At 46.5% G+C, this 72,089-nt stretch overlaps 2 protein-coding genes across 3 annotated transcripts in view; one reads left to right on the forward strand and one right to left on the reverse strand.

Moving 5' to 3' along the window:
- The first annotated feature begins 1,948 nt into the window (after positions 1-1,948).
- Positions 1,949-48,536, forward strand: ergic1 (endoplasmic reticulum-golgi intermediate compartment 1). The gene is made up of 10 exons (XM_042303532.1): positions 1,949-2,284; positions 11,543-11,604; positions 18,719-18,791; positions 25,315-25,409; positions 33,215-33,339; positions 34,737-34,841; positions 36,164-36,224; positions 36,453-36,553; positions 45,731-45,853; positions 47,770-48,536. The coding sequence occupies exons 1-10, from the start codon at positions 2,265-2,267 to the stop codon at positions 47,875-47,877; spliced, it is 873 nt and encodes a 290-aa protein (XP_042159466.1). The 5' UTR covers positions 1,949-2,264; the 3' UTR covers positions 47,878-48,536.
- A 7,639-nt stretch (positions 48,537-56,175) lies between these two features.
- The window catches only part of LOC112241499 (vascular endothelial growth factor receptor 3), a 241,298-nt gene continuing 225,384 nt past the window's right edge, over positions 56,176-72,089 (reverse strand). Inside the window, exons 12-18 of one of the 2 annotated variants that reach the window (XM_042303534.1) lie at positions 67,715-67,826; positions 67,149-67,248; positions 66,101-66,206; positions 64,614-64,738; positions 59,310-59,442; positions 57,635-57,711; positions 56,176-56,964 (exon numbers count right to left, since the gene is read on the reverse strand). In XM_042303534.1, coding sequence (XP_042159468.1) covers positions 56,769-56,964; positions 57,635-57,711; positions 59,310-59,442; positions 64,614-64,738; positions 66,101-66,206; positions 67,149-67,248; positions 67,715-67,826 — 849 coding nt within the window. In that variant the 3' untranslated portion in view covers positions 56,176-56,768. Of the gene's footprint in view, positions 56,968-57,634; positions 57,712-59,309; positions 59,443-64,613; positions 64,739-66,100; positions 66,207-67,148; positions 67,249-67,714; positions 67,827-72,089 lie in introns of both variants that reach the window. The other variant, XM_042303533.1, reaches the window with a different exon arrangement.

The following is a 72,089-nucleotide window of genomic DNA, read 5'->3' on the forward strand; positions in this document are numbered from 1 at the left end:
TCTATGCATAAATCAATCACAAAGTCACTTTACCCCTACCTACATGTACACATTACCTCGACTAACCTGTACCCCCTGCACACTGACTCGGTACCGGTACCCCCTGTATATAGTCTCATTATTGTTATTTTATTGTGTTACCTTATTTAATTTTTTACTATAGTTTATCTAGTAAATATTTTCTTAACTCTATTTTCTTAAAACTTGTTGGTTTTAAGGGCATGTAAGCATTTCACGGTAAAGAGCATGTTTTAATCGGCGCATGTGACAAATAAAATTTGATTTGATCATGAGATAAATAAGTTGTGATCTTGACATAATGAGGGGAAAAATATGTATTAATTTGTCCTCTCTGGACTTAGTACAGACCTTCAACAGGCAGGCAAACATTTCAGTCCTTTGCTAGCTGTGTTGAATACCCATACTAACATACTGTATACTACATACTTAATGAATACCCATACTAACATACTGTATACTACATACTTAATGAGTACCCATACTAACATACTGTATACTACATACTTAATGAGTACCCATACTAACATACTGTATACTACATACTTAATGAATACCCATACTAACATACTGTATACTACATACTTAATGAGTACCCATACTAACATACTGTATACTACATACTTAATGAGTACCCATACTAACATACTGTATACTACATACTTAATGAGTACCCATACTAACATACTTTATACCACATACTTAATGAGTACCCATACTAACATACTGTATACTACATACTTAATGAATACCCATACTAACATACTGTATACTACATACTTAATGAGTACCCATACTAACATACTGTATACTACATACTTAATGAGTACCCATACTAACATACTGTATACTACATACTTAATGAGTACCCATACTAACATACTGTATACTACATACTTAATGAGTACATACTGCATAGTATATACTATTAGTTAATTTTAGTATACTGTAAACAAACAGTATTCTTTCAGTTGAGCATACTAGCGCTTCGCCTGTCTACCAGAAATTGATGCTGTTGCTATGCAACCTAGACATTTGACTGTTTCAGGTGTGTTCATAAATTCAATCTGGAGCGCCATAGTGCGCTCTGGGCTTTCGTAAATCCAGAGCGAGTTGTCAGCTTGTCTGTCAGTAAATGAGGTGGACACTGGCAGGAGTAGTGTCTCAATGACAGTCAAGCACCCAGGCGAACTGGATAACGTTTGCTAGCTATTACTTCCAGACACAAATGAGAGAACACCTCACTCGGACTATTTTCCTCGCCCCTAGCAGAGCTGGTTAGGCTGTTTACATGTTATCCAGAGTGTTGGTGACTGTAACTGTGCTGCTGGCAACAATTCAATTACACTTTTTGCCGACTTTACTGACACCGACCATATTCAACCAGTGTTGAGCATTTGTATATTCATCAGTTATTCTGCACTCAGAGGAGAGTTCTCTGAAATCGGGAGACAGAATTAACTAAGTCCATTGAGAACGCACAACGACTATACCGTTTAGTTAAGAATGATGTGAATAATCAAGTCAATAAACTTTGGAATTTTAGATTATAGTTAATATACTACCTGGCAAATTCCAAGTATTAGTAGCCAACTACCGTTAGGTACCTAACAGTAGCTAACATACCAGTACATACTGCTGTATGGATAGCGTAACTAACAAATTGTCAGCCAACATAAAGTGTAAGTAACTTTAAAGTCATTACTTTATTACATTGCTCAACATGTTCTTAACATTTGTCATAATTAGTTAAAGCAATGGATTTGTATCCGCTCTCGTCGGACTTCGACTGCATATTTCCCGCCATTTCCTTCAAATTTGCAAACCATGTGAAGCCACGTCAATTTCCTGAAGAGGTGCATTATGGGCCCTAAACGTACGGAAATAGTGTCCTCTGCGTGTTAACTTCATATTTTGGAGATTTTAGTACGACATCGGGGAACTTTTGGCATACTAACTATATCCATATTATGACCAATAATCATACTATATACCCAATCACGTTACAAATAGTGTGGTTTAGTATGAGTATTTTAACACAGCTCTACGGTCTGGTTTAATTTAAAAGAACGGAAGGAGGATCTTTCATCCAGGAAGTGAATTCAACCAATAGGATTTGGGCAAAAGCGTCCTAAACTGACGTCAACCCGGTAACGATGAACAACCGGTAGGATTGTAGAGAAATCTGTGCTGATTTTCCGTTAACTGAATTGTTTTAATATACTCATCTAAAACGTGCAAACATCATGGTTTTCGATGTGAGGAGGTGAGTAAAAGGATTTTGGTTCACAATTCTCAGGCTTAAATTACACTCGTAATATTTTTAAAATTGTCTTCTGTGTATATAGAGATTCCCCTGCTATCCTCTTGTTCTAAGTTTACTAGCCAACAAGTTAACGGTATGATAGTTGCTACAACAGGTATTATTATATTGTATCTGCGGGCAGCTGCAGTTTTATTGGGTCAGTAGATTGTCCAAAAAGTATACCCGCTTTGCCTGAAGAGATGCCCATTCAGACGAACTATTTAGCATCTAGGCTAACAGGCTATCATTCTGAAAAACACTAATAAAAGGTACCTAAACCTTTAATTGTGAAATAAAACCTAATAGGCTATTATATTACACATACGTTAAATTATAGGCTATTGTTGTCTTACATTGTATTATTTATGCAGTATGTTATTTATTTTGTAAATATCCAAATACTCTCCTTTTGTTGGTCCATTTAATATCAGCCATTGTTTCTGTCATGACCTATGCTTTCACCTATATTATGATTGTACTTCGGTGCACGAAGGAGAGAGGATGAGGACTCATCGGTAGGATGTAGAGTACTGGTTCATACTCTGTTGGACCTACAGCGCCAAGAGACTGCGGTCACACACGCAAATATAAACGTAATACCAGGCTGGTCTCATAGACTAGACGTAACATAGTAAAAGTAAATCCGGGACACTCAAATTAGTAAGCTATACTACATTACCAAAAGTATGTAGACACCTGCTCGTCAATCACCTCATTCCAAAAGCATTGGCATTAATATGGAGTTGGTCCCCCCCTTTGCTGCTATAACAGCCTCCACTCTTCTGGGAAGGCTTTCCACTAGATGTTGGAACATTGCTGCAGGGACTTGCTTCCATTCAGCCACAAGCAGTAGTAGGTTGGGCGAGTAGGCCTGGCTCGCAGTCGGCGTTCCAATTTATCCCAAAGGTGTTTGAAGGGGTTTAGCTCAGGCCAGTCAAGTTCTTCCACACCGATCTCAACAAACAATTTCTGTATGGACCTCGCACGGGGTCATTGTCATGCTGAAACAGGATAGGGCCTTCCCCAAACTGTTGCCACAAAGTTGGAAGCTCAGAATCATCTAGAGTGTCATTGTGTGCTGTAGCATTAAGATTTCCCTTCACTGGAACTAAGGGGCCCGGACCATTATTCCTCCTCCACCAAACTTTACAGTTGGCACTATGCATTGGGGCAGGTAGTGTTCTCCTGGCATCCGCCAAACCAAGATTAGTCCGTCGGACTGCCAGATGGTGACACGTGATTCACCACTCCAGAGAACGCGTTTCCACTGCTCCAGAGTCCAATGGCGGCGAGCTTTACACCACTCTAGCCAATGCTTGGCATTTCACATGGTGATTTTAGGCTTGTGTGTGGTTGCTCAAACATGGCAACACATTTCATGAAGCTCCCGACAAACAGTTATTGTGCTGACGATGCTTCCAGAGGCAGTTTGCTGGGTCCTGATGATTTTTACGTGCAATGTGCTTCAGCGCTCTGCTGTCCCGCTCTGTGAGCTTGTGTGGCCTACCACTTTATGGCTGAGACGTTGTTGCTCCTAGATGTTTCCACTTCACAATAACAGTCCTTATAGTTGACCGGGGCAGCTCTATCAGGGCATAAATTTGACCAACTGACTTGTTGGAAAGGTGGCATCCTGTGACGGTGTCACGTTGAAAGTCACTGAGCTCTTCAGTAAGGCCATTCTACTGAATGTTTGTCTATGGAGATTGCATGGCGGTGTGTTAGATTTGATGAAATAGCCAAATCCACTCATTTGAAGTGGTGTCCAAACACTATATATACACAAAATTCCCCTTACACTGTGTATGACAGTAGTTTTTTTTTGGAATTGTTAGTTAGATTACTTGCTCGTTATTACTGCATTGTCGGAACTAGAAGCACAAGCATTTCGCTACACTCGCATTAACATCTGCTAACCATGTGTATGTGACAAATAAAATTTGATTTGATTTGAAAAGTATATGTTACGTTTGGTATGGTTACATCCGATAGTTACTTAAGGCTAAAACGAAAGTAGGGTGATGGATGAGTGGGCATATAACGTGAACATCTAGCAATCCATAGGTTGCAAGTTCAAATCTCCTCATGGACAACTTTAACATTTGACCAACTTTTCAACTACTTACTACTTTTTAGCTACTTTGCAACTAGTTAGCTAACCCCTAGCCTAGTTAACTTTAGCCACCTAGCTAGAATTCGTGAAAAAAAATCATACATTTTGCAAATTCATAACCTATAGTAGTGTTTTCCAATTCGTAACATATCGTACAAAGTGTAATTCTTAACATATTATACGAAATAGATGGACATCCATAAATTAATACATACCCTAAGAAACATTACATATAGTAAAAGTAGTGGTTCAGATTTATGTACAGAATAATACAAAATGTTCTGAGCCCAGGCTGGGTATACCGTTCCAAATCCCACAGCCATTGTTTGCACACTGCTTGTCATCAGGGCTGGGACTTGCCTGGCTGCCTCAAGTTGTGTAATGTTGAATCAAGATAATCATTCTACCCGACACAAGACCCTGGTAAGTGCATGTGTACTTTAGAACCTGCTGTGTTGCGTCAAGACAGTCGTACCTGTGAGACACCTCGTTATGGGAATGTCGCTGATACTGGTTTTGTCCAAAATGACACTCTATTCCCTACATAGTGCACTACTTTTGACCAGGGCCCTGTAGGGCAGTGGTTCCCTACTCCAGTCCTCCAGTACTACCAGCAGTACAGTTTGTTGTAGCCCTCGACAAACACACCTGATTCTACTTGTTAACTAATCATTTAGGCCTTCAATGAGTTGAATCAGGTGAGTTTATCCAGGGCTACAACACACAAAGTGTACTGTTGTGCGTACTGTAGGACTGGAGCTGGGAACCACTGCTGTAGGGAATAGGGGGGCCATTTGAACTCTCAAATACAGGGGAAGATCAGAGTTTACTAAGAGTTGACAATGATCTGAAGTCGAAATACCTTTTTTGGAATGTTCACATTTAACGATCTCATTTAGAATGTGTGGTCCCACTCCACATCCAACTAGCTAGCTGTCCCAGAGAACTCAACACGTCAAGACATGTTTCACTACACATCCAACTAGCTAGCTGTCCCAGACAACTCAACACGTCAAGACATGTTTCACTCCACATCCAACTAGCTAGCTGTCCCAGACAACTCAACACGTCAAGACATGTTTCACTCCACATCCAACTAGCTAGCTGTCCCAGACAACTCAACACGTCAAGACATGTTTCACTCCACATCCAACTAGCTAGCTGTCCCAGACAACTCAACACGTCAAGACATGTTTCACTCCACATCCAACTAGCTAGCTGTCCCAGAGAACTCAACACGTCAAGACATGTTTCACTCCACATCCAACTAGCTAGCTGTCCCAGACAACTCAACACGTCAACATTTCAAGCAGGATAGTAAAACGGTTTACTTATAAAGACAGAAAAGCAGGTTGCATGTAGCTTAGTCAGTGTATGGAGAAGTCTGAGGTGTAGCTCTCCAGCCAGTCAGTTCAGAGGACGTGGGCTACTTGGGCTGGATAGTGGTAAGAGGCAACGGGCCCATACGGGGGAGGTGTGGAGCGGATACTGTAGCCTCTGTGGTGGCCTCCTTGTATGTCCTGCAGAGACGGTGGCACAACTGCTGTCGGAAAAATACACGTACACCGTTTTATTATCTATACTGAACAACAATACAAACACATGCAAAGTGTTGGGCCCATGTTTCCCATGAGCTGAATTAACAGATCCCGTTTCTGAGATCAAAAAGCTTTTCTTTCTCTCATTTTGTGCACATTTGTTTACATCCCTGTTTGTGAGCATTTCTCCTTTTCCAAGATAATCTATCAACCCGACGGGTGTGTTTTATCTAGAAGCTGATTAAACAGCATGGTCATTACACAGGTGCGCCTTGTGCTGGGGACAATATAAGCCCAAACGCCTCTAAAATTAGCAGTTTTGTCACACAACACAATGCCACAGATGTCCTAAGTTTTGACGGAGCGATGTAGTTGGCATGCTAAGTGCAGGAATGTCCACCGTAGCGGTTACCAGAGAATTGAATGTTAATTTCTCTACTATAAGCCGCCTCCACCGTTTTAGAGAATATTTGGTAGTACATCCTACGGGCCTTACAACCGCAGTCCACGTGTAACCATACCAGTCCAGGACCTCCACACCCGGCTTCTTAGCTTGCGGGATTTTCTGAGACCAGCCACCCAGACAGCTGATGAAATGGCGGAGTAGTAGTCTAGAGTAGTGTTTCCTGGTCCTGTAGTAGTCTTAGAGCAGTGTTTCCTGGGTCCTGTAGTAGTCTTAGAGCAGTGTTTCCTGGGTCCTGTAGTAGTCTTAGAGCAGTGTTTCCTGGTCCTGTAGTAGTCCTAGAGCAGTGTTTCCTGGGTTCTGTAGTAGTCCTAGAGCAGTGTTTCCTGGGTTCTGTAGTAGTCCTAGAGCAGTGTCTCCTGGGTTCTGTAGTAGTCCTAGAACAGTGTTTCCTGGTCCTGTAGTAGTCCTAGAGCAGTGTTTCCTGGGTCCTGTAGTAGTCATAGAGCAGTGTTTCCTGGGTCCTGTAGTAGTCATAGAGCAGTGTTTCCTGGGTCCTGTAGTAGTCTTAGAGCAGTGTTTCCTGGTCCTGTAGTAGTCCTAGAGCAGTGTTTCCTGGGTTCTGTAGTAGTCCTAGAGCAGTGTTTCCTGGGTTCTGTAGTAGTCCTAGAGCAGTGTCTCCTGGGTTCTGTAGTAGTCCTAGAACAGTGTTTCCTGGTCCTGTAGTAGTCCTAGAGCAGTGTTTCCTGGGTCCTGTAGTAGTCATAGAGCAGTGTTTCCTGGGTCCTGTAGTAGTCATAGAGCAGTGTTTCCTGGGTCCTGTAGTAGTCCTAGAGCAGTGTTTCCTGGGTCCTGTAGTAGTCCTAGAGCAGTGTTTCCTGGTCCTGTAGTAGTCTAGAGCAGTGTTTCCTGGTCCTGTAGTAGTCTAGAGCAGTGTTTCCTGGTCCTGTAGTAGTCATAGAGTAGTGTTTCCTGGTCCTGTAGTAGTCTAGAGCAGTGTTTCCTGGTCCTGTAGTAGTCCTAGAGCAGTGTTTCCTGGTCCTGTAGTAGTCCTAGAGCAGTGTTTCCTGGTCCTGTAGTAGTCCTAGAGCAGTGTTTCCTGGTCCTGTAGTAGTCCTAGAGCAGTGTTTCCTGGTCCTGTAGTAGTCCTAGAGCAGTGTTTCCTGGGTCCTGTAGTAGTCTTAGAGCAGTGTTTCCTGGGTCCTGTAGTAGTCCTAGAGCAGTGTTTCCTGGTCCTGTAGTAGTCTAGAGCAGTGTTTCCTGGGTCCTGTAGTAGTCTTAGAACACACTGTCTTGATGTGTTATTGACTTTAGTTTTAGTATCAAATTAGCAACTATCAGATCTTCCTGTACATTGAAGCCAGTGCTGACCCGACTAGACACATCTTCCTGTACATTGAGGCCAATGCTGAATGGTGTGAGATGATGTGTGTGTGTGTTCAGATGTTTGGTGTGTCTTGTGTACTTTTCCATGTGGCTGTCTGTGTCTGTGTGTTGGGTGTTAATAGGTCATTGCTGGGGTCAGATTTCAGGAATGTGTGAGGCTGTCTGAGCCTGTTTGTCATGGCTGTGTTTCAGAGCTAACATTCCACTGCTCTTCAGTAATGCTGCAAAGTATTCTGGGAATATAAAATGTGCTGAAAATCCCCCCCTCTCTCTCACCACCTCTCTCCTGTCTCTCTCTCTCTCTCTCTCTCTCTTTCAAATAACTTTGTCAAATATCTCAAGCATAGGTTGGTCACTTTTTGTCTAAATTTGGTACACAGAAGCTTGGTTAAACAGAATGCCACCGGTTGGCCTATAGGTGGCGCTGTTAAAAGAAGTCTCACTTAAATCCTCATATCCAAATTTAGAACCAGAAGTGGTGTTTAAATGACCAAATTCGGCCCATGTCCTTTAACCTAGTTTGAGAAAAACTAAGGGATTGCTCAAAACATGGCTGAGTTATTGACAAATCAAAAATCAGATTTTTTTTTACAGCATGTGTTATTGATATCTCTAAAAACAAGGGAACTATTAACAACTTTCTTTACATTTGTAACACTCAAGCTCAAAATCATCTGCACACTTCGTCTCCTTATGAACCAACACCTCAGATTCATCCAGATTTAGTATTTAGAGGTTTTAATGGTTTTGAGAAAGAAAAACAAATTAGGGGAAAATGGGATCCCAGAAGTCCTAATGTTTTTGCAGTCATTTATATTCAGTACCAGTCAAAAGTTTGGACACCAACTCGTTCCAGGGTTTTTCTTTATTTTCACTGTTTTCTACGTTGTAGAATAATTGTGAAGACATCAACTCTATGAAATTTCACATACGGAATCATGTAGTAACCAAAAAAGTGTTAAACAAATGAAAATATATTTGATATTCTTCAAAGTAGCCACCCTTTGCACTCTTGGCATTCTCTCAACCAGCTTCATGAGGTAGTCACCTGGAATGTATTTCAATGAACCTAGAGGCTAGCATCCCACCTCTCAACAGCCAGTGAAACTGCAGGGTGCCAAATTCAAAACAACAACAGAAATACCATAATTAAAATTCCTCAAACATAGACGTATTTTAAAGATAAAACTCACGGTAATCCAACCACAGTGTCCGATTTCAAAAACGCTTTTCGGCGAAAGCAGAACATATGATTATGTTAGGTCAGCAACTAGTCACAGAAAGCATTGTCATTTTCCAACCAAAGAGAGTACATGTATGTTTTGTTCGGTAAAGCAAATAATTATATCAAAAAATCTGATTTTACATTGGCGCGTTACGTTCAGTAGTTCCAAAACATCCAGTGATTTTTGCAGAGAGCCACATCAATTTACAGAAATGCTCATAAAATGTTGATGAAAAATACAAGTATTATGCATGGAATTATAGATACACTTCTCCTTAATTAATGCAACCGCTGTGTCAGATTTAAAACAAACTTTACCGAAAAAGCAATAATCTGAGTACGGCGCTCAGAGCCCAAATCAAGCCAAACAGATATCCGCCATGTTGGAGTCAACAGATGTCAGAATAGAATTATAAATATTCACTTACCTTTGATGATCTTCATCAGAATGCACTCCCAGGAATCCCAGTTCCACAATAAATGTTTGTTTTGTTCGATAATATCCATAATTCATGTCAAAATAGATCCTTTTGTTTGCGCGTTCAGTCTAGTAATCCACATTCATGGCGAGTTTTCACTAGGCGCAGACGAAAAGTCAAAGTTCCGTTACATTTCGTAGCAACATGTCAAACGATGTTAAGAATCAATCTTTAAGATGTTCTTAACATAAATCTTCAATAATATTCCAACCGGACAATTCCTTTGTCTTCAGAAATGAAGTGGAATGTAGCTACCTTTCCCATGAGCTCGTGAGACTGAGGCTGTGGCACTCTGCCAGACTACTCACCCAAAGAGCTCTTATGAGCCCCTCCTTTATAGTAGAACCCTTAAACCAGTTTCTAAATACTGTTGACATCTAGTGGAAGCCTTAGGAAGTGCAACATGACCAATATCCCACTGTGAATTCGATAGGGGCTGAGTTGGAAAAACTACATTTCCCACTTCCTGGTTGGATTTCTTCTCAGGTTTGTGCCTGCCATATGAGTTCTGTTATACTCACAGACATGATTCAAACAGTTTTAGAAATGTCAGTGTTTTCTATCCAAATCTACTAATTATATGCACATTGTAGCTTTTATGGCTGAGTAGCAGGCAGCTTAATTTGGGAACACTTTTCATCCAAAATTCCCAATACTGCCCCCTACCCCAAAGAAGTTAACTTCTTGGTGACAGGGGGCAGTATTTTCACGTCCGGATGAAATGCATGCCCAAATTCAACTGCCTGCTACTCATCCCCAGGAGATAAGATATATGCGTATTATGAGTAGATTTGGATAGAAAACACTGAAGTTTCTAAAACTGTTTGAATCATGTCTGTGAGTTTAACAGAACTTATTTAGCAGGCGAAACCCCGAGGACAAACCATTCAGATTTTTGGTGGTCACTCTTTTCAATGGGTTTTCATTGGTAATCCAGATTTCTAAGGGACCTTCTTGCAGTTCCTATTGCTTCCTCTGGATGTCAACAGTCTTTAGAATTTGGTTGAGGAAGCAGTACGGCCATCTTGAACGAGGGTCACTTGAAGTGTACTGTTAGAGGCGCGTGACCAGAAAGCATGCTTCAATTTGTTTTCTTCCTGTATTGAACACAGATCATCCCGTCTTCAATTTTATTGATTATTTACGTAAAAAAATACCTAAAGTTGTATTACAAAAGTAGTTTGAAATGTTTTGGCGAAGTTTACAGGTAACTTTTGAGATATTTTGTAGTCACGTTGAACAAGTTGAAAACAGTCTGTTTTTCTGGATCATACGCGGCAAATAAATTGACATTTTGGGTATATATCGACGGAATTAATCGAACAAAAGGACAATTTGTGATGTTTATGGGACATATTCCAACAAAAGAAGCTCGTCAAAAGTAAGGCATTAATTATATTTTTATTTCTACGTTTTGTGTCGCTCCTGCAGGGTTGAAATATGGTTTCTCTCTTTGTTGACGGAGGTGCTATCCTCAGATAATAGTATCGTTTGCTTTCGCCCAAAAGCCTTTTTGAAATCTGACATGTTGGCTGGATTCACAACCATGTAGCTTTAATTTGCTATCTTGCACATGTGATTTAATGAAAGTTTGATTTTTATAGTAATTTATTTGAATTTGACGCTCTGCATTTTCCCTGGCTATTGGCCAGGTGGGACGCTAGTGTCCCACATATCCCAGCGAGGTTAACAGGCATGCCTTGTTAATTTGAACAATTTATTTCCTTTTTAATGCGTTTGAGCCAATCAGCCGTGTTGTGACAAGGGTGTTATACAGAAGATTGCCCTATTTGGTAGTATTTATATATAAGTAATGCTTTTAAGAATGATTCCCTGCTACATTCCAAGATAACCAACCGACAGCTCAAGACTAAACTTCACTCGCAACATCCTTGTGGTATTGAGAGATAATCACTGTAATGCTCTCAGTGATTGCACCTAAAGGATGATAGGTCCTACATGATAGAGTGCCTAAAGTTGCACCTAACTGATCTTGTGTCCTTTCTGTCATCTTGTGAACCCCGTTCATTGCTGGTTTTTGTTTCTCTAACCCCTCCCTCTTTCTCTTCCATTAGGTTGGATATCTACAGGAAAGTACCCAAAGACCTGACCCAGCCCACGTACACAGGAGCTGTGGGTGAGTAGCCCTCCACACACACACACACACACACACACTTATCATGGTTCAGTTAGTCTACTCACCTGTCAGAGTTCAGGTACAGTGCCTTGCGAAAGTATTCTGCCCCCTTGAACTTTGCGACCTTTTGCCACATTTCAGGCTTCAAACATAAAGATATAAAACTGTTTTTTTTTGTGAAGAATCAACAACAAGTGGGACACAATCATGAAGTGGAATGACATTTATTGGATATTTCAAACTTTTTTAACAAATCAAAAACTGAAAAATTGGGCGTGCAAAATTATTCAGCCCCCTTAAGTTAATACTTTGTAGCGCCACCTTTTGCTGCGATTACAGCTGTAAGTCGCTTGGGGTATGTCTCTATCAGTTTTGCACATCGAGAGACTGAATTTTTTTCCCATTCCTCCTTGCAAAACAGCTCGAGCTCAGTGAGGTTGGATGGAGAGCATTTGTGAACAGCAGTTTTCAGTTCTTTCCACAGATTCTCGATTGGATTCAGGTCTGGACTTTGACTTGGCCATTCTAACACCTGGATATGTTTATTTTTGAACCATTCCATTGTAGATTTTGCTTTATGTTTTGGATCATTGTCTTGTTGGAAGACAAATCTCCGTCCCAGTCTCAGGTCTTTTGCAGACTCCATCCATTCTTCCAGAATGGTCCTGTATTTGGCTCCATCCATCTTCCCATCAATTTTAACCATCTTCCCTGTCCCTGCTGAAGAAAAGCAGGCCCAAACCATGATGCTGCCACCACCATGTTTGACAGTGGGGATGGTGTGTTCAGGGTGATGAGCTGTGTTGCTTTTACGCCAAACATAACATTTTGCATTGTTGCCAAAAAGTTCAATTTTGGTTTCATCTGACCAGAGCACCTTCTTCCACATGTTTGGTGTGTCTCCCAGGTGGCTTGTGGCAAACTTTAAACGACACTTTTTATGGATATCTTTAAGAAATGGCTTTCTTCTTGCCACTCTTCCATAAAGGCCAGATTTGTGCAATATACGACTGATTGTTGTCCTATGGACAGAGTCTCCCACCTCAGCTGTAGATCTCTGCAGTTCATCCAGAGTGATCATGGGCCTCTTGGCTGCATCTCTGATCAGTCTTCTCCTTGTATGAGCTGAAAGTTTAGAGGGACGGCCAGGTCTTGGTAGATTTGCAGTGGTCAGATACTCCTTCCATTTCAATATTATCGCTTGCACAGTGCTCCTTGGGATGTTTAAAGCTTGGGAAATCTTTTTGTATCCAAATCCGGCTTTAAACTTCTTCACAACAGTATCTCGGACCTGCCTGGTGTGTTCCTTGTTCTTCATGATGCTCTCTGCGCTTTTAACGGACCTCTGAGACCATCACAGTGCAGGTGCATTTATACGGAGACTTGATTACACACAGGTGGATTGTATTTATCATCATTAGTCATTTAGGTCAACATTGGATCATTCAGAGATCCTCACTGAACTTCTGGAGAGAGTTTGCTGCACTGAAAGTAAAGGGGCTGAATAATTTTGCACGCCCAATTTTTCAGTTTTTGATTTGTTAAAAAGTTTGAAATATCCAATAAATGTTGTTCCACTTCATGATTGTGTCCCACTTGTTGATTCTTCACAAAAAAATACAGTTTTATATCTTTATGTTTGAAAACTGAAATGTGGCAAAAGGTCGCAAAGTTCAAGGGGGCCGAATACTTTCGCAAGGCACTATATGTGCAGTCGTGGCCAAAAGTTTTGAGAACGACACAAATATTAATTTTCACAAAGTTCGCTGCTTCAGTGTCTTTAGATATTTTTGTCAGATGTTACTATGGAATACTGAAGTATAATTACAAGCATTTCATAAGTGTCAAAGGCTTTTATTGACAATTACATGCAGTTGGTGCAAAGAGTCAATATTTGCAGTGTTGACCCTTCTTTTTCAAGACCTCTGCCATCCGGGGTGGCAGGGTAGCCTAGTGGTTAGAGCGTTGGACTAGTAACCGGAAGGCTGCAAGTTCAAACCCCCGAGCTGACAAGGTACAAATCTGTCGTTCTGCCCCTGAACAGGCAGTTAACCCACTGTTCCTAGGCCGTCATTGAAAATAAGAATTTGTTCTTAACTGACTTGCCTAGTAAAATAAAGGTTAAATAAAAATAAAAATCCTCCCTGGCATGCTGTCAATTAACTTCTGGGCCACATCCTGACTGATGACAGGTGCTCCATCATGCTGGAAAAGGCATTGTTTGTCACCAAATTGTTCCTGGATGGTTGGGAGAGGTTGCTCTTGGAGGATGTGTTTTTGTCACCAAATTGTTCCTGGATGGTTGGGAGAGGTTGCTCTTGGAGGATGTGTTGGTACCATTCTTTATTCATGGCTGTGTTCTTAGGCAAAATTGTGAGTGAGCCCACTCCTTTGGCTGAGAAGCAACCCCACACATGAATGGTCTCAGGATGCTTTACTGTTGGCATGACACACTCCCTTGGCTGAGAAGCAACCCCACACATGAATGGTCTCAGGATGCTTTACTGTTGGCATGACACACTCCCTTGGCTGAGAAGCAACCCCACACATGAATGGTCTCAGGATGTTTTACTGTTGGCATGACACAGGACTGATGGTAGCGCTCACCTTGTCCTCATCCGGACAAGCTTTTTTCCGGATGCCCCAAACGATCGGAAAGGGGATTCATCAGAGAAAATGACTTTACCCCAGTCCTCCGCAGTCCAATCCCTGTACCTTTTGCAGAATTTCAGTCTGTCCCTGATGTTTTTCCTGGAGAGAAGTGTCTTCTTTGCTGCCCTTCTTGACACCAGGCCATCCTCCAAAAGTCTTCGCCTCACTGTGTGTGCAGATGCACTCACACCTGCCTGCTGCCATTCCTGAGCAAGCTCTGTACTGGTGATGCCCCGATCGATCCCGCAGCTGAATCAACTTTAGGAGACGCTCCTGGCGCTTGCTGGACTTTCTTGGGCGCCCTGAAGCCTTCTTCACAACAATTGAACCACTCTCCTTGAAGTTCTTGATGATCCGATAAATGGTTGATTTAGGTGCAATCTTACTAGCAGCAATATCCTTGTCTGTGAAGCCCTTTTTGTGCAAAGCATTTGACGGCACGTGTTTCCTTGCAGGTAACCATGGTTGACAGAGGAAGAACAATGATTCCAAGCTTCACCCTCCTTTTGAAGCTTCCAGTCTGTTATTTGAACTCAATCAGCATGACAGAGTGATCTCCAGCCTTGTCCTCATCAACACTCACACCTGTGTTAACAAGATAATCACTGACACCATGTCAGTTGGTCCTTTTGTGGCAGGGCTGAAATGCGGTGGAAATGTTTTTGGGGGATTCAGTTCATTTGCATGGCAAAGAGGGACTTTGCAATTAATTGCAATTCATCTGATCACTCTTCATAACATGCAAATTGCCATCATACAAACTGAGGCAGCAGACTTCGTGAAAATTCATTTTTGTGTCATTATCAAACCTTTTGGCCACAACTGTACCTGTCACCTCATGGTTCAGCTGGTCTACTCCCCTGTCAGAGTGCAGGTATGTACAGTTGAAGTTTACATACACCTTAGCCAAATAGTTAGAGAATTAACTAACTAATTGAAAAAAATCTAAATTCTCTAACTTTTTAATCACCAGAAACAACTTTTGCCTGCAATCTAGCATCATCGAATTGGGCATAATGATTATGTCAAAAATATACTTTTTTCTGCGTAGGTTATCTAGGCACACTTCCTGCCCATCACTGACAGCTAAAATCAAATCATAGCTGTAGGCCCCTCAACAATAGAGCTCATCGTGAGGGGCCGCTGTAGGGCCCTCAACAATAGAGCTCATCGTGAGGGGCCGCTGTAGGGCCCTCAACAATAGAGCTCATCGTGAGGGGCTGCTGTAGGGCCCTCAACAATAGAGCTCATCGTGAGGGGCCGCTGTAGGGCCCTCAACAATAGAGCTCATCGTGAGGGGCCGCTGTAGAGCCCTCAACAATAGAGCTCATCGTGAGGGGCCGCTGTAGGGCCCTCAACAATAGAGCTCATCGCGAGGGGCCGCTGTAGCTTGTGGGTCTTGGGCTCACGGGTGGCGCTGCGGTCTAAGGCACGGCATCTCCGTGTTAGAGGAGTCACTACAGACCCTGGTTCAGGCTCCCGAGTGGTGCAGTGGTCTAAGGCACTGCATCTCAGTGTTAGAGCCGTCACTGCAGACCCTGGTTCAGCGGTCTAAGGCACTGCATCTCAGTGTTAGAGCCGTCACTACAGACCCTGGTTCAGCGGTCTAAGGCATCTCAGTGCTAGAGGAGTCACTACAGACCCTGGTTCAGCGGTCTAAGGCATCTCAGTGCTAGAGGAGTCACTACAGACCCTGGTTCAGCGGTCTAAGGTACTGCATCTCAGTGCTAGAGGCGTCACTACAGAGCCCCTGTTTCCAATCCAGTTTGTATCACCCCCGGCCGTGATTGGGAGTCCCATAGAGCGGCTAACAATTGGCCCAGCGTCGTCCGGGTTTGGCTCGGTGTAGGCCTTCATTGTAAATAATTATTTGTTCTTAACTGACTTGCCTGGTTAAACAAATGTTAAATAAATACTTTTTTTTCATTTAATTGCCACATCCAAAATCCCCCCGTGACAGCGAAGAGAGAAATGTTTAGTTTCCTGCAATTCTGCACAATTTAGAAATAAAGTGGAGGCAAATGTTTTTGGTTTTTAATATAACCGAAGATCAATGGGTGATTCCCACCATGCTTACTTCACTGACCATACTGCACACACTAGATGTATCTAGCATCCTGCCCAGGCATCTCTAGGGAGAATGGGGGGGTGGGGTAGTCATTTCTTTTCCTAAATCATTTTAATTAAACTTTGGGCTTAACATATAAATGTTTGTAATTGAACATCTGAAAACGTTACAGGACACATCTGAGAGGGCCCTTATTAAACACGTGACACCACTGGCTAGGTGGATACCTGTCATTACTCAGGGGAAACACAACCGTGTGTAACAGAATGTTAATGATTTCCTGTGCCCCGCCCCCTCTGCCCTCAGGCATTCTAGAACTGTCAGTCAGTCCTCTGGTATCCAGTGGAATCTTTTGTTTCTTTGTTCTGTCATGTTGTTTTCCTGTTTCGTCACCAGGCTGTCACCGTGTCAGTGATTATACAACTGGGATTACTAGGAGATCAACTATGTGGTTGTTTTGTTTGTTTCCTAATCATTACCAGCATTGATTCATCATTGGCCCATCCCTGATGACATCAAGGGAGAATGTAAACACGGTTGACATTCAAATGTATTTATAAAGCCCTTCTTATATCAGCTGATGTCTCAAAGTGCTGTACAGAAACCCAGCCTAAAACCTCAAACAGCAAGCAATGCAGGTGTAGAAGCACGGTGGCTAGGAAAAACTCCCTAGAAAGGCCAGAACCTAGGAAGAAACCTAGAGAGGAACCAGGCTATGTGGGGTGGCCAGTCCTCTTCTGGCTGTGTCGGGTGGAGATTATAACAGAACATGGCCAAGATGTTCAAATGTTCATAAATGACCAGCAGGGTCAAATAATAATAATCACAGTGGTTGTAGAGGGTGCAACAGGTCAGCACCTCAGGAGTAAATGTCATTTGGCTTTTCATAGCTGATCATTAAGAGTATCTCTACCGCTCCTGCTGTCTCTAGAGAGTTGAAAACAGCAGGTCTGGTGAACAGGTCAGGGTTCCATAGCCGCAGGCAGAACAGTTGAAACTGGAGCAGCAGCACGGCCAGGTGGACTGGGGACAGCAAGGAGTCATGCCAGATAGTCCTGAGGCATGGTCCTAGGGCTCAGGTCCTCCGGGAGGGGAGGGAGAGCGAGAGAATTAGACAGAGCATACTTAAATTCACACAGGACACCGGATAAGACAGGAGAAGTACTCCAGATATAACAAACTGACCCTAGCTCCTCAACACACAAACTACTGCAGCATAAATACTGGAGGCTGAGACAGGAGGGGTCATGAGACACTGTGGCCCCATCCGATGACACCCCCGGACAGGGCCAAACAGGCAGGATATAACCCCACCCACTTTACCAAAGCACAGCCCCCACACCACTAGAGGGATATCTTCAACCATCAACTTACCATCCTGAGACGATGCCGAGTATAGCCCACAAAGATCTCCTGCCCTCTGACATCACCGGAGGCAGGTCACATTCTGATGTCATTGAGGCTGAGTGAGTCTCTCTCGTGTCTTTTCCAACTCTATTTTGACCACTGACCCCTACAGAATGTACTCAGAGGGGCACCCCTTGTCTCTTTGTGAAGACTAAAAGCTATTTAATTAGTGTAAAGAAATATGGCACAGATTCCATGTATTATACCAGACCGGCAGGTAGCCTAGTCCAGCGGACCAGGGTCTGTAGAGGGGGGAGAGGAGGGGCTATAGGGAGGAGGACGGGGCTATAGGGAGGACTGGGCCAAGGCTAGAAACTACTGCTCATTAGTAATGGACTGGGCCAAGGCTAGAAACTACTGCTTATTAGAGGGTTATTCTCTAGTAGATTACGGAAGATTTAGAAGGTTCTAGAAGTTTTAGGCTGATGGACTGCAGCCCATATTGGGGTGGGTCTCAGCCCAAAATCCTTTATTTGGTTTAATAGCAGTGTGTATAGCTCAATAAACAAATCTAACTGTGGATATTCCTCTCCTCTCTTCTCCTCTCCTCCCTTCCCTTCCCTTCCCTCCCCCCTCTCCTCTCTTCCCTCCCTTCCCCCTCTCCTCTCTTCCCTCCCTTCCCCCTCTTCCCTCCCTTCCCCCTCTTCCCTCCCTTCCCCCCCTCTTCCCTCCCTTCCCCCTCTCCTCCCTTCCCCCTCTTCCATCCCTCCCCCTCTCATTCTTCCCTCCCTCCATCCCTCCCCCTCTCCTCTCTTCCCTCCCCCTCTCCTCTCTTCCCTCCCCCTCTTCCCTCCCCCTCTCCTCTCCTCTCTTCCCTCTCCTCTCTTCCCTCTCCTCTCTTCCCTCTCCTCTCTTCCCTCTCCTCTCTTCCCTCTCCTCTCTTCCCTCTCCTCTCTTCCCTCCTCTCTCCTCTCTCTCCCTTCCCTCCCCTCCTTCCCTCCACCCTCCCCCTCTCTTCTCTCCTCCCTCCCCCTCTCCTCTCCACAGTGTCCATTATCTGCTGTGTCTTCATGTTGTTCCTGTTCCTCTCTGAGCTGAAGGGATTCATAGCCACTGAAATGTAAGTACGTGCCCACACCTCCTCTACCTCCACTGACACATTAAATACTAAAAGTACCCGATGAGCACATGATTTCCTGGTTTAAAACCCAGAGACATTCAGTGGAAATGAATTAAACTCTCTATTGTTCTGGCTCTTGGTCTTCATCTGGGGTTTCCCCTAAAACACATAGAAATACCCCCCACATCCAGAGGTATGAACAGACGTCATTCATAGCCAATCAACTGTAAGTACAGTACAGCCTCATATCTCCTGTCTTAACCACAGGTCTAGGGTCAGGTTACCTTCACTCCGTGTCGTCTGAGATACCGGCCACACACTCGTCTTCACTCAACTTTGTTCATTTAAAAAAAAATGTTTTATTTCACCAGGTATACCAGATCACCTTTATTTAACCAGGTAGACCAGATCACCTTTATTTAACCAGGTAGACCAGATCACCTTTATTTAACCAGGTAGACCAGATCACCTTTATTTAACCAGGTAGACCAGATCACCTTTATTTAACCAGGTAGACCAGATCACCTTTATTTCACCAGGTAGACCAGATCACCTTTATTTCACCAGGTAGGACAGATCACCTTTATTTCACCAGGTAGGACAGATCACCTTTATTTCACCAGGTAGGACAGATCACCTTTATTTCACCAGGTAGGACAGATCACCTTTATTTCACCAGGTAGGACAGATCACCTTTATTTCACCAGGTAGGACAGATCACCTTTATTTCACCAGGTAGGACAGATCACCTTTATTTCACCAGGTAGGACAGATCACCTTTATTTCACCAGGTAGGACAGATCACCTTTATTTCACCAGGTAGGACAGATCACCTTTATTTCACCAGGTAGGACAGATCACCTTTATTTCACCAGGTAGGACAGATCACCTTTATTTCACCAGGTAGACCAGATCACCTTTATTTCACCAGGTAGACCAGATCACCTTTATTTCACCAGGTAGGACAGTTGAGAAAAAGTTCTCATTTACAACTGCGACCTGGCCAAGATAAAGCAAAGCAGTGTGACACAGACAACTAAACAGAGTTACACATGGAATAAACAAAACATAATACAATAGGAAACTCTATATACAGTGTGAGCAAATGAGGTAGGGTAAGAGAGGTAAGAAGGTAATAAGGCAATAAATAGGCCATGGTGGCGAAGTAATTACAATTTAGCAATTAAACACTGGAGTGATAGATGTCCAGAAGATGATGAATGTGCAAGTAGAGATACTGGGGTGCAAAGGAGCAAGATAAATAAATAAATACAGTATGGGGATGAGGTAGATAGATGGGCTGTTTACAGATGGGCTGTTTACAGATGGGCTATGTGCAGTGATCTGTGAGCTGCTCTGACAGCTGGTTCTTAAAGTTAGTGAGGGAGATGTGAAGTTGTACTTGGTTTTCCTAACCCTTTTACTATTACGTTGACGCCAACATATCTGACTCCAAATCAATTAGTTGGGGACTTCATCTCCCCTCCTATATCTGTATTTGGATCGCCGTCAGCTGATGCCATGACGACATCTAGTTGACAGCTGATCTTCCTGGGGTCCATACACACAACAAAAATACATTATAGACATAAGAGTTTTACCCTTTACAATGTTGATTAGGGACCATCTATCCTTACAATGCTCGACTAATCTGTGTTGGTTCGGGACCATCTGTCCTTACAATGCTAGACTAATCTGTGTTGGTTCGGGACCATCTATCCTTACAATGCTAGACTAATCTGTGTTGGTTCGGGACCATCTATCCTTACAATGCTAGACCAATCTGTGTTGGTTCGGGACCATCTATCCTTACAATGCTAGACCAATCTGTGTTGGTTCGAGACCATCTATCCTTACAATGCTAGACTAATCTGTGTTGGTTCGGGACCATCTATCCTTACAATGCTAGACTAATCTGTGTTGGTTCGGGACCATCTATCCTTACAATGCTAGACTAATCTGTGTTGGTTCGGGACCATCTATCCTTACAATGCTAGACTAATCTGTGTTGGTTCGGGACCATCTATCCTTACAATGCTCGACTAATCTGTGTTGGTTCGGGACCATCTATCCTTACAATGCTAGACTAATCTGTGTTGGTTCGGGACCATCAATGCTAGACTAATCTGTGTTGGTTCGGGACCATCTATCCTTACAATGCTAGACCAATCTGTGTTGGTTCGGGACCATCTATCCTTACAATGCTAGACCAATCTGTGTTGGTTCGGGACCATCTATCCTTACAATGCTAGACTAATCTGTGTTGGTTCGGGACCATCTATCCTTACAATGCTAGACTAATCTGTGTTGGTTCGGGACCATCTATCCTTACAATGCTAGACTAATCTGTGTTGGTTCGGGACCATCTATCCTTACAATGCTAGACCAATCTGTGTTGGTTCGAGACCATCTATCCTTACAATGCTCGACTAATCTGTGTTGGTTCGAGACCATCTATCCTTACAATGCTAAACTAATCTGTGTTGGTTCGGGACCATCTATCCTTACAATGCTAGACTAATCTGTGTTGGTTCGGGACCATCTATCCTTACAATGCTAGACTAATCTGTGTTGGTTCGGGACCATCTATCCTTACAATGCTAGACTAATCTGTGTTGGTTCGGGACCATCTATCCTTACAATGCTAGACCAATCTGTGTTGGTTCGGGACCATCTATCCTTACAATGCTAGACCAATCTGTGTTGGTTCGGGACCATCTATCCTTACAATGCTAGACTAATCTGTGTTGGTTCGGGACCATCTATCCTTACAATGCTAGACTAATCTGTGTTGGTTCGGGACCATCTATCCTTACAATGCTAGACTAATCTGTGTTGGTTCGGGACCATCTGTCCTTACAATGCTAGACTAATCTGTGTTGGTTCGGGACCATCTATCCTTACAATGCTAGACCAATCTGTGTTGGTTCGGGACCATCTATCCTTACAATGCTAGACTAATCTGTGTTGGTTCGGGACCATCTATCCTTACAATGCTAGACTAATCTGTGTTGGTTCGGGACCATCTATCCTTACAATGCTAGACTAATCTGTGTTGGTTCGGGATCATCTATCCTTACAATGCTAGACTAATCTGTGTTGGTTCGGGACCATCTATCCTTACAATGCTAGACTAATCTGTGTTGGTTCGGGACCATCAATGCTAGACTAATCTGTGTTGGTTCGGGACCATCTATCCTTACAATGCTAGACCAATCTGTGTTGGTTCGGGACCATCTATCCTTACAATGCTAGACCAATCTGTGTTGGTTCGGGACCATCTATCCTTACAATGCTAGACTAATCTGTGTTGGTTCGGGACCATCTATCCTTACAATGCTAGACTAATCTGTGTTGGTTCGGGACCATCTATCCTTACAATGCTAGACTAATCTGTGTTGGTTCGGGACCATCTATCCTTACAATGCTAGACCAATCTGTGTTGGTTCGAGACCATCTATCCTTACAATGCTCGACTAATCTGTGTTGGTTCGAGACCATCTATCCTTACAATGCTAAACTAATCTGTGTTGGTTCGGGACCATCTATCCTTACAATGCTAGACTAATCTGTGTTGGTTCGGGACCATCTATCCTTACAATGCTAGACTAATCTGTGTTGGTTCGGGACCATCTATCCTTACAATGCTAGACCAATCTGTGTTGGTTCGGGACCATCTATCCTTACAATGCTAGACCAATCTGTGTTGGTTCGGGACCATCTATCCTTACAATGCTAGACCAATCTGTGTTGGTTCGGGACCATCTGTCCTTACAATGCTAGACTAATCTGTGTTGGTTCGGGACCATCTATCCTTACAATGCTAGACTAATCTGTGTTGGTTCGGGACCATCAATGCTAGACTAATCTGTGTTGGTTCGGGACCATCTATCCTTACAATGCTAGACCAATCTGTGTTGGTCCGAGACCATCTATCCTTACAATGCTAGACCAATCTGTGTTGGTTCGGGACCATCTGTCCTTACAATGCTAGACTAATCTGTGTTGGTTCGGGACCATCTATCCTTACAATGCTAGACTAATCTGTGTTGGTTCGGGACCATCTATCCTTACAATGCTCGACCAATCTGTGTTGGTTCGGGACCATCTATCCTTACAATGCTAGACCAATCTGTGTTGGTTCGGGACCATCTATCCTTACAATGCTAGACCAATCTGTGTTGGTTCGGGACCATCTATCCTTACAATGCTAGACCAATCTGTGTTGGTTCGGGACCATCTATCCTTACAATGCTAGACTAATCTGTGTTGGTTCGGGACCATCTATCCTTACAATGCTAGACTAATCTGTGTTGGTTCGGGACCATCTATCCTTACAATGCTAGACTAATCTGTGTTGGTTCGGGACCATCTATCCTTACAATGCTAGACTAATCTGTGTTGGTTCGGGACCATCTATCCTTACAATGCTAGACTAATCTGTGTTGGTTCGAGACCATCTATCCTTACAATGCTAGACTAATCTGTGTTGGTTCGGGACCATCTATCCTTACAATGCTAGACTAATCTGTGTTGGTCCGAGACCATCTATCCTTACAATGCTAGACTAATCTGTGTTGGTTCGGGACCATCTATCCTTACAATGCTAGACCAATCTGTGTTGGTTCGGGACCATCTATCCTTACAATGCTAGACTAATCTGTGTTGGTTCGGGACCATCTATCCTTACAATGCTAGACCAATCTGTGTTGGTCCGAGACCATCTATCCACTCCCCCTGGGCTTCACGTGTGAAATGTAAAAAATGCCCAAAATCTAATTATTTCCTTTTCTTTTAAAGACGTAACAAAGACAGAAACGTAACGAGTGTTGATCAAGAATGAGGATGTCGTGTGACGCGTCTGGTGCCGTAACTAACATGGAGACGTCTCTCTGATGGGATATTATGCTAACATGGAGACGTCTCTCTGATGGGATATTATGCTAACATGGAGACGTCTCTCTGATGGGATATTATGCTAACATGGAGACGTCTCTCTGATGGGATATTATGCTAACATGGAGGCGTCTCTCTGATGGGATATTATGCTAACATGGAGGCGTCTCTCTGATGGGATATTATGCTAACATGGAGGCGTCTCTCTGATGGGATATTATGCTAACATGGAGACGTCTCTCTGATGGGATATTATGCTAACATGGAGACGTCTCTCTGATGGGATATTATGCTAACATGGAGGCGTCTCTCTGATGGGATATTATGCTAACATGGAGACGTCTCTCTGATGGGATATTATGCTAACATGGAGACGTCTCTCTGATGGGATATTATGCTAACATGGAGGCGTCTCTCTGATGGGATATTATGCTAACATGGAGGCGTCTCTCTGATGGGATATTATGCTAACATGGAGGCGTCTCTCTGATGGGATATTATGCTAACATGGAGGCGTCTCTCTGATGGGATATTATGCTAACATGGAGGCGTCTCTCTGATGGGATATTATGCTAACATGGAGGCGTCTCTCTGATGGGATATTATGCTAACATGGAGGCGTCTCTCTGATGGGATATTATGCTAACATGGAGGCGTCTCTCTGATGGGATATTATGCTAACATGGAGGCGTCTCTCTGATGGGATATTATGCTAACATGGAGGCGTCTCTCTGATGGGATATTATGCTAACATGGAGGCGTCTCTCTGATGGGATATTATGCTAACATGGAGGCAGCTTGAGATTGGGGGAGGAAGGGGTGTACAGCTTCTCCTATGCTGGGTGAGATGTATTTACGCTGAGCTGTGGGAGAGGTGGAGGGCAGGGGGAGGAGAGAAAGGAAATTAGATGACAAAGATGCACCAATGTACTTTTATCATAAGGAAGAGGGACATTGTGGGTACATTGTGACAGCTGGGGGTGAATCAGGACATTGGGTACATTGTGACAGCTGGGGGTGAATCAGGACATTGTGGGTACATTGTGACAGCTGGGGGTGAATCAGGACATTGTGGGTACATTGTGACAGCTGGGGTGAATCAGGACATTGTGACAGCTGGGGGTGAATCAGGACATTGTGACAGCTGGGGGTGAATCAGGACATTGTGACAGCTGGGGGTGAATCAGGACATTGTGACAGCTGGGGGTGAATCAGGACATTGACAGCTGGGGGTGAATCAGGACATTGTGACAGCTGGGGGTGAATCAGGACATTGTGACAGCTGGGGGTGAATCTGTACTCTAATGAAGATGGTTCATCTCTCCCACTTAGTGGGTTCCTTGAAAGATGCTCCTTGTTCTATAACTTGAATGCTTGTTTAAATTATCTACAGGTGTATCTAACCTGTCTGTCTCTCTGTCTCTCCCTTTGTCTTTCTTTCTCTCTCTGTCTATCTCTTTGTCTCTTTCTTTCTCTCTGTCTGTCTGTCTTTCTCTCTCTCTTTCTCTCTGTCTGTCTGTCCCTATCTCTGCCTGTCTCTCTGTCTGTCCCTTTGTCTGTCTGTCTTTCTCTCTCTCTTTCTCTGTCTCTGCCTGTCCCTCTGTCTGTCTCTCTGATCTCCCCCCAGTGTTAACGAGCTGTATGTGGATGACCCTGATAAGAACAGTGGTGGGAAGATTGATGTGAGTTTGAACATCAGTTTGCCAAACTTACACTGTGATTGTGAGTATATTATGCATTCATTCATATCCACTGTTATGTACTGTATTACTGTCTGAATGTACTAACTTTATATAGGAGGTCATTATTAATACATACGTACATATCCACTGTTATGTACTGAGAGGTGTGGAAATGATCTGAAATGAGATCAACGTCTGGTTGAAGTTTGATTTGAAAAGTATAAAACCACCAGAATGGAGAAATCCCCATGAATGTGATGCCACCCCGAGGTCACGCACAACAAACAAAAAAATAGTAACTTGGATGAAATGTTGGAATCATGGAAATAGAATGATTCTATAGTTGTACTAGTGGGCACTTTGAATACAGTGTTGTTTGACATGACAACGAATGGAAAAGCCAGGGACGCGTTCATAAAATTAGGAGTTAGAATACCAATAGAATCTCTATGGAGGCCTTATTGTGACAGGGTAGGAACCAAAGTGTTGATCAGTGTTTTTCCAGGGGACCCTATAATCGTTCGCCACGTTAAATGTTTTCTCTTACTTCAGGTAGCGATCATGCTTGGCCTATTTCTCTCGGATGTGGTAGATGGTGATTTTAGGTCTACACCAGCGCTGGTATCAGGCTATATAAAGGTGTCTGCATATATACACTACCGTTCAAAAGTTTGTGGTCAATTAGAAACGTCCTCGTTTTTAAAAGAAAAACACTTTTTTGTCAATTGAAAAACATTTTTTTTTTGAAAGAAATCATACACTAGTATCTTAGCTTCTAACTAACATACCATTGATTTTCTGTCACGTTGCTCTGCAGTGCCCCCGTCGTTCTAACTAACACATCTACAAGGTTTTAGCCAATTCGTTCTGTGTCTGGCTCCCATTTTTAGTATATCGCTCATGGAAATATGTTCTAATTAACCACTGGTATTCGATTGCTCTATCCCATTATTAGAAAGTGTGTTTCTAATTATAATCTTCTAGTGATGCTGTCTAAGAAAATCTTAGTTTCCCCCAATCACAAAACAACAGAGAACATTGATATGGACCAAAGCTTTTGATGGGAAATCAGACATGACCAGGAGACCGTCTCTGGGGGACAATGACCAGGAGACCGTCTCTGGGGGACAATGACCAGGAGACCGTCTCTGGGGGACAATGACCAGGAGACCGTCTCTGGGGGACAATGACCAGGAGACCGTCTCTGGGGGACAATGACCAGGAGACCGTCTCTGGGGGACAATGACCAGGAGACCGTCTCTGGGGGACAATGACCAGGAGACCGTCTCTGGGGGACAATGACCAGGAGACCGTCTCTGGGGGACAATGACCAGGAGACCGTCTCTGGGGGACAATGACCAGGAGACCGTCTCTGGGGGACAATGACCAGGAGACCGTCTCTGGGGGACAATGACCAGGAGACCGTCTCTGGGGGACAATGACCAGGAGGCCGTCTCTGGGGGACAATGACCAGGAGGCCGTCTCTGGGGGACAATGACCAGGAGGCCGTCTCTGGGGGACAATGACCAGGAGGCCGTCTCTGGGGGACAATGACCAGGAGGCCGTCTCTGGGGGACAATGACCAGGAGGCCGTCTCTGGGGGACAATGACCAGGAGGCCGTCTCTGGGGGACAATGACCAGGAGGCCGTCTCTGGGGGACAATGACCAGGAGGCCGTCTCTGGGGGACAATGACCAGGAGGCCGTCTCTGGGGGACAATGACCAGGAGGCCGTCTCTGGGGGACAATGACCAGGAGGCCGTCTCTGGGGGACAATGACCAGGAGGCCGTCTCTGGGGGACAATGACCAGGAGGCCGTCTCTGGGGGACAATGACCAGGAGGCCGTCTCTGGGGGACAATGACCAGGAGGCCGTCTCTGGGGGACAATGACCAGGAGGCCGTCTCTGGGGGACAATGACCAGGAGACGCGACCATCACGCGGCCGGTACAGAGACGCGGCCGGTACGGAGACGCGACCATCACGCCGTCGATACTACCTCACTCTATTAAATGAACAGTGTGTTTCTCATCTCACACATTTCTCCATGACGTAATATGTTCTTCATCTTGAGTCATGACTCACAGAGTAACATTTAGTTATTTTATGAATTTCAGTTCCATGATGAAATATGTCAGTTTCATCTCTCTCTCTCTCTCTGTCTCTCTGTCTCTCTGTCTCTCTGTCTCTCTGTCTCTCTGTCTCTGTCTATGTCTCTGTCTCTGTCTCTGTCTCTATCTCTCTCTCTCTCTCTCTGTGTGTTTACTCACGATGACATATTTCTTCAGTTTCACGGCTCTTCCAGGGTCCCTCCTCCCTCCCTGGAATGACCTTTTACAGACACTTTAACAAGCAAAGACATGATCTTTGACTTGATGCAATAACACATGATGAATATAATTCCCCTCATCGTTTTCCTCTGAGGGGCCTTACGTGGGAGAGAAAGAAAGGAATTGTTTAGAGTCTTAAAAAATAACCATGACACTGTCTTACTTCTATCAATGTGTATTCAATGTGTATCCCCTCTCCGTTGTGTAACATTAAGACTGAAGTAGAATTAAATGACTCTTCTCCTCCAGGCTTCTGGCCATGTGTCTCTCTCTAAATTACGTCATTCTGTACTTACTTAAATGTGTATGGAAAAGGCTGACTTGTTGTCCTTCAGCCTTGACCATCATCTACATATAAAAGGAAATCTGAAGGATTCAGATCATTCTCTCTAGCCTTCTTTTAAATGTGTATTTATATATCTGAAATGGCTTCTAGCTTACCAACATCCAGGCTTCTAGCTTACCAACATGTATATATCATCTATATCTTACCAACATCTATACCCACCCTGCCTTTTGACCGGTACGTTGTTGGAGCTGATGAGTCTAAACTTGTCATCTCAATTACAGAAGTGGAAGGTGGCTCTGCATGTGGATAGACATCTCTCTCTGTCTCTCTCGGTCTGTCTCTCTCGGTCTGTCTCTCTCGGTCTGTCTCTCTCGGTCGGTCTGTCTCTCTCGGTCTGTCTCTCTCGGTCTGTCTCTCTCGGTCTGTCTCTCTCTCGGTCTGTCTCTCTCTCGGTCTGTCTCTCTCTCGGTCTGTCTCTCTCTCGGTCTGTCTCTCTCTCGGTCTGTCTCTCTCTCGGTCTGTCTCTCTCTCGGTCTGTCTCTCTCTCGGTCTGTCTCTCTCTCGGTCTGTCTCTCTCTCGGTCTGTCTCTCTCTCGGTCTGTCTCTCTCTCGGTCTGTCTCTCTCTCGGTCTGTCTCTCTCTCGGTCTGTCTCTCTCTGTCGGTCTGTCTCTCTCTCGGTCTGTCTCTCTCTCGGTCTGTCTCTCTCTCGGTCTGTCTCTCTCTCGGTCTGTCTCTCTCTCGGTCTGTCTCTCTCTCGGTCTGTCTCTCTCTCGGTCTGTCTCTCTCTCGGTCTGTCTCTCTCTCGGTCTGTCTCTCTCTCGGTCTGTCTCTCTCTCGGTCTGTCTCTCTCTCGGTCTGTCTCTCTCTCGGTCTGTCTCTCTCTCGGTCTGTCTCTCTCTCGGTCTGTCTCTCTCTCGGTCTGTCTGTCTCTCGGTCTGTCTGTCTCTCGGTCTGTCTGTCTCTCGGTCTGTCTGTCTCTCGGTCTGTCTGTCTCTCGGTCTGTCTGTCTCTCGGTCTGTCTGTCTCTCGGTCTGTCTGTCTCTCGGTCTGTCTGTCTCTCGGTCTGTCTGTCTCTCGGTCTGTCTGTCTCTCGGTCTGTCTGTCTCTCGGTCTGTCTGTCTCTCGGTCTGTCTGTCTCTCGGTCTGTCTGTCTCTCGGTCTGTCTCTCGGTCTGTCTCTCGGTCTGTCTCTCGGTCTGTCTCTCGGTCTGTCTCTCGGTCTGTCTCTCGGTCTGTCTCTCGGTCTGTCTCTCGGTCTGTCTCTCGGTCTGTCTCTCGGTCTGTCTCTCGGTCTGTCTCTCGGTCTGTCTCTCGGTCTGTCTCTCGGTCTGTCTCTCGGTCTGTCTCTCGGTCTGTCTCTCGGTCTGTCTCTCGGTCTGTCTCTCGGTCTGTCTCTCGGTCTGTCTCTCTCTCGGTCTGTCTCTCTCTCGGTCTGTCTCTCGGTCTGTCTCTCGGTCTGTCTCTCGGTCTGTCTCTCGGTCAATTTTATTTAAGGGCTTTATTGACATGGGAGACGTGTTAATATTGCCAAAGCAAGTGAAGGAGATAATAAACAAAAGTGAAAAACAATATAAATGAACAGTAAACATTACACTCACAGAAGCTTATTGGGGCGGCAGGGTAGCCTAGTGGTTAGAGCGTTGGACTAGTAACCGGAAGGTTGCAAGTTCAAACCCCCGAGCTGACAAGGTACAGTTGTCGTTCTGCCCCTGAACAGGCAGTTAACCCACTGTTCCTAGGCCGTCATTGAAAATAAGAAATGTGTTCTTAACTGACTTGCCTGGTTAAATAAAGGTAAAAAAAATAAATTAAAAAAAGAATAGAGACATTTCTAATGTCATATTATGACTATATACATATAGTGTTGTAACGATGTGCAAATAGTTAAAGTACAAAAGGGATTTTTTTTTGCCTAATAGATGTGGGAGTTTATCAAGATTGGATTTGTTTTAGAATTCTTTGTGGGTTTGCGTAATCTCTCGGAAATAGACTATATAGACAAAAGTATGTGGACAACCCTTCAAATGAGTGGATTAAGATATTTCAGCCACACACCGGTGACCGGTGTATAAAATCGAACACACAACCATGCAATCTCCATAGACAAACATTGACAGTAGAAAGGCCTTACTGAAGAAGTCAGTGACATTCAATGTGGCACCTGGTCATAGGATGCCACCTTTCCAACAAGTCAGTTTGTCAAATTTCAAATTTATGACCTGCTAGAGCTGCCCCAGTCAACTATAAGGACTGTTATTGTGAAGTGGAAACATCTAGGAGCAACAACGTCTCAGCCATAAAGTGGTAGGCCACACAAGCTCACAGAGCGGGACAGCCGAGCGCTGAAGCACATTGCATGTAAAAATCATCAGGACCCAGCAAACTGCCCCTGGAAGCATCGTCCACACAATAACTGTTTGTCGGGAGCTTCATGAAATCGCCGAGCAGCCTCGCACAAGTCTAAGATCACCAAGCGTCGCCTGGAGTGGTGTGAAGCTCGCCGCCATTGGACTCTGGAGCAGTGGAAACGCATTCTCTGGAGTGAGGAATCACAATTCACCACCTGGCAGTCCGATGGACAAATCTGGGTTGAGGATGCCAGGAGAACACTACCTGCCCCAATGCATAGTGCCAACTGTAAAGTTTGGTGGATGAGGAATAATGGCCTGGGGCTGTTTTTCATGTTTCGGGCCCCTTAATTCCAGTGAAGGGAAATCTTAACACTACAGCATACAATGACATTCTAGATGATTCTGTGCTTCCTACTTTGTGGCATCAGTTTGGGGAAGGCCCTTTCCTGTTTCAGCATGACAATGCCCCCGTGCACAAAGCGATGTCCATACAAAGATGGTTTGTCAAGTTCGGTGTGGAAGAACTTGACTGACCTGCAGAGCCTTGACCTCAACCCCATCGAACACCTTTGGGATGAATTGGAACGCCGACTGCGAGCCAGGGCCTAATCACCCAACATCAGTACCGACCTCACTAATGCTCTTGTGGCTGAATGGAAGCAAGTCCCCGCAGCAATGTTCCAACATCTAGTGGAAATCCTTCCCAGAAGAGTAGAGGCTGTTCTATCATCCTGAGCGGTCCCATGGTGTTTATACTTAGTACTATTGTTTGTACAGATGAACGTGGTACCTTCAGGCATTTGGAAATTCCTCCCAAGGATGAACCAGACTTGTGGAGGTCTACAATTTTTTTCTGAGATCTTGGCTGATTTCTTTTGATTTTCCCATTTCCATGTCAAGCAAAGCGGAACTAAGTTTTGAAATATATCCACAGGTACACCTCCAATTGACTCAAATGATGTCAATTAACCTATCAGAAGCTTCGAAAGTCATGACATCATTTTGTGGAATTTTCCAAGCTGTTTAAAGGCACAGTGAACTTAGTTTATGTAAACTTTCTGACCCACTGGAATTGTGATCCAGTGAATTATAAGTGGAATAATCTGTCTGTAAACAATTGATGGTGAAACTACTTGTGTCATGTACAAAGTAGATGTCTTAACCGACTTGCCAAAACTATAGTTTGTTAACAAGAAATTTGTGGAGAGGTTGAAAAACGAGTTTTAATGACTCCAACATATGTGGATGTAAACTTCTGACTTCAACTGTATGAAGCATTTTTCTCAGTTATTATTTTGTTATTAATTTCTAGACTGATATAAAATGTTCCTGTTTTGACTAATTTAATAGTGGGTTAGGTCTGATATATACCAAATTAGCATATCCCCTGAGTCTCTTCCCTGTTTCACACCTGGTAGTGTGGTGGATGGGACTACCAGCTCTCTGTAACCTAGAGGACAACCAGTGGGTCCATCTCCTCTATACCACCCACCTGGTAGTGTGGTGGATGGGACTACCAGCTCTCTGTAACCTAGAGAGCAACCAGTGGGTCCATCTCCTCTATACCACCCACCTGGTAGTGTGGTGGATGGGACTACCGGCTCTCTGTAACCTAGAGGGTAACCAGTGGGTCCATCTCCTCTATACCATGTTTCACACCTGGTAGTGTGGTGGATGGGACTACCAGCTCTCTGTAACCTAGAGGGCAACCAGTGGGTCCATCTCCTCTATACCACCCACCTGGTAGTGTGGTGGATGGGACTACCAGCTCTCTGTAACCTAGAGGACAACCAGTGGGTCCATCTCCTCTATACCACCCACCTGGTAGTTTGGTGGATGGGACTACCAGCTCTCTGTAACCTAGAGGACAACCAGTGGGTCCATCTCCTCTATACCACCCACCTGGTAATTTGGTGGATGGGACTACCAGCTCTCTGTAACCTAGAGGACAACCAGTGGGTCCATCTCCTCTATACCACCCACCTGGTAGTTTGGTGGATGGGACTACCAGCTCTCTGTAACCTAGAGGGCAACCAGTGGGTCCATCTCCTCTATACCATGTTTCACACCTGGTAGTTTGGTGGATGGGACTACCAGCTCTCTGTAACCTAGAGGGCAACCAGTGGGTCTGTCTCCTCTATACCATGTTTCACACCTGGTAGTGTGGTGGATGGGACTACCAGCTCTCTGTAACCTAGAGGACAACCAGTGGGTCCATCTCCTCTATACCACCCACCTGGTAGTGTGGTGGATGGGACTACCAGCTCTCTGTAACCTAGAGGGCAACCAGTGGGTCCATCTCCTCTATACCACCCACCTGGTAGTGTGGTGGATGGGACTACCAGCTCTCTGTAACCTAGAGGGCAACCAGTGGGTCCATCTCCTCTATACCATGTTTCTTGTAGGATGACAATGTCTGTATTTCTGATTTATTTGGTGAAGTCCAGGTTCCTGCTCTTTAGGCCAAAGACCTTGTATATTCCAGGATTAGATAGTAAAAGCTTTGTGTTCCATAGTGTCTAGTGTTGTTTTTGTTTGGTTTAGGCCCTGACCATTACAGTAGGTGTGATCAGAGTATGTTGAGCATCTGATACATACCTCGTAGGTCGCAGGATGGGGCCTGGTGGGGTGTAAAAGTGGGGGTTAGGCCTGTTGCTTCTCTCTCTCTTGTCTCTGTGTGTGTGGGTCCATCACCCGATAGAGGGTGTCCTGAAATAGGGTCCTGTCTGCCTATGTGCCAGGAGAGATCTGACCTAGCACGACTGAGAAGGAGAGAGAGGTAGTGTTGCTATGTACTGTACTGTGACTAGGCCCGGTACCCAACAGAAATGATCTGACCACCGTTGTCCTCTCTCTCTCTTTCTCCCCCTCCCCCAGTGGTGGGTCTTGATATCCAGGATGAGATGGGTCGTCATGAGGTGGGGCACATAGATAATTCCATGAAGGTTCCTCTCAACCACGGACATGGCTGTCGCTTCGAGGGAGAGTTCACTATTAACAAAGTAACCTCTGACCCCCACTACACAGACTTCTGACCCCCTTTACAGAGACTTCTGACCCCCTTTACAGAGACCTCTGACCCCCTTTACAGAGACCTCTGACCCCCTTTACAGAGACCTCTGACCCCTTTACAGAGACCTCTGACCCCCCAGTACACAGACCTCTGACCCCTTTACAGAGACCTCTGACCCCCCAGTACACAGACCTCTGACCCCCTTTACAGAGACCTCTGACCCCCCACTACGCAGACCTCTGACCCCCCACTACGCAGACCTCTGACCCCCCACTACGCAGACCTCTGACCTCCCCACTACGCAGACCTCTGACCCCCCCACTACGCAGACCTCTGACCCCCCACTACGCAGACCTCTGACCCCCCACTACGCAGACCTCTGACCCCCCCACTACGCAGACCTCTGACCCCCCACTACGCAGACCTCTGACCCCCCACTACGCAGACCTCTGACCCCCCACTACGCAGACCTCTGACCCCCCCCACTACGCAGACCTCTGACCCCCCACTACGCAGACCTCTGAATCCCCCACTACGCAGACCTCTGACCCCCACTACGCAGACCTCTGACCCCCCACTACGCAGACCTCTGACCCCCCCACTACGCAGACCTCTGACCCCCCACTACGCAGACCTCTGACCCCCCACTACGCAGACCTCTGACCCCCCACTACGCAGACCTCTGACCCCCCACTACGCAGACCTCTGACCCCCCCCACTACGCAGACCTCTGACCCCCCACTACGCAGACCTCTGAACCCCACTACGCAGACCTCTGAACCCCCACTACGCAGACCTCTGAACCCCCACTACGCAGACCTCTGAACCCCCACTACGCAGACCTCTGACCCCCCACTACGCAGACCTCTGACCCCCCACTACGCAGACCTCTGACCCCCCACTACGCAGACCTCTGACCCCCCCCACTACGCAGACCTCTGACCCCCCACTACGCAGACCTCTGACCCCCCACTACGCAGACCTCTGACCCCCCACTACGCAGACCTCTGACCCCCCACTACGCAGACCTCTGACCCCCACTACGCAGACCTCTGACCCCCCACTACGCAGACCTCTGACCCCCCACTACGCAGACCTCTGACCCCCCCCACTACGCAGACCTCTGACCCCCCACTACGCAGACCTCTGACCCCCCCCACTACGCAGACCTCTGACCCCCACTACGCAGACCTCTGACAGCTCCTTTTGTTCTTTTGCTTGTTCTTGTACTTATGTCCCTTTCTGTTTGTCTCTGTCTCTCCGTGTGGTGACATTGTCTCCGTGTGGTGACATTGTCTCCGTGTGGTGACATTGTCTCCGTGTGGTGACATTGTCTCCGTGTGGTGACATTGTCTCCGTGGTGATATCTGTGTGGACTCCCTCCAGGTACCAGGTAACTTCCACGTGTCGACCCATAGCGCCACAGCCCAGCCCCAGAGCCCTGACATGACACACCTCATACACAAACTGGCCTTCGGGGAGAAACTACAGGTCAGGACACTTCTATAGACACCCTCTCTATCTGAAACTACAGGTCAGGACTCTTCTATAGACACCCTCTCTATCTGAAACTACAGGTCAGGACTCTTCTATAGACACCCTCTCTATCTGAAACTACAGGTCAGGACTCTTCTATAGACACCCTCTCTATCTGAAACTACAGGTCAGGACTCTTCTATAGACACCCTCTCTATCTGAAACTACAGGTCAGGACTCTTCTATAGACACCCTCTGTCTTATCCAACGTCAACCTGCGTACTGACACATGTTGCACATGGGCACGCACACACAATGGAGAGTAAGATAACATGTAAGATCCTCCTACATAAATACATCTCTGTCTTGTCTCTGTCTCGGCTCCTGTCTGTCTGTCTGTGTCTCGGCTCCTGTCTGTCTCGGCTCCTGTCTGTCTCGGCTCCTGTCTGTCTGTCTGTCTGTCTCGGCTCCTGTCTGTCTCGGGCTCCTGTCTGTCTCGGCTCCTGTCTGTCTGTCTGTCTGTCTGTCTCGGCTCCTGTCTGTCTCGGGCTCCTGTCTGTCTCGGGCTCCTGTCTGTCTCGGGCTCCTGTCTGTCTCGGGCTCCTGTCTGTCTCGGGCTCCTGTCTGTCTCGGGCTCCTGTCTGTCTCGGGCTCCTGTCTGTCTCGGGCTCCTGTCTGTCTCGGGCTCCTGTCTGTCTCGGGCTCCTGTCTGTCTCGGGCTCCTGTCTGTCTCGGGCTCCTGTCTGTCTCGGGCTCCTGTCTGTCTCGGGCTCCTGTCTGTCTCGGGCTCCTGTCTGTCTCGGGCTCCTGTCTGTCTCGGGCTCCTGTCTGTCTCGGGCTCCTGTCTGTCTCGGGCTCCTGTCTGTCTCGGGCTCCTGTCTGTCTCCGGCTCCTGTCTGTCTCCGGCTCCTGTCTGTCTGTCTGTCTGTCTGTCTTCGGCTCCTGTCTGTCTGTCTGTCTTCGGCTCCTGTCTGTCTGTCTGTCTTCGGCTCCTGTCTGTCTGTCTGTCTGTCTGTCTGTCTGTCTGTCTGTCTGTCTTCGGCTGTTGTCTGTCTGTCTTTGGCTCCTGTCTGTCTGTCTGTCTTCGGCTCCTGTCTGTCTGTCTGTCTGTCTGTCTGTCTGTCTGTCTGTCTGTCTGTCTGTCTGTCTTCGGCTCCTGTCTGTCTGTCTGTCTGTCTGTTCACGGCTCCTGTCTGTCTGTCTCGGCTCCTGTCTGTCTGTCTCGGCTCCTGTCTGTCTGTCTCGGCGTCTGTCTCGGCTCCTGTCTGTCTCGGCTCCTGTCTGGTCTGTCTGGTCTCCTGTCTGTCTCTGTCTGTCTCGTCTCTGTCACGCTACAGATGCAGAATGTCCAAGGAGCCTTTAATGCGTTGGGAGGAGCTGACAGGCTGGTCTCCAACCGTACGTAGAGATCTGTTTATCTCTCTGTCTGTTGCCTGTGTATGAGAGGTGTGTGTGTGAGAGAGACCCCTACAGAGCAGAAGGACTAAGACATGGAAACGTTCCTCTCATGGGAATCCAAAAGGGTTACTATGGTTACTAGAACAAACCCTATTCTAGCAGTCTCGCATTAAAAATAACTATACTATTTTATTCCTGTTATAAAAGTTAACTTGTGTTCCTTTGCAGCTCTGGCATCTCATGACTACATCCTAAAGATTGTCCCAACAGTCTATGAAGACCTGAGTGGAAAACAGAGGTTCTCCTACCAGTACACAGTAGCCAACAAGGTATGGACCAGAACCCTACCAGAATACTATAGTCAATGAGGTATGGACTAGAACCCTACCAGTATACTGTAGTCAACGAGGTATGGACTAGAACCCTACCCCTGCCAGAATACTGTAGTAAACGAGGTATGGACTAGAAGCCTACCCCTGCCAGAATACTCTAGTCAACAAGGTATGGCCTAGAACCCTACCCCTGCCAGAATACTCTAGTCAATAAGGTATGGACTAGAATCCTACCAGTATACTGTAGTCAACAAGGTATGGACTAGAACCCTACCAGAATACTGTAGTCAACGAGGTATGGACCAGAACCCTACCAGAATACTATAGTCAACAAGGTATGGACCAGAACCCTACCAGTATACTGTAGTCAACAAGGTATGGCCTAGAACCCTACCCCTGCCAGAATACTCTAGTCAATAAGGTATGGACCAGAACCCTACCAGTATACTGTAGTCAACGAGGTATGGACTAGAACCCTACCAGTATACTGTAGTCAACGAGGTATGGACTAGAACCCTACCCCTGCCAGAATACTGTAGTAAACGAGGTATGGACTAGAAGCCTACCCCTGCCAGAATACTCTAGTCAATAAGGTATGGACTAGAACCCTACCAGTGTACTGTAGTCAACGAGGTATGGACTAGAACCCTACCCCTGCCAGAATACTCTAGTCAATAAGGTATGGACTAGAACCCTACCAGTATACTGTAGTCAACAAGGTATGGCCTAGAACCCTACCCCTGCCAGAATACTCTAGTCAATAAGGTATGGACTAGAATCCTACCAGTATACTGTAGTCAACAAGGTATGGACTAGAACCCTACCAGAATACTGTAGTCAACGAGGTATGGACCAGAACCCTACCAGAATACTATAGTCAACAAGGTATGGACCAGAACCCTACCAGTATACTGTAGTCAACAAGGTATGGCCTAGAACCCTACCCCTGCCAGAATACTCTAGTCAATAAGGTATGGACCAGAACCCTACCAGTATACTGTAGTCAACGAGGTATGGACTAGAACCCAACCCTTGCCAGTATACTGTAGTCAACAAGGTATGGCCTAGAACCCTACCCCTGCCAGAATACTCTAGTCAATAAGGTATGGACTAGAACCCTACCAGTATACTGTAGTCAACGAGGTATGGACTAGAACCCTTCCAGTATACTGTAATCAATGAGGTATGGACTAGAACCCTACCCCTGCCAGAATACTGTAGTAAACGAGGTATGGACTAGAACCCTACCCCTGCCAGTATACTGTAGTCAACAAGGTATGGCCTAGAACCCTACCCCTGCCAGAATACTCTAGTCAATAAGGTATGGACTAGAACCCTACCAGTATACTGTAGTCAACGAGGTATGGACCAGAACCCTACCAGTATACTGTAGTCAACGAGGTATGGACTAGAACCCTACCAGTATACTGTAGTCAACAAGGTATGGACTAGAACCCTACCAGTATACTGTAGTCAACGAGGTATGGACTAGAACCCTACCAGTATACTGTAGTCAACGAGGTATGGACTAGAACCCTACCAGTATACTGTAGTCAACGAGGTATGGACTAGAACCCTACCAGTATACTGTGGTCAACGAGGTATGGACTAGAACCCTACCAGTATACTGTAGTCAACGAGGTATGGACCAGAACCCTACCCCTACCAGTATACTGTAGTCAACAAGGTATGGACTAGAACCCTACCAGTATACTGTAGTCAACGAGGTATGGACTAGAATCCTACCAGTATACTGTAGTCAACGAGGTATGGACTAGAACCCTACCAGTATACTGTAGTCAACGATGTATGGACTAGAACCCTACCAGTATACTGTAGTCAACGAGGTATGGACCAGAACCCTACCCCTACCAGTATACTGTAGTCAACGAGGTATGGACTAGAACCCTACCAGTATACTGTAGTCAACGAGGTATGGACTAGAACCCTACCAGTATACTGTAGTCAACGAGGTATGGACTAGAACCCTACCAGTATACTGTAGTCAACGCGGTATGGACTAGAACCCTACCCCTGCCAGTATACTGTAGTAAACGAGGTATGGACTAGAACCCTACCCCTACCAGTATACTGTAGTCAACGAGGTATGGACTAGAACCCTACCAGTATACTGTAGTCAACGAGGTATGGACTAGAACCCTACCAGTATACTGTAGTCAACGAGGTATGGACTAGAACCCTACCCCTACCAGTATACTGTAGTCAACGAGGTATGGCCTAGAACCCTACCCCTACCAGTATACTGTAGTCAACGAGGTATGGACTAGAACCCTACCAGTATACTGTAGTCAACGAGGTATGGACTAGAACCCTACCAGTGTACTGTAGTCAACGAGGTATGGACTAGAACCCTACCAGTATACTGTAGTCAACGAGGTATGGACCAGAACCCTGCCAGTATACTGTAGTCAACGAGGTATGGACCAGAACCCTACCAGTATACTGTAGTCAACGAGGTATGGACCAGAACCCTACCAGTATACTGTAGTCAACGAGGTATGGACTAGAACCCTACCAGAATACTGTAGTCAACGAGGTATGGACCAGAACCCTACCCCTGCCAGAATACTGTAGTCAACGAGGTATGGACTAGAACCCTACCCCTGCCAGAATACTGTAGTCAACGAGGTATGGACTAGAACCCTACCCCTGCCAGAATACTGTAGTAAACGAGGTATGGACTAGAACCCTACCCCTGCCAGAATACTGTAGTCAACGAGGTATGGACCAGAACCCTACCAGTATACTGTAGTAAACGAGGTATGGACTAGAACCCTACCCCTACCAGTATACTGTAGTCAACGAGGTATGGATAATAGTGGTGGCGGGTCAGCTGTTTGTTCACCTGCCCGTAATTGCTAATAACCCATCCACAACTATACCTGTCTATTCGGAAAGTATTCAGACCCCTTGACTTCCATTGCAGCCTTATTTTTAAATTATTAAATAGTTTACACAAAATTCCCCGTAATGACAAACAAAAACTGGATTTTAGAAATTCAATTAATTGGACATGATTTGGAAAGGTACACGCTTGTCTATATAAGGTCCCACTGTTGACAGTGGATGGTCAGAGCAAAAACCAAGCCATGAGGTCAGAGGAATTGTCCGTAGATCTCAGAGACAGGATTGTGTCGAGGCACAGATCTGGGGAAGGGTACCAAAACATTTATGCAGCATTGAAGGTCCCCAAGAACACAGTGGCCTCCATCATTCTTAAAGGGAAGAAGTTTGGAACAACCCAGACTCTTCCTAGAACTGTCCGACCGGCAAAACTGAGCAATCGGGAGAGAAGGGCCTTGGTCAGAGAGGTGACCAAGAACCGGATGGTCACCCTGACAGAGCACCTGAGTTCCTCTGTGAAAATAGGAGAATCTTCCAGAAGGACATTCTTCTCTGCAGCACTCCACAAATCAGGCCAGACGGAAGCCACTCATCAGTAAAAGGCACATGACAGCCCGTATGGCGTTTTCCAAAAGGCATCTAAAGACTCATGAGAGAAACAAGATTCTCTGGTCTGATGTATCCAAGATTGAACTCTTTGGCCTGAAAGCCAAGTGTCACATCTGGAGGAAATCTGGCACCATCCCTATGGTGAAGCATGGTGGTGGCAGCATCATGCTGTGTTTTTTTTTTTCAGCGGCAGGGACTGGGAGACTAGTCAGGATCAAGGGAAAGATGAACAGAGCAAAGTAGAGCGAGATCCTTGATGAAAACCTGCTCCGGAGCGCTCAGGACCTCAGACTGGGGCGAAGGTTCACCTTCCAACAGGACAACAGCCCTAATCACACAGCCAAGACAACGCAGGAGTGGCTTTGGGACAAGTCTCTGAATATCCTTGAGTGTCCCAGCCAGAGCCTGGACTTGAACCCCATCGAACATCTCTGGAGAGACCTGAAAATAGCTGTGCAGCGACGCTCCCCGTCCAACCTGACAGGATCTGCAGAGAAGAATGGGAGAAACTCCCCAAATACAGGTGTGCAAAGCTTGTAGCGTCATACCCAAGAAGACTTGATGCTGTAATCGCTGCCAAAGGTGCTTCAACAAAGTACTGAGTAAAGGGTCTGAATACTTATGTAAATGCGATATTTCTAAAATCCTGTTTTTGCTTTGTCATTATGGGGTATTGTGTGTAGACTGACGAATAAGGCCGTGTAGTGTGTAGAATAAGGCTGTGTAGAATATGGCCGTGTAGTGTGTAGAATAAGGCCGTGTAGTGTGTAGAATAAGGCTGTGTAGTGTGTAGAATAAGGCCGTGTAGTGTGTAGAATAAGGCCATGTAGTGTGTAGAATAAGGCCGTGTAGTGTGTAGAATAAGGCCGTATAGAATAAGGCCGTGTAGTGTGTAGAATAAGGCCGTATAGAATAAGGCCGTGTAGTGTGTAGAATAAGGCTGTGTAGTGTGTAGAATAAGGCCGTGTAGTGTGTAGAATAAGGCTGTAATGTAACAAAATGTGGAAAAAAGGGTCTGAATACTTCCCGAATGCAGTGTAAAACATTTTAGCAGACATGTCAATGGAAGTCTCCGTCCCGTCTGGAGCCAACGGGAAGTCTCCGTCCCGTCTGGAGCCAACGGGAAGTCTCCGTCCCGTCTGGAGCCAACGGGAAGTCTCCGTCCCGTCTGGAGCCAACGGGAAGTCTCCGTCCCGTCTGGAGCCAACGGGAAGTCTCCGTCCCGTCTGGAGCCAACGGGAAGTCTCCGTCCCGTCTGGAGCCAACGGGAAGTCTCCGTCCCGTCTGGAGCCAACGGGAAGTCTCCATGGTGTAGAGTCCAGAGCAGCAAAGCAGTCAGAAGTCCAGTATCTCAAGATCCCCGCGGGCGGTAGTCCTTTGTCGTTATACAAGGAGTGGTGTTCACACATTTAGTTTATAGTCCTGGACAGGAAGAGGTAAGGCCTCCCATCAGGAGAGCTGTGATTGGCTCAGGTGAGGGAAAAGGTCCTGGGTCAGCCCCCATTCACCTGCACCAAATTTCAGAGTCGGTGCGAGACTTGGAGAGACCTACAAGCCACTGATCTGACAATGTTCCCCAACTCTGAGGATTGGTTTCTCCAGCAGGACAATGCTCCATGCGGCACAGCCAGGTCATTCAAGGTGTGGATGGAGGACCACCAGATCAAGACCCTGTCATGATCAGCACAATCTCCAGACCTGAACCCCATTTGAAAACCTCTGGAATGTGATCAAGAGGAAGATGGATGGTCACAAGCCATCAAAACAAAGCCGAGCTGCTTGGATTTTTGTGCCAGGAGTGGCATAATAAAAATTAAGAAAAACCCTTGAATTAGTTCAAACTTTTGACTGGCTCTGTATGTGAGAATACTGTTCACTGACTACAGCTCAACACCATAGTGCCCACAAAGCTCATCGATTTAAGCTATGGACCCTGGGACTGTACACCTTCCTCTGCAACTGGATCCTGGACTTCCTGACGGGCCGCCCCCAGGTGGTAAGGGTAGGCAACAACACGTCTGCCACGCTGATCCTCAACACTGAGGCCTCTCAGGGGTGTGTACTTAGTCCCCTCCTGTACTCCCTGTACACCCACGACTGTGTGGCCAAACACGACTCCAACACCATCATTAAGTTTGCTGACGACACAACTGGGGTAGGCCTGATCACCAACAATGATGAGACAGCCTATAGGGAGGATGTCAGAGACCTGGCAGTGTGATTCCAGGAAACAACCTCGCCTCAATGTGAGCAAGACAAAGTAGCTGATTGTGGACTACAGGAAAAGGAGGGTTGAGCACGCCCCCATTCTCATCGATGGGGCTGCAGTGAGGCAGGTTGAGAGCTTCAAGTTCCTTGGTGTCCACATCACCAACAAACTAACATGGTCCAAACACACTAATACAATTGTGAAGAGGGCACGACAACACCTTTTCCACCCCAGGAGACAAAAGATTTCACATGGATCCCCAGATCCTCAAAAGGTTCTACAGCTGCACCATCGAGAGCATCCTGACCGGCAAATGCTCAGTATGGCAAATGCTCGCCATTTGTCACTACAGAGGGTAGTGCGTATGGCCCAGTACATGACTGGGGCCAAGCTTCCTGCCATCTGGGACCTCTATACCAGGCGCTGTCAGAAGGCCCTAAAAATGGTCATACTCCAGTCACCCAAGTCATAGACTGCTTTCTCTGCTATCGCACAGCAAGCGGTACCGGAGCACCAAGTCTAGGACCAAAAGGCTCCTTAACAGCTTTTAGCTCCAAGCCAGTTAATCAAATGGCCACTGGCCTATTACATTGACCCCCCAATCCCCTTTTGTTTTTACACACAAAGTCACTTTACCCCTACCTACCTGTACAATTAACTCAACTAACCTGTACCCCTGCACACTGACTCTGTACCGGTACCCCCTGTATATAGCTGTATATAGCTTCCACATTGACTCTGTACCGTAACACCCCGTAACACCCTGTATATAGCCTCCACATTGACTCTGTACCGTAACACCCTGTATATAACCGTAACACCCTGTATATAGCCTCCACATTGACTCTGTACCGGTACTCCCTGTATATAGCCTCCACACTGACTCTGTACCGTAACACCCTGTATATAGCCTCCACATTGACTCTGTACTGGTACCCCCTGTATATAGCCTCCACATTGACTCTGTACCGTAACACCCTGTATATAGCCTCCACATTGACTCTGTACCAATACCCCCTGTATATAGTCTCCACACTGACTCTGTACCGTAATACCCTGTATATAGCCTCCACATTGACTCTGTACCAATACCCCCTGAATATAGCCTCCACATTGACTCTGTACCGGTACCCCCTGTATATAGCCTCCACATTGACTCTGTACCGTAACACCCTGTATATAGCCTCCACACTGACTCTGTACCGTAACACCCTGTATATAGCCTCCACATTGATTCTGTACCGTAACACCCTGTATATGGCCTCCACATTGACTCTGTACCGGTACCCCCTGTATATAGCCTCTACACTGACTCTGTACCATAACACCCTGTATATAGCCTCCACATTGACTCTGTACCGGTACCCCCTGTATATAGCCTCCACATTGACTCTGTACCGTAACACCCTGTATATAGCCTCCACATTGACTCTGTACTGGTACCCCCTGTATATAGCCTCCACATTGACTCTGTACTGGTACCCCCTGTATATAGCCTCCACATTGACTCTGTACCGTAATACCCTGTATATAGCCTCCACATTGACTCTGTACCGTAATACCCTGTATATAGCCTCCACATTGACTCTGTACCAGTACCCCCTGTATATAGCCTCCACACTGACTCTGTACCGTAACACCCTGTATATAGCCTCCACATTGACTCTGTACCAGTACCCCCTGTATATAGCTTCCACATTGACTCTGTACCGGTACCCCCTGTATATAGCCTCCACATTGACTCTGTACCGTAACACCCTGTATATAGCCTCCACATTGACTCTGTACTGGTACACCCTGTATATAGCCTCCACATTGACTCTGTACCGTAACACCCTGTATATAGCCTCCACATTGACTCTGTACCGGTACCCCCTGTATATAGCCTCCACATTGACTCTGTACCGTAACACCCTGTATATAGCCTCCACATTGACTCTGTACCGGTACCCCCTGTATATAGCCTCCACATTGACTCTGTACCGTAACACCCTGTATATAGCCTCCACATTGACTCTGTACTGGTACCCCCTGTATATAGCCTCCACATTGACTCTGTACCGGTACCCCCTGTATATAGCCTCCACATTGACTCTGTACCGGTACCCCCTGTATATAGTCTCCACATTGACTCTGTACCGTAATACCCTGTATATAGCCTCCACATTGACTCTGTACCGGTACCCCCTGTATATAGTCTCCATATTGACTCTGTACCGGTACCCCCTGTATATAGCCTCCACATTGACTCTGTACCGGTACTCCTGTATATAGCCTCCACATTGACTCTGTACCATAATACCCTGTACATAGCCTCCACATTGACTCTGTACCGTAACACCCTGTATATAGCCTCCACATTGACTCTGTACCGGTACTCCCTGTATATAGCCTCCACACTGACTCTGTACCGTAACACCCTGTATATAGCCTCCACATTGACTCTGTACTGGTACCCCCTGTATATAGCCTCCACATTGACTCTGTACCAGTACCCCCTGTATATAGTCTCCACATTGACTCTGCACCTGTTGTATTCAGCATTTCACTGTGAGGTCTACTACACCTGTTGTATTCAGCATTTCACTGTGAGGTCTACTACACCTGTTGTATTCAGCATTTCACTGTGAGGTCTACTACACCTGTTGTATTCAGCATTTCACTGTGAGGTCTACTACACCTGTTGTATTCAGCATTTCACTGTGAGGTCTACTACACCTGTTGTATTCAGCATTTCACTGTGAGGTCTACTACACCTGTTGTATTCAGCATTTCACTGAAAGGTCTACTACACCAGTTGTATTCAGCATTTCACTGTGAGGTCGACTACACCTGTTGTATTCAGCATTTCACTCTAAGGTCTACTACACCTGTTGTATTCAGCATTTCACTGTGAGGTCTACTACACCTGTGGTATTCAGCATTTCACTGTGAGGTCTACTACACCTGTTGTATTCAGCATTTCACTGTAAGGTCTACTACACCTGTTGTATTCAGCATTTCACTGTGAGGTCTACTACACCTGTTGGATTCAGCATTTCACTGTGAGGTCTACCTACACCTGTTGTATTCAGTATTTCACTGTAAGGTCTACCTACACCTGTTGTATTCAGCATTTCACTGTGAGGTCTACCTACACCTGTTGTTGTATTCGGCTTACGTGAGAAATAAAACATGTTATCTCTGGACTTTTCAAGAGGGACATTAGTCAAAAACAACAATCGTTTGAAAAGTAACATTAAAGATTAAAACGCCATGTTATGCAACATGTATTTTCTCTGTCCCGCCCCTGCAGCAGTACACAGCCAATAATATGACATATTATAATGTTATGTCTCTTTGTCCCGCCCCTGCAGCAGTACACAGCCAATAATATGACATATTATAAACATATGTTTTGTCCCTTTGTCCCGCCCCTACAGGAGTACGTAGCCAATAATAACATGACATATTACAAACATATGTTATGTCTCTTTGTCCCGCCCCTACAGGAGTACGTAGCCTATAGCCACACAGGAAGGATTATCCCAGCTATCTGGTACCGCTATGACCTCAGTCCAATCACAGTCAAGTACACAGAGAAGAGACAACCCCTCTACCGGTTCATAACTACGGTAAGTTACCCTAACCGCTAACCCCTCTACCGGTACATAACTACGGTATGTTACCCTAACCGCTAACCCCTAACCGGTTCATAACTACGGTATTTTACCCTAACCCCTAACCGCTAACCCCTAACCCCTCACCGGTTCATAACTACGGCATGTTACCCTAACCGCTAACCCCTCTACCGGTTCATAACTACGGCATGTTACCCTAACCCCTAACCGCTAATCCCTAACCCCTCTACCGGTACATAACTACGGTATGTTACCCTAACCGCTAACCCCTAACCGCTAACCCCTAACCGGTTCATAACTACGGTATGTTACCCTAACCGCTAACCCCTAACTGCTAACCCCTTACCCTAGCCTCAACTACAACTCTAGCCTCAATCACAACCCTAACCCTAGCCTCAACTACAACCCTAACCCTAGATTCAACTACGACCCTAACCCTAGATTCAACTACGACCCTAACCCTAGCCTCAACCACGACCCTAACCCTAGCCTCAACCACGACCCTAACCCTAGCCTCAACCACAACCCTAACCCTAGATTCAACTACAACCCTAACCCTAGATTCAACTACAACACTAACCCTAGATTCAACTACAACCCTAGCCTCAACCACAACCCTAACCCTAGATTCAACTACGACCCTAACCCTAGCCTCAACTACGACCCTAACCCTAGCCTCAACTACGACCCTAACCCTAGCCTCAACTACGACCCTAACCCTAGCCTCAACTACGACCCTAACCCTTGATTCAACTACGACCCTAACCCTAGATTCAACTACGACCCTAACCCTAGATTCAACTACGACCCTAACCCTAGATTCAACTACGACCCTAACCCTAGATTCAACTACGACCCTAACCCTAGATTCAACTACGACCCTAACCCTAGATTCAACCACGACCCTAACCCTAGATTCAACTACGACCCTAACCCTAGATTCAACTACAACCCTAGCCTCAACTACGACCCTAACCCTAGATTCAACTACAACCCTAGCCTCAACTACAACCCTAACCCTAGATTCAACTACAACCCTAGCCTCAACTACAACCCTAACCCTAGATTCAACTACAACCCTAACCCTAGATTCAACTACAACCCTAACCCTAGATTCAACTACAACCCTAGCCTCAACCACAACCCTAGCCTCAACCACAACCCTAGCCCTAGATTCAACTACAACCCTAACCCTAGATTCAACTACAACCCTAACCCTAGATTCAACTACAACCCTAGCCTCAACTACAACCCTAGCCTCAACTACAACCCTAGCCTCAACTACAACCCTAGCCTCAACTACAACCCTAGCCTCAACTACAACCCTAGATTCAACTACAACCATAGATTCAACTACAACCCTAACCCTAGCCTCAACCACAACCCTAGCCTCAACCACAACCCTAGCCTCAACCACAACCCTAGCCTCAACTACAACCCTAACCCTAGATTCAACTACAACCCTAACCCTAGATTCAACTACAACCCTAGATTCAGCTACAACCCTAACCCTAGATTCAACTACAACCCTAGATTCAGCTACAACCCTAACCCTAGATTCAACTACAACCCTAGATTCAACTACAACCCTAGATTCAACTACAACCCTAGATTCAACTACAACCCTAACCCTAGATTCAACTACAACCCTAACCCTAGATTCAACTACAACCCTAACCCTAGATTCAACTACAACCCTAACCCTAGATTCAACTACAACCCTAGCTTCAACCCTAACCCTAGCCTCAACTACAACCCTAACCCTAGATTCAACTACAACCCTAACCCTAGATTCAACCCTAACCCTAGCCTCAACCACAACCCTAACCCTAGCCTCAACCACAACCCTATAGCCCTAGCCTCATGTCTACAGCCTGATTCATCCTAACCCCTGACCTGTTCCCCTCCAGATCTGTGCTATCATCGGGGGGACGTTCACGGTAGCAGGCATCATAGACTCCTGTATATTCACAGCCTCCGAGGCCTGGAAGAAGATCCAGATAGGAAAGATGTCCTGAGGACATATCACTACGCTGTCCCGAGGACGCATCACTACATGTCACTACGCCCTCATAAAACATATTTCTAACATCCAGAAGGGTGTATCTCAATAGTCTACAGGCTTCCTCTCCTTCACCTGCTAGAATAATAATATATACCATTTAGCTGACGGTTGTTTCCTAAGCGACTTAGTCATGTTACACATTTTTCTTTATGGGTGGCCCCAGCGGGAATCGATCCCACCATCCTGTCGTTACAAGTGCCATGCTCTACCAACTGAGCCTTTACATTCCTTCATCTATCAGAGCAGAGGAAGGAAAGGAGACGAGGCGAGGAAGCGATTCCAGACTATTGAGATGCACCCAGAGACGGGCAGTATATTTCCCCAGATGACAACCGGATGGATGGTTAACTGATTGTTTTCAAATGGCACCGTTTACCCTTTTATAGTGCACTTCTTTTGGAGCCTCATAAATAGTGCACTTCTTTTGGAGCCTCATAAATAGTGCACTTCTTTTGGAGCCTCATAAATAGTGCACTTCTTTAGGAGCCTCATAAATAGTGCACTTCTTTAGGAGCCTCATAAATAGTGCACTTCTTTTGGAGCCTCATAAATTGTGCACTTCTTTTGGAGCCTCATAAATAGTGCACTTCTTTTGGAGCCTCATAAATAGTGCACTTCTTTTGGAGCCTCATAAATAGTGCACTTCTTTTGGAGCCTCATAAATAGTGCACTTCTTTTGGAGCCTCATAAATAGTGCACTTCTTTTGGAGCCTCATAAATAGTGCACTTCTTTTGGAGCCTCATAAATAGTGCACTTCTTTTGGAGCCTCATAAATAGTGCACTTCTTTTGGAGCCTCATAAATAGTGCACTTCTTTTGGAGCCTCATAAGTAGTGCACTTCTTTTGGAGCCTCATAAGTAGTGCACTTTTTTGGAGCCTCATAAGTAGTGCACTTCTTTTGGAGCCTCATAAATAGTGCACTTCTTTTGGAGCCTCATAAATAGTGCACTTCTTTTGGAGCCTCATAAATAGTGCACTTCTTTTGGAGCCTCATAAGTAGTGCACTTCTTTTGGAGCCTCATAAATAGTGCACTTCTTTTGGAGCCTCATAAATAGTGCACTTCTTTTGGAGCCTCATAAATAGTGCACTTCTTTTGGAGCCTCATAAATAGTGCACTTCTTTTGGAGCCTCATAAGTAGTGCACTTCTTTTGGAGCCTCATAAATAGTGCACTTCTTTTGGAGCCTCATCCAATTTTTTTCTCATGTTTCTTTCAAATGTTCTTTTTTTTTGCATAATATTTTGTACTTTGTGACATGAAGTGAATATATACTGTCTTTTTCAGGTGTAAAATACCACATTGTAACATACTGTATTTATGATTGTATTGTGGAATGAATCACACTGTCACATCAAGCCATTGGAAATATAATGAATCAATTGTGCCTTAGGTTTTTTTTAAAGCCCATGTCATACAGTATGTCTCTCAAATCAAGTGTTTTCAGCTTTCTGGGTTGTTTGGTTTCTCATTTCAATGTTGTCTGAACCAGGCTTTTCTTATTGTCATTTCATAATGCTGAATCTATTACGGTATTGACTGAATAATGGACCAACTAGAAGTAGTCTTGGTTCTAGAAGTAGTCTTGGTTCTAGAAGTAGTCTTGGTTCTAGAAGTAGACTTGGTTCTAGAACTGGCCTTGGTTGTAGAACTGGCCTTGGTTGTAGAACTGGCCTTGGTTGTAGAACTACAACGTGGTCAATGTTTACTGCCCTGCCCCGCCCACTCTCCTTTTTTATAGAATGTTTCCTAAATCCATTGTGACTGACCGTACTGATCTGTTCAGTGTCCTTGTGTCAAATCCATTTGTTATGAAGTTGTTTTCGGTTTTATCTACTTTCTGAAAATGTTCAAAGGATTTGTACGTCTTTATGTTTTTGCCAAAAAGTAATAGTATTTTCTTAGTTCCTCCTAATGTTTTTCTGAATGTAAACGTGAGTATTCTTTTGCTTTGTAATTGATAACAATCGGTATTATCCGTTTGACGTTGTTACAGGGTTTCTGTGGGAAGGGAGGGAACTGTTTAGTTATAAGGGCTATATCCCAAATGTCACCCTATTGCCAATGTAGTGCATGACTTTTAGACCAGGGCCCATAGGGCGCTCATCAAATGTAGTGCACTACACAGGGAATAGGGTGCCGTCAAGATGTTCTTTATCAATGGTCTCATCACTACCATGACAACTAAGATGAAAGCCATTGATAAATAGAAGTCTTTAAAACTGGTATTACTCGACTAGGTCAGACATTTTCCTGTCATGAAAGAAGCAGATGATGTGTGCAACAACCAGTAAAGTTACTTTAGCAACCACGGTGTTCCAGTTCCTACTTCCTCAATGACAACCAACCACCTCTGACCTCATCCACGGTGTTCCAGTTCCTACTTCCTCAATGACAACCAACCACCTCTGACCTCAACCACGGTGTTCCAGTTCCTACTTCCTCTTCCTCAGCGCGTCTGGTCGGGAGAGAGAGAGAGAGCGTCTGGTCGGGAGAGAGAGAGAGAGCGTCTGGTCGGGAGAGAGCGTCTGGTCGGGAGAGAGCGTCTGGTCGGGGGGAGAGAGAGAGAGAGAGAGAGAGAGCGTCTGGTTGGGAGAGAGAGAGAGCGTCTGGTTGGGAGAGAGAGAGAGAGTGTCTGGTCGGGAGAGAGAGAGAGAGTGTCTGGTCGGGAGAGAGAGAGAGTGTCTGGTCGGGGAGAGAGAGAGAGCGTCTGGTCGGGGAGAGAGAGAGAGAGAGAGCGTCTGGTAGAGAGAGAGAGAGCGTCTGGTCGGGAGAGAGCGTCTGGTCGGGGAGAGAGAGAGAGAGAGAGAGAGCGTCTGGTCGGGAGAGAGAGAGAGAGAGCGTCTGGTCGGGGGAGAGAGAGAGAGTGTCTGGTCGGGAGAGAGAGAGAGAGAGCGTCTGGTCGGGAGAGAGAGAGGGAGAGAGAGAGAGAGAGAGCGTCTGGTCGGGAGAGAGAGAGAGCGTCGGGTCGGGAGAGAGAGAGAGCGTCTGGTCGGGAGAGAGAGAAAGAGCGTCTGGTCGGGAGAGAGAGAGAAAGAGCGTCTGGTCGGGGAGAGAGAGAGCGTCTGGTCGAGAGAGAGAGCGTCTGGTCGGGAGAGAGAGAGCGTCTGGTCGAGAGAGAGAGCGTCTGGTCGGGAGAGAGAGAGAGAGAGAGAGAGCGTCTGGTCGGGAGAGAGAGAGCGTCTGGTCGGGGAGAGAGAGAGAGCGTCTGGTCGGGGAGAGAGAGCGTCTGGTCGGGAGAGAGAGAGAGAGCGTCTGGTCGGGGAGAGAGAGAGAGCGTCTGGTCGGGAGAGAGAGAGAGAGCGTCTGGTCGGGGAGAGAGAGAGAGCGTCTGGTCGAGAGAGAGCGTCTGGTCGGGAGAGAGAGAGAGCGTCTGGTCGGGAAAGAGAGAGAGAGCGTCTGGTCGGGGAGAGAGAGAGCGTCTGGTCGGGAGAGAGAGAGAGAGCGTCTGGTCGGGGAGAGAGAGAGCGTCTGGTCGGGGGAGAGAGAGAGAGCGTCTGGTCGGGAGAGAGAGAGAGAGCGTCTGGTCGGGGAGAGAGAGAGCGTCTGGTCGGGAGGGGAGAGAGCGTCTGGTCGGGGAGAGAGAGAGAGCGTCTGGTCGAGAGAGAGAGCGTCTGGTCGGGAGAGAGAGAGAGAGAGCGTCTGGTCGGGGAGAGAGAGCGTCTGGTCGGGGAGAGAGAGAGAGAGCGTCTGGTCGGGGAGAGAGAGAGCGTCTGGTCGGGAGAGAGAGAGAGCGTCTGGTCGGGAGAGAGAGAGAGCGCGTCTGGTCGGGGAGAGAGAGAGAGAGCGTCTGGTCGGGGAGAGAGAGAGCGTCTGGTCGGGAGAGAGAGAGAGCGTCTGGTCGGGGAGAGAGAGAGCGTCTGGTCGGGAGAGAGAGAGAGCGTCTGGTCGGGAGAGAGAGAGAGCGTCTGGTCGGGGAGAGAGAGAGAGAGCGCGTCTGGTCGGGAGAGAGAGAGAGAGAGAGAGAGCGTCTGGTCGGGAGAGAGAGAGAGCGTCTGGTCGAGAGAGAGAGAGCGTCTGGTCGGGAGAGAGAGAGAGAGAGAGAGCGTCTGGTCGGGAGAGAGAGAGAGAGAGCGTCTGGTCGGGGGAGAGAGAGAGAGCGTCTGGTCGGGGAGAGAGAGAGAGCGTCTTGTCGGGGAGAGAGAGAGCGTCTGGTCGGGAAAGAGAGAGAGCGTCTGGTCGGGAGAGAGAGAGCGTCTGGTCGGGAGAGAGAGAGCGTCTGGTCGGGAGAGAGAGAGCGTCTGGTCGGGGGAGAGAGAGAGCGTCTGGTCGGGAGAGAGAGAGAGAGCGTCTGGTCGGGGGAGAGAGAGAGAGAGCGTCTGGTCGGGGAGAGAGAGAGAGCGTCTGGTCGGGAGAGAGAGAGAGCATCTGGTCGGGAGAGAGAGAGAGCGTCTGGTCGGGAGAGAGAGCGTCTGGTCGGGAGAGAGAGAGAGCGTCTGGTCGGGAGAGAGAGAGAGAGCGCGTCTGGTCGGGAGAGAGAGAGAGAGAGAGAGAGAGAGCGTCTGGTCGGGAGAGAGAGAGAGCGTCTGGTCGGGAGAGAGAGAGAGAGAGAGCGCGTCTGGTCGGGAGAGAGAGAGAGAGCGTCTGGTCGGGGAGAGAGAGAGAGCGTCTGGTCGGGAGAGAGAGAGAGCGTCTTGTCGGGAGAGAGAGAGAGAGAGCGTCTGGTCGGGAGAGAGAGAGAGAGAGAGAGAGAGAGCGTCTGGTCGGGAGAGAGAGAGAGCGTCTGGTCGGGGAGAGAGAGAGAGCGTCTGGTCGGGGAGAGAGAGAGAGAGAGCGCGTCTGGTCGGGGAGAGAGAGAGAGCGTCTGGTCGGGAGAGAGAGAGAGAGCGTCTGGTCGGGGAGAGAGAGAGCGTCTTGTCGGGGAGAGAGAGAGAGAGCGTCTGGTCGGGAAAGAGAGAGAGCGTCTGGTCGGGAGAGAGAGAGCGTCTGGTCGGGAGAGAGAGAGCGTCTGGTCGGGGAGAGAGAGCGTCTGGACGGGAGAGAGAGAGAGAGCGTCTGGTCGGGAGAGAGAGAGAGAGCGTCTGGTCGGGAGAGAGAGAGAGAGCGTCTGGTCGGGAGAGAGAGAGAGAGCGTCTGGTCGGGAGAGAGAGAGAGCGTCTGGTCGGGAGAGAGAGAGAGAGCGTCTGGTCGGGAGAGAGAGAGAGAGAGAGCGTCTGGTCGGGGAGAGAGAGAGAGAGAGCGTCTGGTCGGGGGAGAGAGAGAGAGAGCGTCTGGTCGGGAGAGAGAGAGAGAGAGCGTCTGGTCGGGAGAGAGAGAGAGAGAGAGCGTCTGGTCGGGAGAGAGAGAGAGAGAGCGTCTGGTCGGGGGAGAGAGAGAGAGCGTCTGGTCGGGAGAGAGCGAGAGAGAGCGTCTGGTCGGGGAGAGAGAGAGAGAGAGAGAGCGTCTGGTCGGGAGAGAGAGAGAGAGAGAGAGAGCGTCTGGTCGGGAGAGAGAGAGCGCGTCTGGTCGGGGAGAGAGAGAGAGAGAGCGTCTGGTCGGGAGAGAGAGAGAGAGAGCGTCTGGTCGGGGGAGAGAGAGAGAGAGCGTCTGGTCGGGAGAGAGAGAGAGAGAGAGAGAGAGAGCGTCTGGTCGGGGAGAGAGAGAGAGAGCGTCTGGTCGGGAGAGAGAGAGCGTCTGGTCGGGGAGAGAGAGCGTCTGGTCGGGGGAGAGAGAGCGTCTGGACGGGGAGAGAGAGAGAGAGCGTCTGGTCGGGAGAGAGAGAGAGAGCGTCTGGTCGGGGAGAGAGAGAGAGCGTCTGGTCGGGGAGAGAGAGAGAGAGAGCGTCTGGTCGGGAGAGAGAGAGAGCGTCTGGTCGGGAGAGAGAGAGAGCGTCTGGTCGGGAGAGAGAGAGAGAGAGCGTCTGGTCGGGGAGAGAGAGAGAGAGAGCGTCTGGTCGGGAGAGAGAGAGAGAGAGAGCGTCTGGTCGGGAGAGAGAGAGAGAGAGCGTCTGGTCGGGGAGAGAGAGAGAGAGCGTCTGGTCGGGGAGAGAGAGAGAGAGAGCGTCTGGTCGGGGAGAGAGAGAGAGAGAGCGTCTGGTCGGGAGAGAGAGAGAGAGCGTCTGGTCGGGGGAGAGAGAGAGAGAGCGTCTGGTCGGGGAGAGAGAGAGAGAGCGTCTGGTCGGGAGAGAGAGCGTCTGGTCGGGAGAGAGAGAGAGAGAGCGTCTGGTCGGGAGAGAGAGAGAGAGAGAGAGAGAGCGTCTGGTCGGGAGAGAGAGAGCGCGTCTGGTCGGGAGAGAGAGAGAGAGAGAGCGTCTGGTCGGGAGAGAGAGAGAGAGAGCGTCTGGTCGGGGAGAGAGAGAGAGAGCGTCTGGTCGGGAGGAGAGAGAGAGAGAGAGAGAGAGAGCGTCTGGTCGGGGAGAGAGAGAGAGAGCGTCTGGTCGGGAGAGAGAGAGAGAGAGCGTCTGGTCGGGGAGAGAGAGAGAGAGTCTGGTCGGGGGAGAGAGAGAGAGAGAGAGAGAGCGTCTGGTCGGGAGAGAGGGAGAGAGCGTCTGGTCGGGAGAGAGGGAGAGAGAGCGTCTGGTCGGGAGAGAGCGTCTGGTCGGGAGAGAGAGCGTCTGGTCGGGAGAGAGAGAGCGTCTGGTCGGGGAGAGAGAGAGAGAGAGCGTCTGGTCGGGAGAGAGGGAGAGAGCGTCTGGTCGGGAGAGAGGGAGAGAGAGAGAGAGAGCGTCTGGTCGGGAGAGAGAGCGTCTGGTCGGGAGAGAGAGCGTCTGGTCGGGGAGAGAGAGAGAGAGCGTCTGGTCGGGAGGAGAGAGAGAGAGAGAGAGAGCGTCTGGTCGGGAGAGAGAGAGAGAGAGCGTCTGGTCGGGAGAGAGAGAGAGAGAGCGTCTGGTCGGGAGAGAGAGAGAGAGCGTCTGGTCGGGGAGAGAGAGCGCGTCTGGTCGGGAGAGAGAGAGAGCGAGAGCGTCTGGTCGGGAGAGAGCGAGAGAGAGAGAGAGAGCGTCTGGTCGGGGAGAGGGAGAGAGCGTCTGGTCGGGGAGAGAGAGAGAGCGTCTGGTCGGGAGAGAGAGCGCGTCTGGTCGGGAGAGAGAGAGAGCGAGAGCGTCTGGTCGGGAGAGAGCGAGAGCGTCGGGAGAGAAAGAGGGAGAGAGAGCGTCTGGTCGGGGGAGAGAGAGAGAGAGAGCGTCTGGTCGGGGAGAGGGAGAGAGAGCGTCTGGTCGGGAGAGAGAGAGCGTCTGGTCGGGAGAGAGAGAGAGAGAGAGCGTCTGGTCGGGAGAGAGAGAGAGAGAGAGAGCGTCTGGTCGGGAGAGAGAGAGAGAGAGAGCGTCTGGTCGGGAGAGAGAGAGAGAGAGAGCGTCTGGTCGGGAGAGAGAGAGAGCGTCTGGTCGGGGGAGAGAGAGCGCGTCTGGTCGGGTGAGAGAGAGAGAGAGAGAGCGCGTCTGGTCGGGTGAGAGAGAGAGAGCGCGTCTGGTCGGGTGAGAGAGAGAGAGCGTCTGGTTGGGAGCGAGAGAGAGAGCGAGCGTCTGGTCGGGAGCGAGAGAGCGTCTGGTCGGGGAGAGAGAGCGTCTGGTCGAGAGAGAGAGAGCGTCTGGTCGGGAGAGAGAGAGAGAGCGTCTGGTCGGGAGAGAGAGAGAGAGCGTCTGGTCAGGAGACAGAGAGAGACAGAGCGTCTGGTCAGGAGAGAGAGAGCGTCTGGTCAGGTGACACTCCTTTTTTTTCTCTCCACTTTATTTACATCTCCTCTGCTCCCTCGTCCCTCCTTCAGTCAGGTTGATATACGCTCCCCCACCTTGTCTGTCCCAAATGGATCTACTGTTACCCACAGCGCTAAAGGCCCTGGTCTAAAGTACTGCTTTCAGTAGGGAGCCATTTAGATGTACCCTAGATAAGCCAGTAGACTGAGACCAATCTAGAGTTCTAGACCTGTCAGAACCAGTCGTGTCATCTGGAGGAGAGCCATATTAAGTTATGTCATCTGGAGGAGAGCCATATTAAGTTATGTCATCTGGAGGAGAGCCATATTAAGTTGTGTCATCTGGAGGAGAGCCATATTAAGTTGTGTCATCTGGAGGAGAGCCATATTAAGTTGTGTCATCTGGAGGAGAGCCATATTAAGTCGTGTCATCTGGAGGAGAGCCGTGTCATCTGGAGGAGAGCCATATTAAGTCGTGTCATCTGGAGGAGAGCTATGTCATCTGGAGGAGAGCCATATTAAGTCCGTTCTCTGAACACTGCTCCGCCTCACTCTACAGTGACTAATATCACATATGACGTTTGGACACTTCCCATATCGCTATCATTATTATTATTAGCAAAATAACAGACCTGAGACATGACTAAAGAAGATATATTTCTTTATTTTCATTTTTTTTTTTTTTCAAATAATCAAAAGCTTACTCTGTATAAAGTTACACATCTGAACTGTGGTTGATATATAATACTTTGGTTTTGACATACTGCCACCCAGTGGTTGGTTAGAGAACTGCAGGTACTGACTGCTCAGTCCAGTATGGGCCGGTGTGGCCATGGAGAGGGGAAGGAGTGACAGCAAGGAAGAGAGGGAAGGAGATGGGATTGAGTATATATACTATAATATAATCCCAACCCTTGTGGCTAGCAAGACTGGAATCTGAACTATTGGAACCCACTGTAGTCAATCACAGGCTGGAGGAGGAGGGGCTAACTCACTGTAGCCAATCACAGGTTGGAGGGGCTAAACCACTGTAGTCAATCACAGGTTGGAGGAGGAGGGGCTAACCCACTGTAGTCAATCACAGGTTGGAGGGGCTAAACCACTGTAGCCAATCACAGGTTGGAGGAGGAGGGGCTAACCCACTGTAGTCAATCACAGGTTGGAGCAGGAGGGGCTAACCCACTGTAGCCAATCACTGGTTGGAGGAGGAAGGGCTACCCACTCTGTGATGATGACATCACAGGTTGGAGGATGCGAGACAGCGTGTATCATCAGGGGAGGAGAAGAAGTCCAGGACCCTGCCCTCCTCTGACAGCTGACCATACTCGTTGTTGTAAAAGGTCTGGCCAGAGAGCTGGGAGAGGAAGGCTGGTCGGCGTCTGGAACTAAGGGAGCTACCGCTAGACTCTACCACCACCAGACGCTCTGTACTCCTACTGGGGGGAGAGGAGGGGAGAGTAGGGAAGGTGGGAGAGAGGGGGGAGGGGAGGGGGAGAGGGGGGAGGGGAGGGGAGGTGGGAAAGGAGGGGAGAGGGGAAAGGAGGAGAGGGGAAAGGAGGGGAAGGGAGAGAGGGGAGGTGAGAGGGAAGGGGAGGTGAGAGGGGAGAGGGGAAAGGAGGAGAGAGAGGAGAGGGGAAAGGAGGGGAAGGGAGAGAGGGGAGGTGAGAGGGGAGGAGGGAAGGGGAGGTAGGAGGCGAGGAGGGAAGGGGAGGAGAGGGGATTTGGGAAAAGAGAGGAGGGAGAGGGGAGGTGGGAAAGAGAAGGGGGAGGGAGGAGAGGAGGGGAGGTAGATAAGGAGAGGGGAGGAGACGGCTGTTAGGACAATATGCTGTTGTTATTTTTTGACACCAGTTTTTTTTTAAACATTTTCAAAAAACAGACAACCCACACAGACACCTTGTCATATTAATGATGCTATTGGTTAAGGGCATGATGTTATTGGTTAAGGGCATGATGCTATTGGTTAAGGGCATGATGCTATTGGTTAAGGGCATGATGCTATTGGTTAAGGCCATGATGCTATTGGTTAAGGCCATGATGCTATTGGTTAAGGGCATGATGCTATTGGTTAAGGGCATGATGCTATTGGTGTGTTAAACATACTTGGCTCCTCTGTGTTTGTGTTGGATCATCTCAAACTCCTCTGACGCCAGAACCATCCCACTGTCTGTCTGGTTGTCCTGGGGAGAGAACACAGCAGTCCATCAACATCACATTCAATAACGACAAGTCAAGGGCTTAGCATGTTGACCTGTTTAGACAACTGGAGACCAGTTTAACATGTTGACCTGTTGAGACAACTGGAGACCAGTTTAACATGTTGACCTGTTGAGGCAACTGGAGACCAGTTTAACATGTTGACCTGTTTAGACAACTGGAGACCAGTTTAACATGTTGACCTGTTTAGACAACTGGAGACCAGTTTAACATGTTGACCTGTTTAGACAACTGGAGACCAGTTTAACATGTTGACCTGTTGAGGCAACTGGAGACTAGGTTAACCTGATAACATGTTTCAAGCAGACCACCATAGTCCCTGTGCCCAGAAAGCAAATGTAACCTGCCTGAATGACTACCGCCCTGGAGCAATCAGTGCTTTGAAAGGCTGGTCATGGCTCACATCAACACCATCATCCCATAAACCCTGGACCCACTCCAATTTGCATACCGCCCCAACAGATCCACAGATGACCCAATCTCAATTGCACTCCACACTGCCCTTTCCCACCTGGACAAAAGGAACACCTATGTGAGAATGCTGTTCATTGACTACAGCTCAGCGTTCAACACCATAGTGCCCACGAAGCTCATCCCTAAGCTAAGGACTCTGGGACCAAACACCTCCCTCTCAAACTGGATCCTGGACTTCCTGATGGGCCGCGTCCAGGTGGTGAGGGTAGGTAGCAACACATCTGCCACGCTGATCCTCAACACTGGGGCCCCTTAGTCCCCTCCTGTACTCCCTGTTCGCCCACGACTGTGTGGCCAAACACGACTCCAACACCATTATTAAGTTTGCTGACGACACAACAGTGGTAGGCCTGATCACCGACAACGATGAGACAGCCTATAAGGAGGTCAGAGACCTGGCCGTGTGGTGCCAGGACAAACAACCTCTCCCTCAACGTGAGCAAGACAAAGGAGCTGATTGTGGACTACAGGAAAAAGCGGGCCGAACAGGCCCCCATTAATATCGACGGGACTGTAGTGGAGCGGGTTGAGAGTTTCAAGTTCTTTGGTGTCCACATCATCAACAAACTATCATGGTCCAAACACACCAAGACAGTCGTGAAGATGGCACGACAAAACCTTTTAACCCTCAAGAGAAAGTATTTGGCACGGGTCCCCAGATCCTCAAATAGTTATACAGCTGCACCATCGAGAGCATCCTGACCGGTTGCATCACCGCCTGGTATGGCAATTGATCGAAATCTGACCATAAGGCACTACAGAGGGTAGTGCATACGGCCCAGTACATCACTGGTGTCAAGCTTCCTGCCATCCAGGACCTATATACTAGGCGGTGTCAAAGGAAGACCCAAAAAACAGATCTTAACTCAGGAGAGTCCCTCAGGAGAGTCCCTCAGGAGAGATTTGATTAAATGTCACCAACCGTTTGACATTTGGCAGTTTGAATAGAGCAATGGTGATATACAATGATAGAGGGATGGAGAGAGATTCAATGATAGAGGGATGGAGAGAGATTCAATGATAGAGGGATGGAGAGAGATTCAATGATAGAGGGATGGAGAGAGAGTGCAGGAGAGACAGATCTTACTCCGTTGTTGTGGGTTTTATACCAGGCCGTTTCCATTGGTAGCTCCTCAAATGTCTTCACTCTGGGTTGGCATGACGACAGCTTCGACGGCCCCACGAACACACAGCCAGCGAAGGGCACACAGTTATAATACCTGACACACACACACACACACACACATATCCCCTATGTTATGTATATCTGTTGAGTGAGAACCCCAGAGGACCCCAGGAAGAGTGGTTGTTGAGTGAGGACCCCAGAAGACCCCAGAGGACACCAGATGGGGCTGGTACCTGATGGTGTTATAGACAGTAGTATGGTACCTGATGGTGTTATAGACAGTAGTATGGTACCTGATGGTGTTATAGACAGTAGTATGGTACCTGATGGTGTTATAGACAGTAGTATGGTACCTGATGGTGTTATAGACAGTAGTATGGTACCTGGTGGTGTTATAGACAGTAGTATGGTATTACAGACAGTAGTATGGTACCTGATGGTGTTATAGACCGTAGTATGGTACCTGGTGGTGTTATAGACAGTAGTATGGTATTACAGACAGTAGTATGGCACCTGATGGTGTTATATATATATATATAGACCGTAGTATGGTACCTGATGGTGTTATAGACAGTAGTATGGTACCTGATGGTGTTATAGACAGTAGTATGGTGTTATAGACAGTAGTATGGTACCTGATGGTGTTATAGACAGTAGTATGGTGTTATAGACAGTAGTATGGTACCTGATGGGCGTTATATATGGACAGTAGTATGGTACCTGATGGTGTTATAGACAGTAGTATGGTACCTGATGGGTGTTATATATGGACAGTAGTATGGTACCTGATTGGTGTTATATATAGACAGTAGCATGGTAACTGATGGTGTTATAGACAGTAGTATGGTACCTGATGGGTGTTATATATAGACCGTAGCATGGTAACTGATAGTGTTATAGACAGTAGTATGGTACCTGATGGTGTTATAGACAGTAGTATGGTACCTGATGGTGTTATAGACAGTAGTATGGTACCTGATGGGTGTTATATATGGACAGTAGTATGGTACCTGATGGTGTTATAGACAGTAGTATGGTACCTGATGGTGTTATAGACAGTAGTATGGTACCTGATGGTGTTATAGACAGTAGTATGGTACCTGATGGTGTTATAGACAGTAGTATGGTACCTGATGGTGTTATAGACAGTAGTATGGTACCTGATGGTGTTATAGACAGTAGTATGGTACCTGATGGGTGTTATATATAGACCGTAGTATGGTACCTGATTGGTGTTATATATGGACAGTAGTATGGTACCTGATGGTGTTATAGACAGTAGTATGGTACCTGATGGTGTTATATATGGACAGTAGTATGGTACCTGATGGTGTTATATATGGACAGTAGTATGGTACCTGATGGTGTTATATATGGACAGTAGTATGGTACCTGATGGTGTTATATATGGACAGTAGTATGGTACCTGATGGTGTTATATATGGACAGTAGTATGGTACCTGATGGTGTTGTAGACAGTAGTATGGTACCTGATGGTGTTATAGACAGTAGTATGGTACCTGATGGTGTTATAGACAGTAGTATGGTACCTGATGGTGTTATAGACAGTAGTATGGTACCTGATGGTGTTATATATGGACAGTAGTATGGTACCTGATGGTGTTATATATGGACAGTAGTATGGTACCTGATGGTGTTATATATGGACAGTAGTATGGTACCTGATGGTGTTATATATGGACAGTAGTATGGTACCTGATGGTGTTGTAGACAGTAGTATGGTACCTGATGGTGTTATAGACAGTAGTATGGTACCTGATGGGTGTTATATATAGACCGTAGTATGGTACCTGATGGTGTTATAGACAGTAGTATGGTACCTGATGGTGTTATAGACAGTAGTATGGTACCTGATGGTGTTATAGACAGTACTATGGTGTTATAGACAGTAGTATGGTACCTGATGGTGTTATAGACAGTAGTTTGGTACCTGATGGGTGTTATATATAGACCGTAGTATGGTACCTGATGGTGTTATAGACAGTAGTATGGTACCTGATGGTGTTATAGACAGTACTATGGTGTTATAGACAGTAGTATGGTACCTGATGGTGTTATAGACAGTAGTATGGTACCTGATTGGTGTTATATATAGACAGTAGTATGGTAACTGATAGTGTTATAGACAGTAGTATGGTACCTGATGGTGTTATAGACAGTAGTATGGTACCTGATGGTGTTATAGACAGTAGTATGGTACCTGATGGTGTTATAGACAGTAGTATGGTACCTGATTGGTGTTATATATAGACAGTAGTATGGTAACATATAGTGTTATAGACAGTAGTATGGTACCTGATGGTGTTATAGACAGTAGTATGGTACCTGATGGTGTTATAGACAGTAGTATGGTATTACAGACAGTAGTATGGTACCTGATGGTGTTATAGACCGTAGTATGGTAACTGATAGTGTTATAGACAGTAGTATGGTACCTGATGGTGTTATAGACAGTAGTATGGTACCTGATGGTGTTATAGACAGTAGTATGGTACCTGATGGGTGTTATATATAGACCGTAGTATGGTACCTGATGGTGTTATAGACAGTAGTATGGTACCTGATGGTGTTATAGACAGTAGTATGGTACCTGATGGTGTTATAGACATTAGTATGGTACCTGATGGTGTTATAGACAGTAGTATGGTACCTGATGGTGTTATAGACAGTAGTATGGTACCTGATGGTGTTATAGACAGTAGTATGGTACCTGATGGTGTTATAGACAGTAGTATGGTACCTGATTGGTGTTATATATAGACAGTAGTATGGTAACTGATAGTGTTATAGACAGTAGTATGGTACCTGATGGTGTTATAGACAGTAGTATGGTACCTGATGGTGTTATAGACAGTAGTATGGTACCTGATGGGTGTTATATATGGACAGTAGTATGGTACCTGATGGGTGTTATGGACAGTAGTATGGTACCTGATGGTGTTATAGACAGTAGTATGGTACCTGATGGTGTTATAGACAGTAGTATGGTACCTGATGGTGTTATAGACAGTAGTATGGTACCTGATGGTGTTATAGACAGTAGTATGGTATTACAGACAGTAGTATGGTACCTGATGGGTGTTATATATGGACAGTAGTATGGTACCTGATGGTGTTATAGACAGTAGTATGGTACCTGATGGGTGTTATATATAGACCGTTGTATGGTACCTGATGGTGTTATATATGGACAGTAATATGGTACCTGATGGTGTTATATATGGACAGTAGTATGGTACCTGATGGTGTTATATATGGACAGTAGTATGGTACCTGATGGTGTTATATATGGACAGTAGTATGGTACCTGATGGTGTTATAGACAGTAGTATGGTACCTGATGGTGTTATAGACAGTAGTATGGTACCTGATGGGTGTTATATATGGACAGTAGTATGGTACCTGATGGTGTTATATATGGACAGTAGTATGGTACCTGATGGTGTTATATATGGACAGTAGTATGGTACCTGATGGTGTTATATATGGACAGTAGTATGGTACCTGATGGTGTTATATATGGACAGTAGTATGGTACCTGATGGTGTTGTAGACAGTAGTATGGTACCTGATGGTGTTATAGACAGTAGTATGGTACCTGATGGTGTTATAGACAGTAGTATGGTACCTGATGGGTGTTATGGACAGTAGTATGGTACCTGATGGTGTTATAGACAGTAGTATGGTACCTGATGGGTGTTATATATGGACAGCAGTATGGTACCTGATGGTGTTATAGACAGTAGTATGGTACCTGATGGTGTTATAGACAGTAGTATGGTACCTGATGGTGTTATAGACAGTAGTATGGTACCTGATGGTGTTATAGACAGTAGTATGGTACCTGATGGTGTTATAGACAGTAGTATGGTACCTGATTGGTGTTATATATGGACAGTAGTATGGTACCTGATGGTGTTATAGACAGTAGTATGGTACCTGATGGTGTTATAGACAGTAGTATGGTACCTGATTGGTGTTATATATGGACAGTAGTATGGTACCTGATGGTGTTATAGACAGTAGTATGGTACCTGATGGTGTTATAGACAGTAGTATGGTGTTATAGACAGTCGTATGGTACCTGATGGGTGTTATATATGGACAGTAGTATGGTACCTGATGGTGTTATAGACAGTAGTATGGTACCTGATGGTGTTATAGACAGTAGTATGGTATTACAGACAGTAGTATGGTACCTGATGGTGTTATAGACCGTAGTATGGTAACTGATAGTGTTATAGACAGTAGTATGGTACCTGATGGTGTTATAGACAGTAGTATGGTATTACAGACAGTAGTATGGTATTACAGACAGTAGTATGGTACCTGATGGTGTTATAGACAGTAGTATGGTATTACAGACAGTAGTATGGTATTACAGACAGTAGTATGGTACCTGATGGTGTTATAGACAGTAGTATGGTGTTATAGACAGTAGTATGGTACCTGATGCTGTTATAGACAGTAGTATGGTGTTATAGACAGTAGTATGGTACCTGATGGTGTTATAGACAGTACTATGGTGTTATAGACAGTAGTATGGTACCTGATGGTGTTATAGACAGTACTATGGTGTTATAGACAGTAGTATGGTACCTGATGGTGTTATAGACAGTAGTATGGTACCTGATGGTGTTATAGACAGTAGTACGGTACCTGATGCTGTTATAGACAGTAGTATGGTGTTATAGACAGTAGTATGGTACCTGATGGTGTTATAGACAGTACTATGGTGTTATAGACAGTAGTATGGTACCTGATGGTGTTATAGACAGTAGTATGGTACCTGATGGTGTTATAGACAGTAGTATGGTGTTATAGACAGTAGTATGGTACCTGATGGGTGTTATATATGGACAGTAGTATGGTACCTGATGGTGTTATAGACAGTAGTATGGTGTTATAGACAGTAGTATGGTACCTGATGGTGTTATAGAAAGTAGTACGGTACCTGATGCTGTTATAGACAGTAGTATGGTGTTATAGACAGTAGTATGGTACCTGATGGTGTTATAGACAGTAGTATGGTACCTGATGGTGTTATAGACAGTAGTATGGTGTTATAGACAGTAGTATGGTACCTGATGGTGTTATAGACATTAGTATGGTACCTGATGGTGTTATAGACAGTAGTATGGTGTTATAGACAGTAGTATGGTACCTGATGGTGTTATAGACAGTAGTATGGTACCTGATGGTGTTATAGACAGTAGTATGGTGTTATAGACAGTAGTATGGTACCTGATGGGTATGCTGTGACAGGCCAGTCTCATCTCCTCCTGTGAAGCGGGTCGTGAAGAGGCGTGAGAGAAGCTGTCTTCCTCAGAGCTCTGGGACGGATTCAGGGGGATGTAGTCCTTACCATCCTACAGAATATAATATCAGTCAGTCCTTATCATCCTACAGAATATAATATCAGTCAGTCCTTATCATCCTACAGAATATAATATCAGTCAGTCCTTATCATCCTACAGAATATAATATCAGTCCTTATCATCCTTCAGAATATAATATCAGTCCTTATCGTCCTACAGAATATAATATCAGTCCTTATCGACCTACAGAATATAATATCAGTCCATATCGTCCTACAGAATATAATATCAGTCAGTCCTTATCGTCCTACAGAATCTAATATCAGTCAGTCCTTATCATCCTACAGAATATAATATCAGTCCTTATCATCCTACAGAATATAATATCAGTCCTTATCGTCCTACAGAATCTAATATCAGTCCTTATCATCCTACAGAATATAATATCAGTCCTTATCATCCTACAGAATATAATATCAGTCCTTATCATCCTACAGAATATAATATCAGTCCTTATCATCCTACAGAATATAATATCAGTCCTTATCATCCTACAGAATATAATATCAGTCCTTATCATCCTACAGAATATAATATCAGTCCTTATCATCCTACAGAATATAATATCAGTCCTTATCATCCTACAGAATATAATATCAGTCCTTATCATCCTACAGAATATAATATCAGTCCTTATCGTCCTACAGAATATAATATCAGTCCTTATCGTCCTACAGAATCTAATATCAGTCCTTATCGTCCTACAGAATTTAATATCAGTCCTTATCGTCCTACAGAATATAATATCAGTCCTTATCGTCCTACAGAATCTAATATCAGTCCTTATCATCCTACAGAATCTAATATCAGTCCTTATCATCCTTCAGAATATAATATCAGTCCTTATCATCCTACAGAATCTAATATCAGTCCTTATCATCCTACAGAATATAATATCAGTCCTTATCATCCTACAGAATATAATATCAGTCCTTATCATCCTACAGAACGGGAAATACAGACATGTAACACATATCTTGTTTAAGCAATAAGGCCCGAGGGGGTGTGGTATATGGCCAATATACCACGGCCAAGGGCTGTTCTTCTGCACGACTCAACACGGAGTGCCTGGATGTCTTATCTGTGGTATATTGGCCATATACCACAAAGCCCTGAGGTTCTTTATTGCTATTATAAACTGGTTACCAACGTAAATAGGACAGTGCACACATCATTTAGCATCATACTCTGGTAAGGCTTTCAGCCAATCAACATCCAGGACTCAAACTACATGGTTATAATCCATTTTAAACAACATATGCCTCGTTCCATTTCTGTAAGTGAACCCCATTCTATGACTTTAGTGTTGACAGATCAGACATGACTGGATAGGGTAAAACCTCTGTGTCTTACTGGTAGTCTGTCGTCCTGGAGTAGGTCTCCCAGGATATCTACCAGGGCTTGGAAGGGAGGTCTCTCTCGGGGCTCGCCCTGCCAGCAGGCCAGCATTATACCATAGCTATTAAGAGAGACACACAGACACATGTTACAGCAAAGAGATGTCCTACAGGCCAGCAGAGATATCCTACAGGCCAGCAGAGATATCCTACAGGCCAGCAGAGATATCCTACAGGCCAGCAGAGATATCCTGCAGGCCAGCAGAGATATCCTGCAGGCCAGCAGAGATGTCCTGCAGGCCAGCAGAGATGTCCTGCAGGCCAGCAGAGATATCCTACAGGCCAGCAGAGATATCCTACAGGCCAGCAGAGATATCCTACAGGCCAGCAGAGATATCCTACAGGCCAGCAGAGATATCCTACAGGCCAGCAGAGATATCCTGCAGGCCAGCAGAGATATCCTACAGGCCAGCAGAGATATCCTACAGGCCAGCAGAGATATCCTACAGGCCAGCAGAGATATCCTACAGGCCAGCAGAGATATCCTACAGGCCAGCAGAGATATCCTACAGGCCAGCAGAGATATCCTACAGGCCAGCAGGGATATCCTACAGGCCAGCAGGGATATCCTACAGGCCAGCAGAGATATCCTACAGGCCAGCAGAGATATCCTACAGGCCAGCAGAGATATCCTACAGGCCAGCAGAGATATCCTACAGGCCAGCAGAGATATCCTACAGGCCAGCAGAGATATCCTACAGGCCAGTAGGATCCCATAACTACCAGCAGAGGGCAACAGAGACACACAGTAGGGCTAAAGAGTGTTAGAGTGCACTCCACACAACCACTAGTAGATCCAGCCACTACAGCTCACAGAGCACACAGTACCTTACATTACTAAGCATGTTGTGTGCTTGGGTTTGCATTAAATGTATGCAAGGTAGGTAAGGAGTGAGTGACTCTTATAGAACTACATATTTCTTGTGAATTATTCTAGGATCTGTGTTGACTCACATATAACTACATATATCTTGTGAATTATTCTAGGATCTGTGTTGACTCACATCTCAGGGGAAGCTGTTTCAGGAGCTCTCATCCTAGTTCCATCTTTCAGTCGTTTACAGAAGTCCTCATCGATCTGGACACCTGGGTACGGAGATGCACCTGAGGAGAGGAACACCGGTGTTATCAGAGATAAGGTCTGTCTGTCTGCCTGTCTGTCTGTCTGGGTGGATGCCTGCCTGTCTGTCTGTCAGGGTGGATGGCTGTCTGCCTGCCTGTCTGTCTGTCAGGGTGGATGGCTGTCTGCCTGCCTGTCTGCCTGCCTGTCTGTCTGTCTTTCTGTCTGTCAGGGTGGATGGCTGCCTGGCTGTCTGTCAGGGTGGATGGCTGTCTGCCTGCCTGCCTGTCTGTCTGTCAGGGTGGATGGCTGGCTGTCTGTCTGTCTGTCTGTCAGGGTGGGTGGCTGTCTGTCTGTCAGGGTGGATGGCTGCCTGCCTGTCTGTCTGTCTGTCAGGGTGGGTGGCTGGCTGTCTGTCTGTCAGGGTGGATGGCTAACTATGCAACTAGGGAAGAACATTATCTCTCACTGAGAGACTGTACGTCCTGCTAAAATACCTAAATGTCTCACCCAGAGAGAAGATCTCCCAGAGTAGAACACCAAAGGACCAGACGTCAGACTGGCTGGTGTAGACCTTGTCAAAGATACTCTCTGGAGCCATCCACTTCAGTGGCAGACGGGCCTGCAGAGAGAGAAGAGAGAGAGAGGAAGAGAGAGGGAGGAGAGAGAGACAGGGGGAGAGAGAGAGAGCGAGGGAGTGGAGAGAGGGAAAGGAGAGAGAGATAGGGGGGAGAGAGAGAGAGAGAGGGGGGGAGAGAGAGAGGGAGAGAGAGAGAGAGGGAGAGAGAGAGAGAGAGGGAGAGAGAGAGAGAGGGAGGAGAGAGAGAGGGAGGAGGGAGGAGAGAGAGCGAGAGAGAGAGCGAGGGAGAGTGAGAGAGAGAGATGGGGAGAAAGACAGGAGAGAGAGACAGGAGGAGAGAGAGAGAGAGACAGGGGGAGAGAGAGAGAGAGAGAGGGAAAGGAGAGAGAGACAAGAAGAGATGGAAAGGAGAGAGAGACAGAGAGGTAAAAAATACAACCAATATTTATGTTTATTTATTTTCCCTTTTGTACCCTATTTGCACATCATTACAACAGTGTATATAGGCATAATATGAAATGTCTTTATTGAGAAGGAAAGGAGACAGAGCGAGAGGGGGAGAGAGAGAGAGAGAGTGCCCCCCACTCCCACAAAGAGGGCCTCAACATGGAAGTCACATATCCACCCAGGCCGTGAGCAGGCAAACAGGCCCAACCCCCACTCTTACACTCGCCCAAGCCAATGGCAAGTACCAGATGCTCAGCAGGCTCTGCTGACACTTACTGGTCTGAGGCCAAACCACACGACTAACAACATTGGACACTTTATGGAACAAAAAGCCTTCACTATCTCATCCTGGAATATCCCAGGCCTGAGGTCATCTGCCTTTGGCCTAAAGAGCAGGAATCTGGACTTCACCAAATAAATCAGTAATACAGACATTGTCATCCTACAAGAAACATGGTACAGAGGAGATGGACCCACTGGTTGCCCTCTAGGTTACAGAGAGCTGGTAGTCCCATCCACCACACTACCAGGTGGGTGGTATAGAGGAGACGGACCCACTGGTTGCCCTCTAGGTTACAGAGAGCTGGTAGTCCCATCCACCACACTACCAGGTGTGAAACATGGTATAGAGGAGATGGACCCACTGGTTAACCTCTAGGTTACAGAGAGCTGGTAGTCCCATCCACCACACTACCAGGTGTGAAACATGGTATAGAGGAGATGGACCCACTGGTTGCCCTCTAGGTTACAGAGAGCTGGTAGTCCCATCCACCACACTACCAGGTGGGTGGTATAGAGGAGATGGACCCACTGGTTGTCCTCTAGGTTACAGAGAGCTGGTAGTCCCATCCATCAAACTACCAGGTGGGTGGTATAGAGGAGACGGACCCACTGGTTGCCCTCTAGGTTACAGAGAGCTGGTAGTCCCATCCACCACACTACCAGGTGGGTGGTATAGAGGAGACGGACCCACTGGTTGCCCTCTAGGTTACAGAGAGCTGGTAGTCCCATCCACCAAACTACCAGGTGTGAAACAGGGAAGAGACTCTATGCTAATTTGGTATAGATCAGACCTAACACACTATTAAATTAATCTAAACAGGAACATTTCACATTTGGCTAGAAATTCATAAGGAAATGATGATGATGATCTTAATCATCTTAACAGGGAAAAATGTCCTCGTGTGCTACCTACATCCCCCCACCAGAATCCCCATTCTTTAATAAAGACAGCTTCTCCATCCTGGAGGGGGAAATCAATCATTTCCAGGCCCAGGGACATGTACTAGTCTGTGGTGACCTAAATGCCAGAACAGGACAAGAACCTGACACCCTCAGCACACAGGGGGACAAACACCTACCTGGAGGTGACAGCATTACCTCCCCCATATGCCCCCCTAGACACAACTACGACAACATAACCAACAAAAACAGGTCACAACTCCTGGAGCTCTGTCGCACGCTTGGTATGTACATAGTCAATGATAGGCTTTGAGGGTTCCCCTCTCTCCACTGGGATTCTCTGCCTCTAACCCTATTACAGGGGCTGAGTCACTGGCTTACTAGTGCTCTTTCATACCGTCCCTAGGAGGGAGGAGGGGTGCGTCACTTGAGTGGGTTGAGTCACTGATGTGATCTTCCTGTCTGGGTTGGCGCCCCCCATTGGGTTGTGCCGTGGCGGAGATCTTTGTGGGCTATACTCGGCCTTGTCTCAGGATGGTAAGTTGGTGGTTGAAGATATCCCTCTAGGGTTGTGGGGGCTGTGCTTTAGCAAAGTGGGTGGGGTTATATCCTTCCTGTTTGGCCCTGTCTGGGGTTGTCATCGGATGGGGCCACAGTGTCTCCTGACCCCTCCTGTCTCAGCCTCCAGTATTTATGCTGTAGTAGTTTGTGTCGGGGGGCTAGGGTAAGTTTGTTATATCTGGAGTATTTCCCCTGTCCTATCCGGTGTCCTGTGTGAATTTAAGTATGCTCTCTCTAATTCTCTCTTTCTCTCTTTCTTTCTCTCTTTCTTTCTTTCTCTCTCTCGGAGGACCTGAGCCCTAGGACCATGCCCCAGGACTACCTGACATGATGACTCCTTGCTGTCCCCAGTCCACCTGGCCGTGCTGCTGCTCCAGTTTCAACTGTTCTGCCTTATTATTATATGACCATGCTGGTCATTTATGAACATTTGAACATCTTGGCCATGTTCTGTTATAATCTCCACCCGGCACAGCCAGAAGAGGACTGGCCACCCCACATAGCCTGGTTCCTCTCTAGGTTTCTTCCTAGGTTTTGGCCTTTCTAGGGAGTTTTTCCTAGCCACCGTGCTTCTACACCTGCATTGCTTGCTGTTTGGGGTTTTAGGCTGGGTTTCTCTACAGCACTGAGATATCAGCTGATGTAAGAAGGGCTGTATAAATAAATTAGATTTGATCCTATGGTAGGTACACCTATAGCTCATCTCTTGGCAGTAATACTGTAGACTACTTTATCACTGGCCTCAACCCAGAGTCTCTCAGAGTTCACAGTCAGCCCACTGACATCCCTATCAGACCACAGCAAAATCACAGTCTACTTCAACAGAGCAATACCCAATAACGAGGCATCAAAGGAACTGAATAATATTAAGAAATACTATAGATGGAAAGAAATGAGTGTGGAAAATTACAAAAAATAAATTAGGCAACAACACATTAAATCCCTTTTAACTTCCTGGACAAAACATTTCACTGTAATAGTGTAAACTTGGAACTTAGAAAACCTACACAATATATTTGACCTCAGCTTCCTATCAAATCTTAAAAATTCATACAGAAAACTGATAAAAATGAACAACAATGACAAATGGTTTGATGAAGAATGCAAAAATCTAAGAAAGAAGTGGAGAAACCTGTCCAACCAAAAACATAGAGACCCGGAAAACCTGAGTCTACGCCTTCACTATGGTGAATCACTGAAACAATACAGAAATACACTACGGAACAATAAGGAATGTCAGAAATCAGCTCAATGTTATTGAGGAATCCATAGGCTCTAACCACTTCTGGGAAAATTGGAAAACACTAAACAAACAAAACGAAGAAGTATCTATCCAAAACAGAGATGTATGGGTAAACCACTTCTCCAATCCCTTTGGCTCTATAACAAAGAACAAACAGCAAAAACATACATGATCAAATACAAATCTTAGAATCAACTATTAAAGACCAGAACCCACTGGATTCCAGAACAAACCTGATTCCAGAACCCACTGGATTCCAGAACAAACCTGATTCCAGAACCCACTGGATTCCAGAACAAACCTGATTCCAGAACCCACTGGATTCTCCAATTACATTGAATGAACTACAGGACAAAATACAAACCCTCCAACCCAAAAAGGCCTGTGGTGTTGATGGTATCCTTAATGAAATGATCAAATATACAGACAACAAATTCCAATTGGCAATATTAAAACTCTTTAACATCAGCCTTTGACTCAATTTGGCATGAGGGTCTGCTATACAAATGGATGGAAAGTGGTATTGGAGGAAAAACATACCACATTATAAAATCCATGTACACAAACAAGTGTGTGGTTAAAATGGGCAAAAAACACACATTTCTTTCCACAAGGCCATGTGGCGAGACAAGGATTCAGCTTAACCCTCTTCAACATAAACTCAGCAAAAAAAGAAACGTCCTCACTGTCAACTGTGTTTATTTTCAGCAAACTTAACAGGTGTAAATATTTGTATGAACATAACAAGATTCAACAACTGAGACGTAAACTAAACAAGTTCCACAGACATGTGACTAACAGAAATGGAATAATGTGTCCCTGAACAAAGGGAGGGGGGTCAAAATCAAAAGTAACAGTCAGTATCTGGTGTG

The sequence above is a fragment of the Oncorhynchus tshawytscha genome, linkage group LG21 (assembly GCF_018296145.1).
Source record: "Oncorhynchus tshawytscha isolate Ot180627B linkage group LG21, Otsh_v2.0, whole genome shotgun sequence".
Classification (NCBI taxonomy): domain Eukaryota; kingdom Metazoa; phylum Chordata; class Actinopteri; order Salmoniformes; family Salmonidae; genus Oncorhynchus; species Oncorhynchus tshawytscha.

Coding starts and splice junctions, on each gene's coding strand:
- ergic1 (XM_042303532.1), top strand. CDS start 2,265: ATGGTTTTCGATGTGAGGAG. Junction 25,410..33,214: donor GCCAAACTTACACTGTGATT/GTGAGTATATTA, acceptor CCCCTCCCCCAG/TGGTGGGTCTTGATATCCAG. Junction 34,842..36,163: donor CCTTCGGGGAGAAACTACAG/GTCAGGACACTT, acceptor GTCACGCTACAG/ATGCAGAATGTCCAAGGAGC.